The sequence below is a fragment of the Dromaius novaehollandiae genome, chromosome 5 (assembly GCF_036370855.1).
Source record: "Dromaius novaehollandiae isolate bDroNov1 chromosome 5, bDroNov1.hap1, whole genome shotgun sequence".
NCBI classification, from domain to species: domain Eukaryota; kingdom Metazoa; phylum Chordata; class Aves; order Casuariiformes; family Dromaiidae; genus Dromaius; species Dromaius novaehollandiae.
The window spans coordinates 72,373,232-72,439,470 of record NC_088102.1 but is presented as its reverse complement, the minus strand read 5'-3'; the positions used below and the strand labels follow the sequence as shown (position 1 = coordinate 72,439,470).

The 66,239-nt window shown below is 62.3% G+C and overlaps 5 protein-coding genes across 5 annotated transcripts in view; all 5 read right to left on the bottom strand.

Moving 5' to 3' along the window:
• Positions 1–7,018: 7,018 nt before the first annotated feature.
• On the bottom strand, positions 7,019–14,839 carry LOC135328606 (deleted in malignant brain tumors 1 protein-like). Its single transcript, XM_064513487.1, has 11 exons — positions 14,773–14,839; positions 13,902–14,222; positions 13,417–13,731; positions 12,967–13,275; positions 12,412–12,726; positions 11,793–12,110; positions 11,382–11,714; positions 10,788–11,111; positions 9,970–10,065; positions 9,210–9,344; positions 7,019–7,158 (listed from the first exon to the last, which is right to left on the bottom strand). Exons 1-11 carry the CDS (start codon positions 14,837–14,839, stop codon positions 7,019–7,021), a joined length of 2,673 nt encoding a protein of 890 aa, XP_064369557.1.
• A 6,194-nt stretch (positions 14,840–21,033) lies between these two features.
• On the bottom strand, positions 21,034–34,240 carry LOC135328605 (scavenger receptor cysteine-rich type 1 protein M130-like). The gene is made up of 13 exons (XM_064513486.1): positions 34,141–34,240; positions 31,766–32,080; positions 31,049–31,467; positions 25,611–26,670; positions 25,157–25,465; positions 24,008–24,325; positions 23,717–23,929; positions 23,029–23,334; positions 22,534–22,671; positions 22,124–22,219; positions 21,780–21,863; positions 21,347–21,475; positions 21,034–21,158 (listed from the first exon to the last, which is right to left on the bottom strand). The coding sequence occupies exons 1-13, from the start codon at positions 34,238–34,240 to the stop codon at positions 21,034–21,036; spliced, it is 3,612 nt and encodes a 1,203-aa protein (XP_064369556.1).
• Positions 34,241–34,487: 247 nt separating this feature from the next.
• LOC135328604 (deleted in malignant brain tumors 1 protein-like) lies at positions 34,488–40,672 on the bottom strand (the record flags this gene model as incomplete). The annotated part of the gene is made up of 12 exons (XM_064513485.1): positions 34,488–34,595; positions 34,697–34,788; positions 34,970–35,098; positions 35,775–35,870; positions 36,216–36,353; positions 37,294–37,620; positions 37,699–38,016; positions 38,316–38,630; positions 38,848–39,156; positions 39,302–39,616; positions 39,776–40,093; positions 40,645–40,672. Coding segments are annotated over 12 exons (2,493 nt in total), but the record flags the coding sequence as incomplete, so codon positions are not given.
• A 5,473-nt stretch (positions 40,673–46,145) lies between these two features.
• Positions 46,146–54,725, bottom strand: LOC135328603 (antigen WC1.1-like). Its single transcript, XM_064513484.1, has 13 exons — positions 54,659–54,725; positions 53,789–54,109; positions 53,304–53,618; positions 52,861–53,169; positions 52,305–52,619; positions 51,688–52,005; positions 51,277–51,609; positions 50,620–51,006; positions 50,306–50,443; positions 49,828–49,960; positions 47,838–47,968; positions 46,849–46,967; positions 46,146–46,373 (listed from the first exon to the last, which is right to left on the bottom strand). The coding sequence occupies exons 1-13, from the start codon at positions 54,723–54,725 to the stop codon at positions 46,146–46,148; spliced, it is 3,114 nt and encodes a 1,037-aa protein (XP_064369554.1).
• An 8,447-nt stretch (positions 54,726–63,172) lies between these two features.
• LOC135328602 (scavenger receptor cysteine-rich type 1 protein M130-like) overlaps positions 63,173–66,239 on the bottom strand; it is a gene marked incomplete at its 5' end in the record, with an annotated part of 5,975 nt that continues 2,908 nt past the window's right edge. The window contains 8 exons of the mRNA XM_064513483.1: positions 63,173–63,297; positions 63,487–63,615; positions 63,919–64,002; positions 64,265–64,360; positions 64,706–64,843; positions 65,119–65,505; positions 65,779–66,099; positions 66,178–66,239. The exon at positions 66,178–66,239 is cut by the window's right edge and continues 250 nt beyond it. Coding sequence (XP_064369553.1) covers positions 63,173–63,297; positions 63,487–63,615; positions 63,919–64,002; positions 64,265–64,360; positions 64,706–64,843; positions 65,119–65,505; positions 65,779–66,099; positions 66,178–66,239 — 1,342 coding nt within the window. The remainder of the gene's footprint in view (positions 63,298–63,486; positions 63,616–63,918; positions 64,003–64,264; positions 64,361–64,705; positions 64,844–65,118; positions 65,506–65,778; positions 66,100–66,177) is intronic.

Genomic DNA, 66,239 nt, shown 5'->3' with positions numbered 1-66,239 from the left:
TGCAGGTCTCTCGGGCCTCCTCTAAGTTGTGGCAGCAGCACCCACCCAAGGGCAGGGCAGTTCCCAGCACCTCGCTCCACCTCAGAATGCGCCCTCCATCCAACATCCGGGAGCCCTCTGTCAGGGCAGGGACGAGGGTGGCTAGCACCTGCCCACAGTCGCTTCGCAGCTGGTGGGAATCTCTCCCTGCCCAGGCAAGCTCAGCTGCCACGTGGGGACATTTTTTGCAGCTGCAGCACAACAGACAGCTCCAGTGCCCCAGTGTGGGGATTTTCCCACTGTGTACAGACACCAGGGACGAGGTGCAGACCAGCAACTGAGTCAGGGCTCTCACAGAACACATCCTACCTTGGCTGCAAACCTCAGTGCATAGCCACTTGCTTCCCTAGTTGAAAGAGTAGCAGGTCACAGCAACAGAAGCTGTCGGGAAGTGGACTAGTGGCAGGGGCTTGTCAGACCTCAGCATTCCAGTATGGGCTGCGTACAAATGCTGGCAGGCCTTGCAGAGAGACAAGAGTGGCATAGAAAGCTCATGCAGCATATGCACTGACCACATAGACCTTCTGTGTTTAACTGGTGGGACAATCATGGGAGGTATCAAAGCTGTGAGCTGATTATGGAGATGGAAGTGCAGCAGTTGGGAAGCTGGAGAGGGATATTTAGCATTGAGAGATGTGCATTCAGTTTTCTTCCCAGGCCCACTTTGTGCACCTTGTGGGTGATGCCTGCAATCACAGACACAAAGCATGTGCCTTGCTGTCTCGGATGGGGCCAACGCTTGGTGGCAGGCAGGAAGGCAGGCCGTAGCCTCCCTTTGAGGCACCCCCATCCATAATGCCATCGTCCTCCCCCACCGGTATGACAGCAGCAAAATTCCTTTCTTCCTTTGAGTGCAGCCAGCTCCTGCTGTGTTTCTTCCTTTAATCCCGATATGTTCAATCTTTCAATAGTGCAAGAAAAGAAGAACTGCTAAAATGACCCCAGGTATTCACTGCCACCTAAGACTGCAGGGCATGGTCCACCTCGATGGTGACACACTGACCCAGGCCCACAGCATCCGACCTCAGGGAGCCTGCACGGCCACAGCCTTACTGCCATGCCCACTCCCTGCCCATGGCTTTTACTGTCCTGGGGCTGCCGGGGGAAAGGTGACAGAGATCAGAAGGGGCTCAGAGCCACGCAGCTCACTTTGGGATTTGCCACACTGGCCTCAAAGCAGCCCTGGTGCACCCAGGGCAGTGCAGGCGAGAGAGGGACACTGTGGTTGTCCTGTCTGTCTGCTCAGGTGAACTGCATCTGTGGTTCAGTGCTTTCCAGTTCCGAGTCAGGGAATGGGAGCCATGGCTAGCACATGGCAGGAGTCCCACAGGGCCCACCTGAACCACTCTGACCCAAGCCAGGCTCTGTGCCGGCTCTTGTTGGGGCAGGAGGTCACAGGGGCCTTGAGCTCTCGTTTCAGGTTTCTCTTTAGCTTGGGGGCGCACAAGTCTAGAGAGCACAACTCCATACCTGCGTCCCGTAGGACACCGCAGGACCTGCTTGCTGTCTGAGCAAAAGGCATTGGCCATGCAGGGGCCCAGGTGGCTCGTGAGTCCATGTGGGCTGTGCCTGGAAAAACCCACCCAGACTGTGAAGGCCAGGGGAGTGAATGCAAGTGCTGGCTCCAGGCAGAGGTGCTTCTGGTCCAGCCCAGATGGAAGAGTCCAAGTAGGGGCAATGACAGAGCTTGGAAATCAAGTGTGCTGCACTCCCTGCTGTAGTGGGGCTGATTTCTTTCCAGTTGAGGTAGAAAACATAGTCAAACTGTGTATAAAGGACTGCTCCTGCCCACTCCACGGTGATCTTCCTCCTTGTCATTGTCTTTCCCATCTCCATAGCTCCCAGTAGCACAGTGGTGTGTGGTGCTTGTCGAAAGGTCAAGGCCCATTTGGAGTTTAATGTGTTGAGGGATGTGAAAGACAGCAAGCAGGGATTAAGCAGCATGACAGCCTTCTAGGATGGGATGCCTGGCTGGGTAGATGAGGGGAGAGCAGGGCAAGTTGTCTCCCTTGACTTGAGCAAGGCTTTTGACACTGTCTCCCATCACATCCTCACAGGCAAGCTGAGGAAGTGTGGGTTAGAGGAGCAGACAGTGAGGTGGCTTAAAACTGGCTGTCTGGCAGAGCTCAGAGAGTTGTGATGAGCAGCACAAAGTCTCGTTGGAGGCCTGTAGCTAGCAAGCTAGCGGTGTCTGCCAGGGGTCCCTGCTGGGTGCAGTACTGTTCATCTTCTTCCTCAGTGACGTGGACGAAGGGACAGAGTGCACCCACAGCAAGTGTGCTGATGATCAAAAACCAGGAGGAGTGGCTGATAGCCCAGGGGGCTGTGCTGCCCTTCCGAGGGAGCTCGACAGTCTGGGGAGATGGGCAGAGGGGAACCTCATGAAGCTGAATCAAGGGAAGTGCAGAGGCCTGCCCCTGGGGAGGAATACCCACTGCAGCAGTAGAGGGTGGTGGCTGACCTGCTGGAAAGTGGCCGTGCAGAGAAGGACCTGGGAGGCCTGGTGGACAACAAGCTGACCGTGAGCCAGTACCGTGCCCTTGTGGCCAAGAAGGCCAAGGGTATGCTGGGCTGCATTAGGCAGAGTGTTGTCAGCAGGTGGAGGGAGGTGATCCTGTGCCTCTACTGAGCCCTGGGGAGGCCACGTCTGGAGTGCTGTGTGCAGTTCTGGGCTCCTCAAGACAAGAGAGACATGGAGCTCCTGGAGTGAGTGCAGTAAAGGGCTCCTAAGATGCTGAAGGGACAGGAATATGTGTCATAACCTCCCTCCAAGACATCTCCACTTGTCACACTATTGTCCTGCCCTTGTGTTTGGGCTGCAGGCCTGCCTTACAGCAAGGGAAACCTCCAGCGAGGAGAGGAAGCCTATCAGCTGCTCCACCAGTGCTGCATCGGGCCTCACTGCCAATGCTTGGCTCTTTCCGCAGAGCAGCACTTGCTCTGTGGCAGTCTCTGACGTGGGCAGTGTGCACCACCAGCGATGGAGAATGTCATCCTGGTGCAGCGCTGCTCTGGGGCGGGTGCAGGCCACAGCAGCCAGGGTGCCATGTAGGGAGGCATCTCAGCTTAGGACAGTGCGGACAAAACACCCGCAGCAGCAACAGCGATTAACTGGAGCCGTGTGAGGCCGGCAGGAGAGTAACTGGTCCGTGCAACAGAGCTCACGCTGAGCAGAACGTGCTCCGTGTCCACCCCAGCCACCCCCGGGATACGGCAATGTGCCCAAAGGCCTCACCTTGGGGCCGAGGCTGCAAACATTTTTTTATTTTTTTAATAGAAGAGAGAGAAATGCACAGTGGAAGCACAAACTCAGGCAGCGCCTGGAGGGCTGTGCAGGAGGGATGATGGAGGCCCATCTCCATGGTGCCCATAGTCCCTGGCCGGCCCAAGTGGGCGGTTAATGAGACAGGCGATGCCCGCTGTGGCTGGCCTGTGGCTGCGTGGGGGCAGATCCCCATGGCACCACGCGTGTCCTCAGGGACTGCTGCAGTGTGGCCCTGCCATCCTCATAGCAACGTCCCGGGGCCGCTGACACCAACATCGTCGTAGCCCATGTCTTGGGGCGCTGAAGCTGGTGCATCTGTCGCGGCTCCCGGCAGCTCTGGCTGGCTCAGCGAGGGCCGGCTCCCCTCTGCAGACAGCATGGCTGGTACCTCTAGGGGCCGTTTTATCCCCCGTCTGCCAGGTCCAGGCCCGGGGCTCCACTTGTGCCCAGGCACTGCACACTGCCGCGGAAGTGCACAGGGGAGCCACCTCTCCCGGCCAGACAGCACGGTGCTGGGAACAGCAGCGCTGCTGTGTGGGCTGCGGCGCCTCTTACCTCCCAGTGCCGCCGGCTCGGAGACATCTCCGTTGCTCAGTCCTGGAGCAGTGGCCTCTCCTGAGTACACCACGGCCGCAGCATCACCGTACCCGTTTGGGGAGGGTTGTGCCAGAGCAGTGCAGGGGTGTCTGCAACAGACAGGACAGTGAAACCCAGGCTGGGGCAGGCATTGCGTTGTGCCAGCCCCCACTGGCCATGGACCTGGGGCTGCCGATGTTGGGGCCCACTGTGTGGGGCTGCCAGCTCTCGGATGGAGCCAGCAGCCCTGAGGCTAGTCCTCAGCCATGAATGCCAGGCCAGAAAATAACCGAGGGCCACATGGCCATGCTGCCCAGGCACCACGTGAGACCACCAGCTGCATCAGAGGGCTGCACCTCCGGGCACGTGGCAGCATGGCCCTGTGCCCCGGCCATGAGAACAATAGAAAAGAGAGAAATGCACAGTGGAAGGACACACAAAGTCTGGCATGGCCAGAGGGCTGTGTTGGCGGGATGATGGAGGCAGATCTCCACAGTGCCCGTAGGCCCTGGCAGGCCTGAGTGGGTGGTCAATCAGGCAGCCAACGCCCTCCGAGGCTGGGCTGTGGCTGCGTGGGGGCAGAGCCCCATGGCACCACGTGCATCCCCAGGGACTGCTGCAGCGTGGCCCCATCGTGCTCACAGCGATGTCCCGGGGCTGCTGACGCCAACGTCACCGTAGCCCATGTCCCCAGGCGCTGAGGCTAGGGCATTTGTCACAGCTCCCGGCAGCTCCAGGTGGCTCAGCGAGGGTGGGCTCACCACTGGGGTCAGCAAGGCCAGTTTCTGTAGTGGCTGTTTCATCCCCTGGCTGCCAGGACCCGCCTGGGGATCCCCCCCATGCCCACACGCTGCCCACCACTGCGGCACAGCGCGGGGAAGCTGCCTCTCCTGGTGGGATGGCACGGTGCTGGGAACAGCAGCACTGCCACGCAGGCTGTGGTGCCTCTTACCTCCCAGCCCTGCTGCCTCGGAGACACCTTCCTTGCTCGGCCCCTGAGCAGGGGCCACTCCAGGGCGCAGCGTGGCCGCGGCATCATTGTACCCATCTGGGAGGTCGTGCCTGGGCAGGGTTGTCTGCGACAGATGGTCAGTGAAACAAAGGCGGGGGCAGGGGCCGCGTTGTGCCAGCCCCCACTGGCTGTGGAACTGGGGGTGCCAACGTTGGGGCCTGCTGCATGGGGCTGCCAGCTCTCGAATGGAGCCAGTAGCCCCAAGACTTGTCCCCAGCCACAAGTGCCAGGCCAGAAAATAACCGAGGGCCACATGGCCATGCTGCCAAGGCACCATGTGAGGCCCCTGCTGGCACCAGCTGCCTCAGAGGGCTGCAACTCTGGGCACACGGCAGCACGGTCCTGCGCCCCGGCCCCGTACCTGCTGCTGTCCCGGGGCTGGTGGCCTCCACATTGTGGACGGTGCAATATGGCAGCTTCATCACTGAGCCCTCCGACGGGGAGCCTGGAGGATGGGGCGTTAGGGGAGGCTGCCTGGACCCATGGCCTGGCCAGCACCCTGGGCAGGACAGCCTTGCCACACAGCGGTGACTGTGGAGGGCCAGGAGATGCCTCTGCGCTGCAGCTCCCCACGGCCTGCACGTGGCCGGGCTCCCAGCCCAGCTGCTGCAGCGGGTGCGTGGGGGCCTCAGTACAGGGACCTCCCTCCCCACGGAGAGGCACTGGGCTGAGCCGGGCTGGCCAGGGAGGGGCTGTTGGGAGTCATGGCCTGCCAGGCCATTGCAGCCCTCTGCCTCCCGCATCCCTCTGCCTCCCCACACCCCTGGGGGGTGCCACAAGCCAGCCCACAGCCTCCATGCCCCGTCCCTGCCCAGGGCACCCCTGTCCCCACTGCCCGTCTCCCAGTGCCTCCCTCTGCAGCCTTTTCCCCGTGCTCCGTGCTCTTATGAGAGCAGACAACACTGGCATCGGTGCTGAGTGTGTGGCCCTGGCCATGGGGCAGTCTGTGGGTGCAGGCAGACAGGAGAGATTCGTTGCCTGAACACTTGAAGCTCCTGTCCCAGGGTGCATGCACCTGAGACACTGGGCACCTCCTGGTACTCCGGTGTCAGGGTGTAGTCGAGCTCCTCATAGATGGCCTCAGAGATTGCATCCGTGGCTCTGCCAGGGCCTAGAAAGCAAGGGCAGCCGTAACCCCAGGCCGTGGGCACAGAATGTGGGATGGTGGGGGTCACCAGCTGTGCCCGCGATAACCCTGTGGCCCAGCTCCACTGCTCTGCCCCATCCACCGAGTGGCTCTGGCACCCCTGCCTGACCCTCGTGCTGCGCTGGGTCCTGCCCCTGCTCGGCACTGGCCTCCGGGCCTCTACTGCCACACCCACCTCCAGCCTGTGCAGCTGGGCCGCCCCATGGCCAGGCAGTCCCAGGAACCATCAGCAGCCCCCAGCCCTGACTGGCTCTGCCCTGGCGCCTCCTCCTGGTAGCTTCAGCCCCAGAGACCCCCGGCACGACCTACCTCTGTGCCGAGCCATGGCGCGCCTTGCCTGCACGGCGAGGGCCCCCAGGGCCAGGCGGAGTAGGGTCCCCAGGATGATGCAGAGGATGACGGGCACTGCCATGGCCCCAGCACCCGCTGTGGGGCTCCTGTGGGCACCTGCAACGACACCAACACGCGGCAGAGCTGGAGGGAGGCTGAGGACCCTGTCCCATCCTGCATCACTGTGGATGCACGGGGGGTGCAGAGGAGTGGCAGGAGGGACAGGGAGGCCAAGGAGGGCACCCCTGTGCCTGGGGGCCAACCCCTGCATGAGGCCGAGGGGTATCAGTGCCCAGGCAGCTGGGATCTCCTTGCCAGAGCTGCTCCCCCTCCACTGGGCTGCGCTGGCCGGAGCTGGAGGGTCCCGGGGGCCACCGTGCTGCTCTGCGCGGGAAGAGGTACCTATGCCGTCTGTGCCATCTGGGCGGCTGGTTGCCATGGCTGATGTGGGAGTCCCTCTGGTGCCGCCAGGCTCCCCATCACACATGGTGTGAATATCCCCGAGGGAGTCGCAGGGCTGCAGGTGCCAGGGTGCCGAGGGGCAGTGCCAGAGGGAGTCGGTCCCCAGCCCACACTGCACCCAGGCCAGCCATGCGGGGCCCAAGCCCTGTGTGCCTGCGGGGGCAGATGCCAGCCGGCCTGTGGCCCTTCAGCCCCACTGCCGGCACACCACAGCAGCTGTGGCGAGGCTGGTGACGTTGGCGCACACGCTGCCCCACGTCCCGTTGTGGAAGACCTCCAGGCGCTCGGTGCAGCTGCTGCCGCCCGCCAGCTGCAGGACTGTGAGCTCTGCAAGGGGGCAGCATGGTGCAGGTGCACGGCTCAGGCGGGCGTGGGCAGACACCGCCACTGTCCTGGCCACTCCGCCCACCTCCCTGGGGCACTAAGAGAAGCACCCCAAGGAGCGGACACCTCGAGGCAGTGGGGCAAAGGTGCTCTCCCCCCCCCCCCCCGCCCAGGACTGCTCAGGGTGTGGGGAGATGATCAGGGTGGTTAGCCCCACAGTATGGGGGAGCTGCCTCTCCTGATGGGAAGGCACGGTGCTGGGAACAGCAGCACTGCCACGCAGGCTGTGGTGCCTCTTACCTCCCAGCCCTGCTGCCTCGGAGACCTTCCTTGCTCGGCCCCTGACCGGGGGCCGCTCCGGGGTGCAGCGTGGCCACGGCATCATTGTACCCATCTAGGATGTAGTCCCTGGGCAGGGCAGGAGTGTCTGTCCATGCAGTAGAGGGTGGTGGCTGACCTGCTGGAAAGCAGCCGTGCAGAGAAGGACCTGGGAGGCCTGGTGGACAGCAAGCTGACTGTGAGCCAGCACTGTGCCCTTGTGGCCAAGAAGGCCAAGGGTATGCTGGGCTGCATTAGGCAGAGTGTTGTCAGCAGGTGGAGGGAGGTGATCCTGTGCCTCTGCTGAGCCCTGGGGAGGCCACGTCTGGAGTGCTATGTGCAGTTCTGGGCTCCTCAAGATGAGAGAGACATGGAGCTCCTGGAGCGAGTGCAGCAAAGGGCTCCAAAGATGCTGAAGGGACGAGAGCATGTGTCATGCGAGGAAAGGCTGAGAGAGCTGGGCCTGTTCATGGTGGAGAAGAGAAGCCTGAGTGGGGGGATTTTTATTGATTAGTATAACTATGTGAAGGGAGTGTGTGAAGAGGATGGGGCCAGACTCTTTTCACTGGTGCCCAGTGATGCCCCCAATCAAGGAGACAAAGCATCTGCCCTGCTCTCCCAGATGGGGGCTTTGCTTGTTGGCAGGCAGGAAGGCAGACCATAGCCTCCCTCCAAGACATCTCCACTTGTCACACTGTTGTCCTGCCCTTGTGTTTGGGCTGCAGGCCTGCCTTACAGCAAGGGAAACCTCCAGTGAGGAGAGGAAGCCTGCCAGCTGCTCCACCACTGCTGCATCGGGCGGCGCTGCCCATGCTTGGCTCTTTCCACAGAGCAGCACTCGCTCTATGGCAGTCCCTGACATGGGCAGTGTGCACCACCAGCAGTGGTGAATGTCAAGCTGGTGCCGCGCTGCTCTGGGGCAGGTGTGGGTCACAGTAGCTGGGGCCCTGTGCAGGGCAACATCCCCGTGTAGGATAGCGTGGGCAAAAGACCCACAGCAGCAACAGTGATTAACTGGAGCCGTGCAAGGCCGGCAGGAGAGTTCCTGTCTCTGTGCAACAGGGCTCACGCTGAGCAGGACATGCTCCGTTTCTGCCCCAGCCACCCCTGGTGATACGGCAATGTGCCCAAAGCCTTCACCTTGGGGCCAAGGCTCCAAATATTCTTTTATTTGTATTTTTATTTAATAGAAAAGAGAGAAATGCACAGTGGAAGCACAGACAAACTCAGGCAGCGCCTGGAGGGCTGCGTGGGAGGGATGATGGAGGCATATCTCCATGGTGCCCATAGTCTCTGGCCGGCCCAAGTGGGCAGTTAATGAGACAGACGATGCCTGCCGTGGCTGACCTGTGGCTGCGTGGGGGCAGAGCTCCATGGCACCACGCGTGTCCTCAGGGACTGCTGCAGTGTGGCCCTGCCGTCCTCACAGCAATGTCCCGGGGCCGCTGGCACCAACATCGTCATAGCCCGCATCCCGGGGTGCTGAGGCTGGTGCATCTGTCGCAGCTCCCGGCAGATCCAAGTGGCTCAGCGAGGATGGACTCCGCACTGGGGACAGCATGGCTGGTGCCTCTAGGGGCCGTTTCATCCCCCGGCTGCCAGGCCAGGGCCAGGGCTCCCCCTGTGCCCAGGCACTGCCCACCACCGTGGTAGAGCACGGGGGAGCCACCTCTCCCAGCGGGATGGCACAGCGCTGGGAAGGGCAGTGCTGCTGTGTGGGCTGCGGCACCTCTTACCTCCCAGTGCTGCCACCTCTGAGACATCTCCATCGCTTTCGCTCGGCCCCGGAGCAGCGACCTCTCCCAGGTGCAGTACGGCCGTGGCATCGTCGTACCCGTCCAAGGGGTCGTGTCTGGGCAGTGCAGGGGTGTCTGCGACAGACAGGGCAGTGAAATGAAGTTCCAGGGCAGGGGTCGTGTAGTGCCAGCCCCCACTGGCCACGGAGCTGCGGGTACCGACATGGGGGCCAGCTGCATTGGGATGCCAGCTCTCGGATGGAGTCAGCAGCCAGGAGGTGCGGCCCCAGCTTTGAGTGCCGGCCCAGAAAATAACTGAGCGCCACGTGGCCATGCTGCCCAGGCACGATGTGAGTCCCCTGCTGGCACCGGCTGCGGCGCGAGGGCTGCGGCTCTGCACCCCAGCCCTGTACTTGCTGCTGTCGTGGGGCTGCTGGCCTCCACACTGTCACTGGTGTAATACGAGAGCTTTGTCACTGAGCCATCTGAAGGCGAGCCTGCGCGATGGGGCATTAGGGGAGGCTTCCCAGCCTCAAAGGCTGGCCAGCACCCTGGGCAGGACAGCCTCGCCACACAGCGGGGACTGTGAGGGGTCAGGATACAGCCCTGCTCTGCAGCTTCCCATGGTCAGCACGTGGCCGGGCTCTCAGCCCGGCTGCTGCAGCAATGGGTGCGTGGGGGTCTCAGTGCAGAGACCTCCCTCCCCAGGAAGAGGCACCGGGCTGGGCTGGCCTGAGCACGGGAGTCAGGGTGCATGCACCTGAGCCACTGGGCACCTCCTGGTACTCCGGCATCAGAGTGTAGTCGAGCTCCTCATAGACAGCCTCAGAGATTGCGTCCATGGCTCTGCCAGGGCCTGGAAAGCAAGGGCAGCCATAACCCCAGGCTGTGGGAGCAGCACATGGGATGGTGGGGGTCACCAGCTGTGACCTTGATAACCCTGTGGCACAGCCCCACTGCTCTGCCCCATCCTCCGAGCAGCTCTGGTGCCCCTGCCTGGCCTCTGTGCTGCGCCGGGTCCTGCCTTCGCTCAGCACTGGCCTCCTGGCTTCCACTGCCACGCCTGCCCCCAGCCTGTGCAGCCAGGCTGCCCCATGGCCAGGCAGTCCCCAGGGCCATCAGCAGCCCCCAGCCCTGACTGGCTCTGCCCTGACGCCTCGTCCTAGTAGCTTCAGCCCCAGAGACCACCGGCACAACCCACCTCTGTGCTGAGCCATGGCACGCCATGCCTGCACAGCGAGGGTCCCCAGGGCCAGGCAGAGCAGGGTGCCCAGGACGATGCAGAGCATGGTGGGCACTGGCATGGATCCAGCCCCTGCTGCGTGGGTCCTGTGAGCACCTGCGACGACACCGACACGAGCTGCACGGCTGGAGGGAGTCTGGCCATATCCCATGCTGCATCACTGTGGACGCACAGCGGGATGCAGGGGAGTGGCTGGTGGGACAGAGAGGCTGCACCACCCCGAGCTGGAGGATCCCTGGGGCCACCGCGCTGCCCTGTGCAGGCAGAGCTACCTGTGCAGGCTGTGCCATCTGGACAGCTGGTTGCTGTGGCTGATGTGGGAGTTGCTCTGGTACCTCCAGGCTCCCTGTCGCACAAGATGTGGGTGTCCCCAGGGGAGTCACAGGGCTGCAGCTGCCAGGGTGCCGAGGGGCAGTGCCAGAGGGAGTCGGCCCCCAGCTCGCACTGCACCCAGGCCAGCCACGCGGGGCCTGAGCCCTGTGTGGTTGTGGGTGTAGGTGACAGCCGGCCCCCAGCCCCACAGCCCAGCTGCTGGCACACCACAGCGGCTGTGGCAGGGCTGGTGCCGTTGGCGCACACACTGCCCCACGTCCCATTGTAGAAGACCTCCAGGCGCCCGGTGCAGCTGCTGCCGCCTGCCAGCCGCAGGGCTGTGAGCTCTGCAAGGGGGCAGCATGGGGGCGTAGGCACAGCTCAGGCGGGGCTGGGCAACACCCCTGCTGTCCCGGCCACTCCGCCCACCTCCCCGGGTCACCATGAGAAGCATTCTAAGGAGTGGACACGGCAGGGCAGTGGGGCGAAGGTGCCGTCTCACTCCCCGGACTGCCCAGGGTGTGGGGAGGTGGGCAGGGAGGCCGGTCGGGAGGGCTGATGCCACAACCGGTCCCACAGCCCCGCTGGCCCTGGCCCTGGTGGAGCGCGGTGCTGACCTGAGCAGATGGCTGCCGCACCAGCACCCTTCTTACAGCCACGCTGCCCCGGGGCCAGGGCTGGGGCTGGTGCCGGGGCTGGGCATTCCCAGAGTGTCGCCTCGGCCCTGGAGCAGGCGCCAGCACCCAGCCACACTGGCCCCGAGCCCCGGCCGTAGCGGGCCGAGCCGGGCACTGCCAGGACCTCGCCGCAGCCCAACTGGTGGCAGACGACAGCGGCGTCCCACAGGTCCCAGGTGTCCTCGCAGACGCGGCTCCAGGTCCCCTGCACGTAGACCTCCACTCTCCCAGCACAGCGCCCAGGGCCACTCACCAGCCGGACGCGCTGGCTCCCTGCAGCCAGAGACAGCCTGGGATGGGGCAGCTGCTCGGGCCCCCACAGTGCCCCGGGGCCCTTCCCGGCACACTCACCCGAGCACACAACTGCCGCTTCCTCGGCATGGTCCGGCGGCACGGCGCTGGGCAGCGTGGAGTTGCACTGGGCCAGGCGAGCCTCCGTGCCCACACACCGGAGCCCGCTCAGCCCCAGGGGGCTCGAGCCTGGCCCCAGCACTGGGGCAGCATAGGCCTTCTGCACCGTGCCGCACCGGAGCTGCCGGCACACCACGCTGGCACTGCTGGCATCCCACTGCTGTGCCAGGACTCGGCCCCAGGCCCCACCCAGGGCCACCTCCAGGCGCCCGTCACAGCGGCTCTCCCCATCCACTAGCCGCAGGGGTTCCGTGCCACCTGTCCCCGCACAGAGGGCAGATGTCCTGAGGCTCTTTGGGGACCGTGGGGTGCCAAGGAGTCCCACAGGATGCTGGGGGACAGCATGGCCCCACTGCCCTCCTCCTGCCCATGTGCCTGCTGCCCTATGCCTGGGCTCAGCCCTCCTCCTGCCCTGACATGGCGCTGCTTCCCCACATGGGCCCTGTGCCCCACAGCTCCTGGTGGCAGTAGGGGGAGTGGGGTACCCTTCCTTTTTGGGGTGCTGGGTCCCCTCCCCCCAGGAAGCCCTTGTGGCTGGCACCACCTGCCCCACACGCACCTGAGCAATTGACTGCGGCAGCGTGGTCCGGCGAGCAGGCGGGGGTCCCCAGCACCGTGGCAGGGCACTCTCCCAGGTGGGACTCAGTCCCGCTGCAGTGAAAAGTGTCCTGCCACAGCGGGCTGCTCCCTGTCCCAAAATACCCTCCACGGGGCACAGAGGCAGCAAAGCCGCAGCCGAGGTTGTGGCAGAGCACCTGGGCGTCGGGCATGTCCCAGCCGGCGTCGCAGAGGGAGCCCCAGGTGCCGCGTGCCTCCAGCTCCACCCGCCCTGTGCACTCTGTGCTGCCGTTCACCAGCCTGAAGCCCGTGTAGGCTGGGAGGGAGAAAAGACGCTGGAGATGAAGGCCTCATGTCCCGTGCTCTGCAATGGTGGGGGCATGCAGGCATGGCAGCCCTCTGCCTCCCACACCCCGCTGCCTTCCCGCACCCCTGGGGGCTGCCACAAGCCAGCCCGCAGCCTCCCTGCCCCGTCCCTGCCCTGGGCACTCCTGTCCCTGCTGCCCGTCTCCCCTGCCTCCCGCTGCAGCTTCTACCTCGAGCCCTGCTCTCTTACGGGAGCAGATGATGGCAGCGTCACTGGTGTGGGTGCAGCCCTGGCCATGGGGCAGCCTGCGGGCGCAGGCAGACAGGAGGGATTCGTTGCCTGCACACTCAAAGCCCCCGTCCCAGATGGGCCCAGCTCCTGCCCCAAAGCGTGCCGCCCCAGTGATGGCCAGAGCTGCTCCGCAACCCAGCTCCTTGCAGATGACGTGGGCGGTGTTGAGGTCCACGTGGGCCTTGCAGAGGGTGGCCCAGCCTCGGCCCTGCCTGACCTCCACACGGCCCGAGCAGGCGCTGTCCCCGCCGACCAGCCGCACAAACCCTGCCGGAGGAGAGAGTCTGGGGTCTCTTGGGGGTCTGTGGAACACGCTGGGGGCTTGCAGGTGGGTTGCCCCCATAATCCTGGTGCTGGCATAGCGGGGCCTGAGTGCGAGGCAGCCTGGAGGGACCCCATGGCTCTTACCTTGGCAGACCACACCAACATCCCAGTCATGGCGGCCAGGGTATGGCCCCCATCCCGGGACAGTGCATTCCCAGAGTGCAGACTCATCCCCGCGACAGTCCACAAGAGCCAGTTGAATAGGTCCAGACGCTCTCCCAAAGTGGGTCGAGTCATGGGCGTTTTTGGCTGAGCCACAGCCCAGCTGCTGACACACCACCTCGGCATCCTCCATGTCCCATACGTCATCTGCCACCGTTCCCCACTGGCCCCGCAGCTTCACCTCCACTCTGCCTGCACAGGGACCACCTCCATTCACCAGCCTGAGCTCCACAGCATCTGTATTAGAGGTGCCCTCAGGGCATGAGGGTGCTGCACTCCAGCTCTACTCTTGTACCCCATCTGTGCCTGGGCAGGCCCCAGTGGGGAGGCCCTGGGCATAGCCATGCCATCTCCCAACTGCACGCAGCCAAGGGTCTGCTCCCCGGCAGAGTATCCTGATCCCTCACCTGAGCACGTCACCCCAACATCTGTGTCATGGCCACAGTAGTGCTGGCCCCAGCCGTAGTGGGGACAGTGGTGGAGTGCTGTCTCAGTGCCACGACATAGAAAAGGTTGCAGCCAAATCCGGCCAGCACCTGCCCCGAACGGCATGTATGGGGAAGTCCTTGCCACGGTGCCACATCCCAGCTGCCTGCAGACCACGGAGGCCCCACGGACATCCCAGAGGAAGTCATAGCTGCACACGGTGCCCCACTGGCCCTCGTGCTTCACCTCCACCCGGCCGGCGCAGCGGCTGCCTCCGTTAACCAGTCGCAGCTCCCCGGTGCCTGTGGGTGCCCATGTGGGACCATAAAGGAGGACATGGAGTCCCAGCATGGTGTCAGTGTTGTCTGGTGTAGCATGCCCTGCCAGGCTGGCCAGGGAGCTCTGTCCCACAGCTGTTCCCTGCCCTGATGGCCTCCACTCCCCACTGCGGGCCTGGCTTTTGGACCCTGGCATATGGCTGTGTGGGTGGAAAAGCCTTGGGTGCACTGCAGGACACCAGGTGTGAAGAAAGGTAGGGCCATATCCAGCCCCTGAATGTCCAGCACCCGATGCAAGGTGAACACAGCAGAGGACATGTCCTGCCACATGTGCTCAGTGTTCGGCCCCACTGCAAAAACCCTGTCCCCAGCACAGTGCAGGCACCGTGGGCCCCTGGGGGCTGCCCAGGTGGTGTGCCTCCACTGGTGCCTCTGAGAAGCCCACCCAGAAGGTCACGCACAGACCCATGGTGGCCACCCCAGCCCCACGGTGGCCTCCCCAACCCCAGGGCTGCCTCCCACCCTCGGCATGAGGGCAGGCAGCTCCAGCCCCGGGGAGCCCGCAGGCACTCACCCCTGCAGAGCTGCACGCACAGCAGCAGTCCCAGTGCACTGGCAAGGAGCTGGCTGATGGTGGCCATCCCAAACACCTCCTGTCCAATGCTGCAGTCCCCAGCTCCTGCTTGCCTCCCAGGCCACCAGAGGCCCCCGCTGTGGGGAGGGCAATATATAGGCAGAAGCGCAGGCCTTGCTGCCAGGGGAGCCAATCAACGGCTTTAGGCACCTTTTGAGATGTTATCAGGAGGGTTATCTCCCATCTGACGGAGCCCCAGCCTCCAATAACCTTCTCCATCCCCGTGCATGCCCATATATGTTTCTCGGCTCCACTTCTGCCATCACGCGCACCCCACCAGTGGGTGGGTGCCTGCCTGGCTGTCCCCGTGGGGAGCCTGATGATGATCTGAGCAGGACTCCCCACCTGGGTGCTGCAGCGGGTGCAGGGTGTGCGGACCCTCCCTATGCCTGATCCCGCATGGGTCTGGGTGTGTCACACTGTGCCAGGGAGTGTGGCAAGAGCCCTTCCTTGACAGGGACTGTCCTGTGCAGGGGGCAGCATCTGCTGCAGCCTCCTTGCTGCTGTGGGGCCGACCTCTGGCACCAGGTCCCTCCGCACTGCAGCCCTCCACATGGGCCAGGCACTGGGGCTGGCTCTGGGCTAGAAAGCTCCAGCGTGGCACCAAGTCAAGCCCAGCCCCAGGCTCCATGGCACATTGGCAGGAGGGCCTGGGCTCCTCACAGCAGCCTGTGGGTGGATGGAGGTGCTGCCCAGTTGCCTGCAGGCCTGTGCCCCTCAGCCCCACAGTCCCCATGGCAGCCACGCTTGCCCCATGCAGTGCCGAGGCAGGAAGGAGTTGGTTCCCCCACTGCACACCAGCCCCCAAGGGGAAGCAGCTGCAGCAGCCCGAGTGCTGCTCTGTGTCAGAGCACAGGCATCTGCTGGGCCTGCTGAACAGCCAGCATCTCACCACCTGCTTCTGTTTCTGCTCAGCCAGCTGCATTTCAGAGTACGATAACGCTAGGCTTCTGTGTATCAGTATCTCTTTGCAGTGCCAGTGCCACAGAGACCTGGAGCAAATCCAGAGCAACTGAGAGGCTCTTGGACAAATCTGAGGGATATGGGAGACCGGTGTTGGTTCCCTTGAGCCTGCTGGTCATTTGGGACATTTTGGGTAGGAGTGGGGACATCCCCCAGGTGAATATCGCTCTGCATGGGTGTTGTCACTGGTAGGGCTTTGCCTCCCCAGCATCTGCCTAAGTGCAGCACAGCCAGCAGGGAATGAAGGAGAGCCTCCGCCGAGCACAAGAGTGGTCTGTCGTGAGGCTCAGGAGATGAGCTGATGTCTCAGGAGGATGGCCTGGATAAGCTGGCCCGAACTCCAGTGAAAAAGGGCACATAGAGGAGGACGAAGGGAGGAGGAGCTTTGCCAACAAGGTCTCCCAGGCTGCTGTGCTTAGGGAAAGTGCTCAGGCAGGAGAGGAGGGTCCAGCAGTGCATTAGAATCATAACTGCCTGCAGGAACTGTCTTGTCATGTGCGCTTTGTATTTTTGTTTGTAATCTAAACGAAGAGGAAGCACAGTCAGCTTGAAAGGGAGCTCGATTTCTTAGGAGCTCCTCATCAGTAGGGCTACTCTAACAGCACACCAATGCTGTGTGACACCTGTTTGACACCATGGTTAAGGAGAAGTGCGAAAGGTTGAGGAAGGGCTGGTGTGGAGCCAGCCTCAGGAAATGTGGGAGGAATGGAGGGATGTTGTCCAAGCAGGCAAGGATGGGGCTCGGAATGTCAAGGCCCATTTGGCTCCTACGATGCTTAAGAGATGGGAGCATCTGTCACACGCGGAAAGGCTGAGAGAACTGGGCCTGTTCATGGTGGAGAAGGGAAGCCTGTGGGGGAATCTTTTTCAGTGGGCATAAATATCTGAAGGGAGGGTGTCAAGAGCTTTTCAGTGGTGCCTAGCAATAGGACGAGAGGCAACGGGCACAACCTGAAACCCAGGAAGTTCCGTCTGCCCAGAGGGAAAAACTTTCCTGTGAGTGTGACAGAGCCCGGGAACAGGTTTCCTGGGGAGATTGTGGGGTCTCCATCCTAGGAGACATTGCAGAGGCATCTGGATAGGGTCCTGGGCGATGGGCTTTAGATGACCCTCGTGGGCAGGGGCATTGACCACAATGATCTCCAGAGGTCCCTTCCAACCTCTGCTGTTGCGTGCTTCTGTGCTTCCTTGAACACAAGGCGGAGCGCAGGGCAGCTTCAGTCGTGCCATGCTGTCAGCCCTGTGCAGATGCACTTCATCCTCAGTCCAAGGCAAAAGGATCTGGAAAGCTCTGGCCACTTCAAGGCCTTCCTGACACAAAGAGCTTCTTTACCCTGTGCGGCATTGGCCTGAGGTTGCACTGCCACTTCCGAGCTGCCAGGCCCTGCTCCCTGCTAGTGCAGGTGCTGGTGCAGAACTGGGAGGGCAGAGGGAGACAGTGCCTGGGATGGTTCAGTCCAGCCTGCACCTGCATTCCCCCCCTGTATGGCCTGTTTCTCCCCACCGACTGCAGTGGGAACATGGGAGGATGCCACTTCCAGTCTGTGCCCTTTTTAGGTCCAGTGAATCAGGCACGGCCCCAGCCCTGCCCCCTTGTTTCCCTCCCACACAACGCCTGGAAGGGTGGCTGCTTCAGCATCTGCAGTAGGTAGCTAGGTGGACTGGGGGGGTCAAGGGGACCTGTGCTCGTGGCTGGCTGTACCAGCAAAGCAGTTCAGCCCAGCAATGCCTTGCAGGTCTCTCGGGCCTCCTCTAAGTTGTGGCAGCAGCCCTCACCCAAGGGCAGGGCAGTTCCCAGCACCTCGCTCCGCCTCGGAATGCACCCTCCATCCGACATCCGGGAGCCCTCTGCCAGGGCAGGAATGAAGGTGGCCAGCACCTGCTCACAGTCACTTCACAGCTGGTGGGAATCCTTCCCTGCCCAGACAGCCCCGCTGCCACGTGGGGACATTTTTCCCAGCTGCAGCACAACAGGCATCTAGTGTGCCTGAGCGTGGAGATTCAAAGCACCCCCATCCATAACGACACCGTCCTCCCCCACCGGTATGACAGCAGCAAAATTCCCTTCTTCCCTCGAGTGCAGCCAACTGCTGCTGCGTTTCTTCCTTTAATCCCAATGTGTTCAATCTTTCAATCAAGCTGGAAAAGGAGAGGAACTGCTAAAATGACCCTAGGTATTCACTGCCACCTGAGACCACACGGCATGGTCCACCTCGATGGCAACACACTGTCCCGGCCCCACAGCATCTGACCTCAGGGGGCCTGCACGGCCACAGCCTTGCTGCCATGCCCACTCCCTGCCCATGGCTTTCACTGCCCTGGTGCTTCTGGGGAAAAGAGGCAGAAGGTATCCAAAGCCTCACAGCTCACGGGGTTTGCCACACTGGCCTCCAAGCAGCCATGGTGCACCCAGGGCAGTGCAGGTGACAGGGGGAGACTTTGGTTGTCCTGTCTCAGTGTCTGCTCAGGTGAACCACATCTGTGGTTCAGTGCTTTCCAGCTCTGAATCAGGGAACGGGAGCCAGGGTTAAGCACATGGGAGGAGTCCCACAGGGCCCACACAAACCACTCTGACCCAAGCCAGGCTCTGTGCCAGCTCTTGTTTGGGCAGAAGGTCACAGGGGCCTTGAGCTCTCGTTTCAGGTTTCTCTTTACCTCAGGGGTGCACAAGTCCAGAGAGTGCAACTCCGTACTTGCATCCCACTAGGACACCGCAGGGCCTGCTTGCTGTCTGAGCAAGAGGCATTGGCCATGCAGGGCCCAGGTGGCTCGTGCGTCCATGTGGACTGTGCCTGTCAAAAAATACCACCCAGACCGTGAAGGCCAGGGAAGCAAGTGCAAGTGCTGGCTCCATGCAGAGGCACTCCTGGTCCAGCCCAGATGGAAGAGTCCAAGTAGGGGCAATGACAGAGCTTGGAAATCAAGTGTGCTGCACTCCCTGCTGTAGTGGGGCTGATTTCTTTCCAGCTGAGGTAGAAAACATAGTCAAACTGTGTATAAAGGACTGCTCCTGCCCACTCCACGGTGATCTTCCTCCTTGTCATTGTCTTTCCCATCTCCATAGCTCCCAGCAGCACAGTGGTGTGTGGCGCTTGTCCTTCTTCATGAGGTTGAAACAGCCGTGCCATAGTAACAGCAGCGTTGGCTTGCTTGTTGCCTGTGGCTGCATGTGTGTGGCTTACACTTGTGGTTTCCTGAACTACTCTTAGAGTACTACAATGCCAGGGGACATCTGTTTGACACCATGCTTAAGGAGAACTGCCAAAAGCTGAGGCAGGGCTTGTGTGGAGCCAGCCTCAGGAAACATGGGAGGAATAGAGGGATGTTGTCCGAGTAGGAAGGATGTGGCTCAAAAGGTCCAGGCCGAGACCCCGGCCCCTTTGGAGTTTAATGTGTTGAGGGATGTGAAGCAAGCAGGGCTTCTTTAAATCCATCAATAACCAAAGGAGGAGAAGGGAAGTTGTGGGCTCACTGCTGACCGGGGAAAGGGCCCTGGTGACAAAGCATGTTGGAAAGGCAGAGATCCTAAATGCTGCTTTGCTGCAGTCTTTCCTGCAAAGACGGGCCCTCCGCATATCCCAGGCCCTGGAGAGCAGGGAGAAAGCCTCAAGAGAGGCTGACTTTTCCAGATCCAGAGTAGCAAGTGTGGATTCCCAAAGGGGGAAATCATGCTTAACCAACGTGAGAGCCTTCTAGGATGGGACGCCTGGCTGGGTAGATGAGGGGAGAGCAGGGCAAGTTGTCTCCCTTGACTTGAGCAAGGCTTTGGACACTGTCTCCCATCACATCCTCACAGGCAAGCTGAGGAAGTGTGGGTTAGATGGGCAGACAGTGAGGTGGCTTGAAAACTGGCTGTCTGGCAGAGCTCAGAGGGTTGTGATGAGCAGCACAAAGTCTCGTTGGAGGCCTGTAGCTAGCGGTGTCTGCCAGGGGTCGCTGCTGGGTCCAGTATTGTTCATCTTCTTCCTCAGTGACGTGGATGAGGGGACAGAGTGCACCCACAGCAAGTGTGCTGATGATCGAAAACCAGGAGGAGTGGCTGATAGCCCAGAGTGCTGTGCTGCCCTTCCGAGGGAGCTCGACAGTCTGGGGAGATGGGCAGAGGGGAACCTCATGAAGTTGAATCAAGGGAAGTGCAGAGGCCTGCCCCTGGGGAGGAATACCCGCTGCAGCAGTAGAGGGTGGTGGCTGACCTGCTGGAAAGCAGCCGTGCAGAGAAGGACCTGGGAGGCCTGGTGGAGAACAAGCTGACCGTGAGCCAGCACCGTGCCCTTGTGGCCAAGAAGGCCAAGGGTATGCTGGGCTGCATTAGGCAGAGTGTTGTCAGCAGGTGGAGGGAGGTGATCCTTTGCCTCTACTGAGCCCTGGGGAGGCGTCGTCTGGAGTGCTGTGTGTGGTTCTGGACTCCCCAAGACGAGAGAGACATGGAGCTCCTGGAGTGAGTGCAGCAAAGGGCTCCTAAGATGCTGAAGGGACAGGAATATGTGTCATAACCTCCCTCCAAGACATCTCCACTTGTCACACTATTGTCCTGCCCTTGTGTTTGGGCTGCAGGCCTGCCTTACAGCAAGGGAAACCTCCAGCGAGGAGAGGAACCCTATCAGCTGCTCCACCAGTGCTGCATTGGGCAGCACTGCCAATGCTTGGCTCTTTCCGCAGAGCAGCGCTTGCTCCCTGGCAGTCTCTGACGTGGGCAGTGTGCACCACCAGCAATGGCAAATGTCAACCTGGTGCAGAGCTGCTCTGGGGCGGGTGAGGGCCACAGCAGCCAGGGTGCCATGTAGGGAGGCATCTCGGCTTAGGACAGTGCGGGCGGAAGCCCCCTAGCAGCAACAGCGATTAACTGGAGCCATGTGAGGCCGGCAGGAGAGTTACTGGCTCCATGCAACAGAGCTCACTCTGAGCAGGACATGCTCCTTGTCCACCCCAGCCACCCCCGGGATACAGCAATGTGCCCAAAGGCCTCACCTTGGGGCCGAGGCTGCAAACATTTTTTTATTTTTTTAATAGAAGAGAGAGAAATGCACAGTGGAAGCACAAATTCAGGCAGCGCCTGGAGGGCTGCGCAGGTGGGATGTTGGAGACACATCTCCATGGTGCCCATAGTCCCTGGCCGGCCCAAGTGGGCCGTTAGTGAGACAGACGATGCCTGCTGTGGTTGGCCTGTGGCTCATGGGGGCAGAGCCCCATGGCACCGTGTGTGTCCTCAGGGACTGCCACAGCGCGGCCCCGCCATGCTTACAGTGATGTCCTGGGGCCACTGACACCAACATCGTCGTAGCCCATGTCTCGGGGCGCTGAAGCTGGTGCATCTGTCGTGGCTCCTGGCAGCTCCAGGTGGCTCAGCGAGGGCCGGCTCCCCGCTGCGGACAGCATGGCCGGTGCCTCTAGGGGGCATTTCATCCCCCGGCTGCCAGGTCCAGGCCAGTGGTCCCCGCCATGCCCAGGCACCACCCACCGCCGCAATAGAGCACGGGGAGCCACCTCTCCCGGCGGGATGGCACAGCGCTGGGAATGGCAGTGCTGCTCTATGGGCTGTGGTGCCTCTTACCTTCCAGCACCGTGACCTCGGAGACATCTCCGTCACTCAACCCTGGAGAAGCGGCCTCTCCCGGGTGCAGCACGGCCGCGGCATCGTCATACCCATCCGGGGGGCCATGCCTGGGCAGGGCAGGGGTGTCTGCGACAGACGGGACAGTGAAATGAAGGCCAGGGCAGGGGTTGCGTTCTGCCAGCCCCCACTGGCCATGGAGCTGCGGGTGCCGACATGGGGGCTGGGCCTGCTGCATGGGGCTGCCAGCTCTCGAATGGAGCCAGCAGCCCAGAGGCTCGTTCCTAGCCATGAGTGTCGGCCCAGAAAATAACCAAGGGCCACGTGGCCATGCTGCACAGGCACCATGTGAGGCCCCTGCTGGCACTGGCTGCGGCATGACGGCTGCACCTCTCGGCACGCTGCAGCACGGCCCTGCACTCCAGCCCCGTACCTGCTGCTGTCGCGGGGCTGCTGACCTCCACGCTGTCACTGGTGTAATACGGCAGCTTTGCTGCTGAGCCTTCTGATGGAGAGCCTGGAGGATGGGGCGTTAGGAGAGGCTGCCCAGTCCCACGGCCTGGCCAGCACCCTGGGCAGGACAGCCTCACCACACAGCGGGGACTGTGAGGGGCCAGGATACAGACCTGCACTCCAGCTCCCCGTGGCCAGCACATGGCTGGGCTCCCAGCACAGCTGCTGCAGTGGGTGCGTGGGGGCCTCAGCGCAGAGACCTCCTTCCCCGGGAAGAGGCGCCGGCCTGGGCTGGCCCAAGCACGGGAGTCAGGGTGTACGCACCTGAGCCACTGGGCACCTCCTGGTAATCCGGCGTCAGAGTATAGTCGAGCTCCTCATAGACAGCTTCAGAGATTGTGTCCCCAGTTCTGCCAGGGCCTGGAAAGCAAGGGCAGCCATAACCCCAGGCCATGGGCACAGCACATGGGATGGTGGGGGTCACCAGCTGTGCCCCCGACAACCCTGTGGCCCAGCTCCACTGCTGTGCCCCATCCGCTGAGTGGCTCTGGTGCACCTGCCTGGCCCCCATGCTGCGCCGCGTCCTGCCCCTGCTCGGCACTGGCCTCCTGGCCTCCAACACTGCACCTGCCCCCAGGCTGTGCAGCCGGGCCGCCCCATGGCCGGGCAGACTGGCTCTGCCCTGGCGCCTCATCCTGGTAGATTCAGCCCCGGAGAACCCCAGTGCGACCCACCTCTGTGCCGAGCCATGGCGCGCCATGCCTGCACAGCGAGGGCCCCCAGGGCCAGGCAGAGCAGAGTGCCCAGGACAATGCAGAGGATGGTGGGCACTGCCATGGCCCCAGCACCTGCTGTGGGGCTCCTGTGAGCACCTGTGAGGACACCAAAACACGGCAGAGCTGGAGGGAGGCTGGGGACCCTGTCCCATCCTGCGTCACTGTGGATGCATAGGGGGATGCAGGGGAGTGGCTGGCGGGACAGCGAGGCCAAGGAGGGCACCCCTGGGCCAAAGGGCCAACCCCTGCATGAAGCCGAGGGGTGGCAGTGCCCGGGCAGCTGGGGTCTCCTTGCCAGAGCTGCTCCCCCTCCACTGGGCTGCGCCAGCCCGAGCTGGAGGGTCCCTGGGGCCACTGCGCTGGCAAAGCTGCCTGTGCAAGCTGTGCCGTCTGGGCATCCAGTTGCCCTGGCTGGCGTGGGAGTCACTCTGGTGCCACCAGGGTCCCCGTCACATGTGATGTGGGTGTCCCCAGGGGAGTCGCAGGGCTGCAGCTGCCAGGGTGCCGAGGGGCAGTGCCAGAGGGAGTCGGTCCCCAGCTCGCACTGCACCCAGGCCAGCCACGCAGGGCCTGAGCCCTGTGTGGTTGCTGGGGCAGATGCCAGTCGGCCCGTGGCCCCGCAGCCCAGCTGCTGGCACACCACGGCGGCTGTGGCGGGGCTGGTGCCATTGGCGCACACGCTGCCCCACGTCCCATTGTAGAAGACCTCCAGGCGCCCAGTGCAGCCACTGCTACCCGCCAGCCGCAGGACTGTGAGCTCTGCAAGGGGATAGCATGAGTGGGGCGGGGCACAGCTGAGCCAGGGCTGGGCAGACACCCCCACTCTTATGACCACGCCGCCCACCTCCCCGAGGCACTAAGAGAAGCACCCCAAGCAGCGGACACGCTGGGGCAGTGGGGCAAAGGCACCATCTCGCTCCCCGGGAGTGCCCAGGGTGTGGGGAGCTGGTCAGGGAGGCCGGTGGGGAGGGCTGGCACCACGGCCAGTCCCATAGCCCTGCTACGTCTGGCCCCAGTGGAGGATGCCACTGACCTGAGCAAACGGCTGCTGCGCCAGCACCCTGCTTGCAACCACGCTGCCCTGGGGCTGGGGCCAGGGCCGGGCAGTCCCAGAGTGTCGCCTCGGTCCCGGAGCACCCACCGGCGCCCAGCCACACTGGCCCCGAGCCCCGGCCGTAGCGGGCTGAGCCGGGCACTGCCAGGGCCTTGCCGCAGCCCAGCTGGCGGCAGACGACGGCGGCGTCCCAGAGGTCCCAGGCGTCCTCACAGACATGGATCCAGGCCCCCTGCACGTAGACCTCCACTCTCCCAGCACAGCGCCCAGGGCCGCTCGCCAGCCGCACCCGCCGGCTCCCTGCAGCCAGAGACAGCCCGGGATGGGGCAGCCACTCAGGCCCCTGTGACACCCCGGGGCCCTTCCCAGCACACTCACCTGAGCACACAACCACCGCCTCCTCGGTGTGGCCCGATGGCACGGCGCTGGGCAGCGTGGCATTGCACTGGGCCAGGTGGGTCTCCGTGCCTGCACACTGGAGCCCGCTCAGCCCCAGGGGACTCGAGCCTGGCTGCAGCACTGGGGCGGTGTAGGCCTTCTGCACCGTGCCGCACCGGAGCTGCCGGCACACCACGCTGGCACCGCTGTCATCCCACTGCTGTGGCAGGACTCGGCCCCAGGCCCCACCCAGGGCCACCTCCAGGTGCCCGTCACAGCGGCTCTCCCCATCCACCAGCCGCAGGGGTTCAGTGCCACCTGTCCCCACACAGAGGGGAGATGTCCTGAGGCACTGTGGGGACCGTGGGGTGCCAAGGAGCCCCACAGCTTGCCGGGGGACAGCACGGCCCCACTGCCCTCCTCCTGCCCATGTGCCTGCTGCCCTGTGTGTGGGCTCAGCCCTCCTCCTGCCCTGACATGGCCCTGCTTCCCCACATGGGCCCTGTGCCCCACAGCTCCTGCTGGCAGTGAGAAGGAGGGGCACCCCTCCATTTGGGGTGCTGGGTCCCCTCCCCACAGCAGGCCCTCCTGTCTGACGCCACCTGCCCCACACGCACCTGAGCAATTGACTGCGGCAGCGTGGCCCAGTGAGCAGGCGGGGGTCCCCAGCGCCATGGCAGGGCACTCTCCCAGGTGGGACTCGGTCCCGCTGCAGTGAAATGTGTCCTGCCACAGCGGGCCGCTCCCTGTCCCAAAATACCCTCTGCGAGGCACGGAGGCAGCAAAGCCGCAGCCGAGGTGGTGGCAGAGCACCTGGGCATCGGGCATGTCCCAGCCGGCATCGCAGAGGGAGCCCCAGGTGCCGCGTGCCTCCAGCTCCACCCGCCCTGCGCACACCGTGCTGCCGTTCACCAGCCTGAAGCCTGTGTAGGCTGGGAGGGAGAAAGGGTGCTGCAGACGATGGCCCTGTGCAGCTACAATGGTGGGGGCACACAGGCATGGCAGCCCTCTGCCTCTCCATGCCCTGGGGGCTGCCACAAGCCAGCCCACAGCCTCCCTGCCCCGTCCCTGCCCTGGGCACCCCTGTCCCCGCTGCCCGTCTCCCCATGCCCCCCGCTGCAGCCTCTGCCCCGTGCCCTGCTCTCTTACGGGAGCAGATGATGCCGGCGTCACTGGTGTGCGTGCAGCCCTGGCCGTGGGGCAGCCTGCGGGTGCAGGCAGACAGGAGGGATTCGTTGCCTGCACACTCAAATCCCCCGTCCCAGATGGGCCCAGCTCCTGCCCCAAAGTGTGCTGCCCCAGTGATGGCCAGAGCGGCTCCACAGCCCAGCTCCTTGCAGATGACATGGGCAGCGTTGAGGTCCACGTGGGCCTTGCAGAGGGTTGCCCAGCCTCGGCCCTGCCTGACCTCCACACGACCCGAGCAGGCGCTGTCCCCACCGACCAGCTGCACAAACCCTGCCGGGGAAGAGAGTGTGGGGTCGCCTGGAGGTCCCTGGGACATGTTGGGGGGTTGTGGAGGGGCTGCCACCAGAGCTTTGGTGCTGGCACAGGTGGCCCCCGGGGGCGAGACAGCCTGGGCTGTGACCACCACAGCTCTTACCTTGGCAGACCACGCCAACATCCCAGCTATGGCTTCCATTGTACAGCTCCCATCCCTTGATAGTACATTCCCAGAGGGCGGACTCATCCCCGCGACAGTCAACGACAGCCAGATGAATTGGTCCAGACCCTTTCCCAAAGCGGCTCCAGGCATGGGCGCTTTTGGCTGAGCCACAGCCCAGCTGCTGACACACCACCTCGGCATCTTCCATGTCCCATTCATTATCTGCCACCGTCCCCCACTGGCCCCGCAGCTTCACCTCCACTCTGCCGGCACAGGGACCACCTCCATTCACCAGCCTCAGCTCCACAGCATCTGCATTAGAGGTGCCCTCAGGGCATGAGAGTGCTGCCCTCCAGCGCCACTCCCACACCCGGGGAGTCCCTGGTGGGGAGGCCCTGGGCATGGCCATAATGGCTCCCAACCGCGCGCAGCCAAAGGGCTGCCCCCCAGCACAGTCACCTAATCCCTCACCTGAGCATGTCACCCCCACGTCCCAGTCATGTCCGCAGTAGTGCTGGCCCCAGCCATAGTGGGAGCAGTGGTGGAGCGCTGTCTCGGTGCCACGGCAGAAGAAGGGTTGCAGCCAAATCCGGCCAGCCCCTGCCCCAAATGGGGTGTATGGGGAAGTCCTGGCCACGGTGCCACATCCCAGCTGCCTGCAGACCACGGAGGCCCCGCGGACATCCCAGATGAAGTCATAGCTGCACACGGTGCCCCACTGGCCCTCGTGCTTCACCTCCACCCGGCCAGCGCAGCGGCTGCCTCCATCAACCAGTCTCAGCTCCCCGGTGCCTGTGGGTGCCCATGTGGGACCACAAAGGAGGATGTGGAGCCCCCGCATGATGCCACGGGTGCCTGGTGCAGCCTGCCCTGCCAGGTTGGCCCAGGGGGCTATGTCCCACAGCTGTTCCCTGCCCTGATGGCCTCCACTCCCCACTGTGGGGCTGGCTCTTGGGCCCTGGCATATGGCCGTGTATGTGGAAAAGCCCTGGGGGCACTGCAGGATGCGAGCTGTGAAGAAAGGCAGGGCCATATCCAGCCCCTGAATGTCCAGCACCTGACGCAAGGGGAAAACTGTGGGGCATGCATACTGCCACATGTGCTCAGTGTTTGGCCCCACTGCAAAAACCCTGTCCCCAGCACACCCCAGGCACCGCGAGTGCCCGAGAGCTGTCCAGGTGGGATGTCTCCACTGGTGTCCTTGGGAAGCCTGCCCAGCAGGTCACACACAGGCCCATGGGGGCCACCCCAGCCCCATCGTGTCTTCCCCATCCCCAGGGCTGCCTCCCACTCTCGACATGAAGGCAGGCAGCTCCAGTCCCGGGGAGCCCGCAGGCACTCACCCCTGCAGAGCTGCACGCACAGCAGCAGTCCCAGTGCGCTGGCAAGGAGCTGGCTGATGGTGGCCATCCCAAACACCTCCTGCCCCATGGTGCAGCCTCCAGCTCCTGCTTGCCTCCTGGGCCACCAGAGGCCCCCGCTATGGGGAGGGCAATATATAGGCAGAAGCGCAGGCCCCGCTGCCAGGGCAGCCAATCAACAGCGTTAGGCACCTTTTGAGACGTTATCAGGAGGGTTATCTCCCATCTGACAGAGCCCCAGCCTCCAATAACCTTCTCCATCCCTGTGCATGCCCATATATGCGTCTCGGCTCCACTTCTGCCATCACACGCACCCCACCAGTGGGTGGGTGCCTGCCTGGCTGTCCCCGTGGGGAGCCTGATGATGATCTGAGCAGGACTCCCCACCTGGGTGCTGCAGTGGGTGCAGGGTGTGTGGGCCCTTCCTATGCCTGATCCCACATGGGTCTGGGTGTGTCACACTGTGCCAGGGAGCGTTGCAAGAGCCCTGCCCCAACAAGGACTGTCCTGTGCTGCGGGCAGCATCTGCTGCAGGCTCCTTGCTCACTGGTCCCTCCTCACTGCAGCCCTCCACATGGGGCAGGCACTGGGGCTGGCTCTGGGCTAGATAGCTCCAGGGCGGCACCAAGTCAAGCCCAGCCCCAGGCTCCATGGCACATTGGCAGGGGGGCCTGGACCCCTCACAGCAGCTTGCAGGCGGATGGAGGTGCTGCCCAGCTGCCTGCAGGCCTGTGCCCCTCAGCCCCACAGTCCCCATGGCAGCCACGCTTGCCCCATGCAGTGACGGGGAAGGAAGGAGTTGGTTCCCCCACTGCACACCAGCTCCCAAGGGGAAGCAGCTGTGGCAGCCCGAGTGCTGCTCTGTGTCAGAGCACATGCATCTGCTGGGCCTGCTGAACAGCCAGCATCTCAGCACCTGCTTCTGTTTCTGCTCAGCCAGCTGCATTTCAGAGTATGATAACGCTAGGCTTCTGTGTATCAGTATCTGTTTGCAGTGCCACTGCCACAGAGACCTGGAGCAAATCCAGAGTGACTGAGGGCCTCTTCAGACAAATCTGAGGGATATGGGAGACTGGTGTTGGTTCCCTTGAGCCTGCTAGTCAAGGGGACATTTTGGGTAGGAGTGGAGACCTCCCCCAGCTTAATATCGCTCTGTGTGGGTGGCATCACTGGCAGGGCTTTGCCTTTGTGATCATCACATTTAACCTCCCCAGCACCTACCTGAGTGTAGGGCAGCCAGCAGGGAATGAAGGAGAGCCTCCAGCAAGCACAAGCCTCTGTTGCGAGGCTCAGGAGATGAGCTGATTCCTCAGGAGGGTGGCCCGGCTAAGCTGGCCTGAGCTCCAGTGAAAAAGGGCACATAGAGGAGGAGGAAGGGAGGAGGAGCTTTGCCAACAAGGTCTCCCTGGTTGCTGTGCTTAGGGAAAGGGCTCAGGCAGGAGAGGAGGGTCCAGTAGTGCATGAGAATCAAGCTTGCCTGCAAGAACTCTCTTATCATGTGTGCTCTGTATTTCTGTTTGTACTCTGAAGCAAGAGGAAGCACAGTCAGCTTGAAATGGAGCTCGATTTCTTAGGAGCTCCTCATCAATAGGACTACTCTAACAGCACTCCAATGCTGTGTGACACCTGTTTGACACCATGGTTAAGGAGAACTGCCAAAAGCTGAGGAAGGGCTGGTGTGGAGCCAGCCTCAGGAAATGTGGGAGGAATGGAGGGATGTTGTCCAAGCAGGCAAGGATGGGGCTCGGAATGTCAAGGCCCATTTGGCTCCTACGATGCTTAAGGGATGGAAGCACGTCACACGCGGAAAGGCTGGGAGAACTGGGCCTGTTCATGGTGGAGAAGGGAAGCCTGTGGGGGAATCTTTATCAGTGGGCATAAATATCTGCAGGGAGGGTGTCAAGAGCTTTTCAGTGGTGCCCAGCGATAGGATGAGAGGCAACGGGCACAACCTGAAACCCAGGAAGTTCCGTCTGCCCAGCAGGAAAAGCTTCTTTCCTGTGAGTGTGACAGAGCCCGGGAACAGGTTTCCTGGGGAGGCTGTGGAGTCTCCATCTTTGGAGGCATTGCAGAGGCGTCTGGATAGGGTCCTGGGCGATGGGCTTTAGATGACCCTCATGGGCAGGGGCATTGGCCTCGATGATCTCCAGAGGTCCCTTCCAACCTCTGCCGTTGTGTGCTTCTGTGCTTCCGTGAACACAAGGCAGAGCGCAGGGCAGCTTCAGTCGTGCCACGCTGTCGGCCTTGTGCCGATGCGCTTAATTGTCACCCCAAGGCAAAAGGATCTGGAAAGCTCTGGCCACTTCAAGGCCTTCCTGACACAAAGGGTTTCTTTACCCTGTGTGGTATTGGCCTGAGGTTGTAATGCCACTGCTGAGCTATCAGGCCCTGCTCCCTGCTAGTGCAGGTGCTGCTACAGAGCTGGGAGGGCAGAGGGAGACAGTGCCTGGGATGGTTCAGTCCAGCCTGCACCTGTGTTCCCCCCTCTCCCCGTACGGCCTGTTTCTCCCCACTGACTGCAGTGGGAACATGAGATGATGCCACTTCTGGTCTGTGCCCTTTTCAGGTCCGGTGAATCAGGCACAGCCCCAGCCCTGCCCCCTTGTTTCCCTCCCGCACAATGTCTGGAAGGGTGGCTGCTTCAGCATCTGCAGTAGGTAGCTAGGTGGACTGGGGAGTCAAGGGGACCTGTGCTCGTGGCTGGCTGTACCAGCAAAGCAGTTCAGCCCAGAAATGCCTTGCAGGTCTCTCAGGCCTCCTCTAAGCTGTGGCAGCAGCACCCACCCAAGGGCAGGGGAATTCCCAGCACCTTGCTCCACCTCAGAATGGACCCTCCATCCAACATCCTGGAGTCTTCTGCCAGGGCAGGGATGAGGGTGGCCAGCACCTGTCCACAGTTGCATCACAGCTGGTGGGAATCCCTCTCTGCCCAGGCAAGCTCAGCTGCCACGTGGGGACATTTTTCCCAGCTGCAGCACAACAGACAGCTCCAGTGCCCCAGTGTGGGGATTTTCCCACTGTGTACAGACACCAGGGACGAGGTGCAGACCAGCAACTGAGTCAGGGCTCTCGCAGGACACATCCTACCTTGGCTGCAAACCTCAGTGCATAGCCACTTGCTTCCCTAGTTGAAAGAGTAGCAGGTCACAGCAACAGAAGCTGTCGGGAAGTGGACTAGTGGCAGGGGCTTGTCAGACCTCAGCATTCCGGTATGGGCTGCATACAAATGCCAGCAGGCCTTGCAGAGAGACAAGAGTGGCATAGAAAGCTCATGCAGCATATGCACTGACCACATAGACCTTCTGTGTTTAACTGGTGGGACAATCACGGGAGGTATCAAAGCTGTGAGCTGATTATAGAGATGGAAGTGCAGCAGTTGGGAAGCCAGAGAGGGATATTTAGTATTGAGAGACGTGCATTCAGCTTTCTTCCCAGGCCCGCTTTGTACCCCTTGTGGGTGATGCCTCCAATCACGGACACAAACCGCGTGCCTTGCTGTCTTGGATGGGGCCAACGCTTGGTGGCAGGCAGGAAGGCAGGCCATAGCCTTCCTCTGAGACATCTCCATCTTGTGTTTTGGCTGCAGGCCTCCCTTACAGCAAGGGAAACCTCCAGCCCATGGCTGCAAGTCTCTGACTTACACTTGTGGTTTCCTGAACTACGCTTAGAGCACTCCAATGCCAGGGGACATCTGTTTGACACCATGCTTAAGGAGAACTGCCAAAAACCGAGACAGGGCTTGTGTGGAGCCAGCCTCAGGAAACGTGGGAGGAATAGAGGGATGTTGTCCAAGCAGGCAAGGATGAGGCTTGGAATGTCCAGGCCGAGGTCCCTTTGGAGTTTAATATGTTGAAGGATGTGAAGGACAGCAAGCAGGGCTTCCTTAAATCCACTGGTAATTGAGGAGGAGAATGGAAATTGTGGGCCCGCTGCCGACTGGGGCAGGGGCCCTGGTGACAAAGCATGTAGAAAAGGCAGAGATCCTGAATGCTGCTTTGCTGCAGTCTTTCCTGTGAAGACTGGCCCTCCCCACATCCCAGGCCCTGTAGAGCAGCTGCCGGTGCCCAGCCACACTGGTCCAGAGCCCTGGCCATAGTGGGCCAAGCCGGGCACTGCCAAGGCCTCACCGCAGCCCAGCTGGTGGCAGACGACGGCGGCGTCCCAGATGCAGCTCCAGGCCCCCTGGACATAGACCTCCACTCTGCTGGGGCAGAACCTGGGGCCGCTCACCAGCCGCACCTGTCGTCTCCCTGCAGCCAGAGACAGCCCAGGCTGGGGCAGCTGCTCGGGCCCCTGTGGTGCCCTGGGGCCCTTCCCGGCACACGCGCCTGAGCACACAACCGCCGTCTCCTGGGTGCGGCCTGGTGGCACAGAGCTGTGCAGTGTGGCATTGCACTGGGCCAGGCCTTGGTCCCAGGCCCCACCCAGGGCCACCTCCAGGCGCCCGTCACAGCGGCTCTCCCCATCCACCAGCCTCAGGGGTTCAGCACCACCTGGCCCCACACAGAGGGGAGATGTCCTGAGGCACTGTGGGGACCGTGGGGTGCCAAGGAGCCCCACAGCTTGCCGGGGGACAGCACGGCCCCACTGCCCTCCTCCTGCCCATGTGCCTGCTGCCCTGTGTGTGGGCTCAGCCCTCCTCCTGCCCTGACATGGTCCTGCTTCCCCAGACGGGCTCTGTGCCCCACAGCTCCTGCTGGCAGTGGGAGGGAGGGGCACTCCTCCTTTTTGGGGTGCTGGGCCCCCTCCCCAGGAGGCCCTCCTGTCTGACGCCACCTGCCCCACACGCACCTGAGCAATTGACTGCGGCAACATGGCCGAGCGAGCAGGCAGGGGTCCCCAGCGCCATGGCAGGGCACTCTCCCAGGTGGGACTCGGTCCCACAGCAGTGAAAAGTGTCCCGCCACAGCGGGCCGCTCCTTGTCCCGAAACACCCTCCGTGGGACACGGAGGTGGCAAAGCCACAGCCGAGGTGGTGGCAGAGCACCTGCGTGTCAGGCATGTCCCAGCCGGCATCGCAGAGGGAGCCCCAGGTGCCGTGCGCCTCCAGCTCCACCTGCCCTGTGCACTCTGTGCTGCCGTTCACCAGTCTGAAGCCCGTGTAGGCTGGGAGGGAGAAAGGGTGCTGGAGACGAAGTCCTCATGTCCCCTGCTCTGCAATGATGGGGGCATGCAGGCATGGCAGCCCTCTGCCTCCCCACGCCCTGGGTGCTGCCGCAAGCCAGCCCACAGCAAACCTGGTGGAATAGAGGGATGTTGTCTGAGTAGGCAGCGGTGGGTCTTGGAAGTTAATGGCCCCTTTGGAGTTTAATGTGTTGAGGGATGTGAAGGACAGCAAGCTGGGCTTCTTTAAATCCATCGATAACCAAAGGAGGAGAAGGGAAGTTGTGGGCCCACTGCTGACCAGGGCAGTGGCCCTGGTGACAAAGCATACGGAAAAGGCAGAGATCCTGAATGCTGCTTTGCTGCAGTCTTTCCTGCAAAGACCGGCCCTCCGCACATCCCAGGCCCTGGAGAGCAGGGAGAGAGCCTGGAGAAAGGACGACTTTTCCTTGGTGGAGGAGGATGGACTTAGGGATCACTGAAGCAAACTGGACATCCACAAGTCCATGAGCCCTCATGGCATGCCCCCAGGGGTGCTGACGAGCTGGCCAAGGTCCTTGCTAGGCCCCTCTCAGTCCTCTTTGGAAGGTGCTGGAGATCAGGAGAGGTGCCTGAGGCCTGGAAGAGAGCCAATGCCACTCCAGTCTTCAAAAAGGGCAAGAAGGAGGGTGCAGGGAAGTACACGCTGGGCAGCCTCACCTTGATCCCTGCCAAGGTGATGGAGCAGCTCATCCTGGACACCACTGGCAAGCATGGGGAGGCTAAGAAAGTGATCCAGAGTAGCAAGCGTGGATTCCCAAAGGGGGAAGTCATGCTTAACCAGTGTGAGAGCCTTCTAGGATGGGACACCTGGCTGGGTAGATGAGGGGAGAGCAGGGCAAGTTGTCTCCCTTGACTTGAGCAAGGCTTTGGACACTGTCTCCCATCACATCCTCACAGGCAAGCTGAGGAAGTGTGGGTTAGATGGGCAGACAGTGAGGTGGCTTAAAACTGGCTGTCTGGCAGAGCTCAGAGGGTTGTGATGAGCAGCACAAAGTCTCGTTGGAGGCCTGTAGCTAGCGATGTCTGCCAGGGGTCCCTGCTGGGTGCAGTATTGTTCATCTTCTTCCTCAGTGATGTGGATGAAGGGACAGAGTGCACCCACAGCAAGTGTGCTGATGATCCAAGGATGATCCTGAGAGGAGTGGCTGATACCCCAGAGTGCTGTGCTGCCCTTCCGAGGGAGCTCAACAGTCTGGAGAGATGGGCAGAGGGGAACCTCATGAAGCTGAATCAAGGGAAGTGCAGAGGCCTGCCCCTGCAGCAGTAGAGGGTGGTGGCTGACCTGCTGGAAAGCAGCCGTGCAGAGAAGGACCTGGGAGGCCTGGTGGACAACAAGCTGACCGCGAGCCAGCACTGTGCCCTTGTGGCCAAGAAGGCCAAGGGTATGCTGGGCTGCATTAGGCAGAGTGTTGTCAGCAGGTGGAGGGAGGTGATCCTTTGCCTCTACTGAGCCCTGGGGAGGCCACGTCTGGAGTGCTGTGTGCAGTTCTGGGCTCCCCGAGACAATAGAGACATGGAGCTCCTGGAGCGAGTGCAGCAAAGGGCTCCTAAGATGCTGAAGGGACGGGAGCATGTGTCATGCGAGGAAAGGCTGAGAGAGCTGGGCCTGTTCATGGTGGAGGAGAGAAGCCTGAGTGGGGGGATTTTTATTGATTAGTATAACTATGTGAAGGGAGTGTGTGAAGAGGATGGGGCCAGACTCTTTTCAGTGGTACCCAATGATGCCCGCAATGAAGGAGACAAAGTGTGTGCCTTCCTCTCCTATATGGGGCATGTGCTTGTTGGCAGGCAGGAGGGCAGACTGTAGCCTCCCTCTCGGACGTCTGCCCCTGTAACACTACTGTCCTGCCTTTGTGTTTGGGCTGCAGGCCTGCCTTACAGCAAGGGAAACCTCCAGTGAGGAGAGGAAGCCTGCCAGCTGCTCCACCATGGCCGCATCGGGCAGCGCTGTTGATGGTCGGCTCTTTCCACAATGCCGTGCTCACTCCATGGCAGCCCCTGCCATGGACAGTGTGCCCCACCTGCGATGGCAAATGTCAGCCTGGTACAGCACTGCCCTACGGCAGGTGTGGGCCACAGCAGCTGGGGCACCATGCGGGGAGGCATCCCGGTGTAGGGCATCGTGGACGAAACACCGGCAGCAGCGACTGTGATTAACCAGAGCTGGGTGAGGGCAGCTGGAGAGTTACTGGCTCTGCGCGAGAAGGCTCATGCTGAGCAGGACGTGCTTCGTGTCTGCCCCAGCCACCCCTGGGAGATGGCAACGTGCCCAAAGCACCGACCCTGGGGCCAAGGCTCAAAAATTCTTGGTTTTTTTAATAGAAAATGCACAGTGGAAGCACACACATGGAAGGCTGCATGGAGGGCTTCATGGAAGGGATGATGGAGGCAGTTCTCCACAGTGCCCGTAGTCCCCAGCAGGCCCAAGCAGGCGGTCAATCAGGCAGACGATTTCCTCTGTGGCCAGGCTGTGGCTCTGTGGGGGCAGAGTCACACGGCACCACGCATGTCCTCAGGGACTGCTGCAGCGTGACCCCACCATGCTCACAGTGACGTCCTGGGGCCGCTGACACCAACATCATCGTAGCCCACGTCCTTGGGCACTGAGGCTGGGGCGTCTGTTGTGGCTCCCGGCGGCTCCGGGTGGTTCAGTGAGGGCCGGCTCCCCACTGGGGACAGGAAGGCCGGTGCCTGTAGGGGCTGTTTCATGCCCTGGCTGCCAGGCCTGGGCTGGGGCTCCCCACCGTGGGGCCCACCACTGCGGCAGAGTGCAGGGGAGCAGCCTCACCCGGTGGGACAGCACGACGCTGGGTATGGTAGGGCTGCTGCGCGGGCTGCAGTGCCTCTTACCTGCCAGCGCCGCTGCCTCAGAGAAATCTCCGTCACTCAGCCCCAGAGCAGCGGCCTCTCTCGGGTGCTGCATGGCCACGGCATCATCGTACCCATCCGGGGGGTCATGCTTGGACAGGGCAGGGGTGTCTGTGACAGACGGGGCAGTGAAACGAAGGCTGGGGCAGGGGTTGCATTGTGCCAGCTGCCACCAGCCACGGAGCTGGGGGTGCTGACATGGGGGCCCGCTGCGTGGGGCTGCCAACTCTGGGATGGAGGCTGCAGCCTGGAGGCTCGACCCTGGCCATGAGTGCTGGCCCAGAAAATAACCAAGGGCCACACGGCCATGCTGCTCCAGGTACTGCGTGTGGCCCCTGCTGGCACCAGCTGTGGTGCAAGGGCTGCATCTCTGGGCACATGGTAGCATGACCCTGCACCCCGGCCCTGTACCTGCTGCTGTCACAGGGCTGCTGGCCTCCACACTGTTGTCGGTGTAATACGGCAGCTTCGTTGCTGAGCCCTCTGACGGTGAGTCTGGAGGATGTGGTGTTAGTGGAGGCTGCCCAGCCCCATGGCCTGGCCAGCACCCTGGGCAGGACAGCCTCGCCATACAGTGGGGACTGTGGAGGGCAAGGAGATACCCCCCTGCTGCAGCTCCCCGTGGTCAGCAGGTGGCCAGGCTTCAAGCCCAGCTGCTGCAGCAATGGGTGCGTGGGGGCCTCAGTGCAGAGACCTCCCTCTCCAGAAAGAGGTGCCAGGCCGGGCCAGGCTGGGCCAGCAAGGGGCCGTTGGGAGTCACAGCCTGCCAGGCCCAGGGTGCACACACCTGAGCCACTGTGCACCTCCTGGTAATCCGGCGTCAGAGTATAGTCGAGCTCCTCATAGACGGCCTCAGAGATTGTGTCTCCAGCTCTGCCAGGGCCTGGAAAGCAAGGGCAGCCATAACCCCAGGCCATGGGCACAGCACGTGGGATGGTGGGGGTCACCAGCTGTGCCCCCGATATCCCTGTGGCCCAGCTCCACTGCTGTGCCCCATCCGCTGAGTGGCTCTGGTGCCCCTGCCTGGCCCCCATGCTGCGCCGGGTCCTGCCCCTGCTCGGCACTGGCCTCCTGGCCTCCGCTGCTGCGCCTGCCCCCAGGCTGTGCAGCCGGGCCGCCCCATGGCCGGGCAGTCCCGGGAGCCATCAGTGGCCCCCAGCCCTGACTGGCTCTGCCCTGGCGCCTCGTCCTGGTAGATTCAGCCCCAGAGACCCCCGGCACGACCCACCTCTGTGCTGAGCCATGGTGCGCCATGCCTGCATGGCGAGAGCCCCCAGGGCCAGGCAGAGCAGGGTCCCCAGGATGATGCAGAGGATGGTGGGCACTGCCATGGCCCCAGCACCCGCTGTGGGGCTCCTGTGGGCACCTGTGAGGACACCAACATGCGGCGGAGCTGGAGGGAGGCTGGGGACCCTGTCCCGTCCTGCATCACTGTGGATGCATGGGGGGGTGCAGGGGAGCGGCTGGCGGGACAGGGAGGCCAAGGAGGGCACCCCTGTGCCCGGGAGCCAACCCCTGCATGAGGCCGAGGGGTGGCAGTGCTCAGCAGCTGGGGTCTCCTTGCCAGAGCTGCTCCCCCTCCACTGGGCTGTGCTGGTCGGAGCTGGAGGATCCCTGGGGCCACCGTGCTGCTCTGCGCAGGCAGAGCTACCTGTGCAGGCTGCGCCGTCTGGGCATCCAGTTGCCATGGCTGGCGTGGGAGTCACTCTGGTGCTGCCAGGGTCCCCGTCACATGTGATGTGGGTGTCTCCAGGGAAGTCACAGGGCTGCAGGTGCCAGGGTGCTGAGGGGCAGTGCCAGAGGGAGTCGGCCCCCAGCTCACACTGCACCCAGGCCAGCCACGCGGGGCCTGAGCCCTGTGTGGTTGCCGGTGCAGATGCCAGCCGTCCCGTGGCTCCGCAGCCCAGCTGCCGGCACACCACGGCGGCTGTGGCGGGGCTGGTGCCATTGGCGCACACGCTGCCCCACGTCCCATTGTAGAAGACCTCCAGGCGCCCGGTGCAGCTGCTGCCGCCCGCCAGCCGCAGGGCTGTGAGCTCTGCAAGGGGGCAGAATGGGGGGCCACAGCTCAGGCGGGCGTGGGCAGACACCCCTGCTGTCCCGGTCACCCCGCCCACCTCCCTAGGGCTCCAAGAGAAGCATGCCAAGAAACGGACACGCTGGGGCAGTGGGGTGAAGGCGGCATCTTGCTCCCTGGGACTGCCCAGGGTGTGGGGAGGTGGTCAGGGAGTCTGGTGGGGAGGGCTGGCGCTACTGCCGGTCCCACAGCCACGCTGCACTCGTCCCTGGTGGAGCACAGCACTGACCTGAGCAGATGGCTGCCACACTGGCGCCCTGCTTGCAACCACGCTGCCCCAGGGCTGGGGCCGGGGCTGGGGCTGGGCAGTCCCAGAGCATTGCCTCAGCTCCGGAGCAGCCGCCGGCACCCAGCCACACTGGCCCCAAGCCCCGGCCGTAGTGGGCCGAGCCGGGCGCTGCCAGGGCCTCTCCGCAGCCCAGCTGGCGGCAGACGACGGCGGCATCCCGGAGGTCCCAGGCATCCTCGCAGACGTGACTCCAGGTCCCCTGGACGTAGATCTCCACTCTCCCAGCACAGCGCCCAGGGCCGCTCGCCAGCCGCACCTGCTGGCTCCCTGCAGCCAGAGACCACTGGGGTCGGGGCAGCTGCTTGGGCCCCCGCGGCGCCCCGGGGCCCTTCCCGGCACACTCACCCGAGCACACAACCGCTGCCCCCTTGACGTGGCCCGGTGGCACGGTGCTGTGCAGCATGGCGTTGCACTGGGCCAGGTGAGCCTCCGTGCCCGCACACCGGAGCCCGCCCAGCACCAGGGGGCTTGAGCCTGGCCCCAGCACTGGGGTGGTGTAGGCCTTCTGCACTGTGCCGCACCGGAGCTGCCGGCACACCACACTGGCACTGCTGGCATCCCACTGCTGAGCCAGGACTCGGCCCCAGGCCCCACCCAGGGCCACCTCCAGGCGGCCATCGCAGCGGCTCTCCCCGTCCACCAGCCGCAGGGGTTCAGCACCACCTGTCCCCGCAGAGAGGGAAGATGTCCTGAGGTGCTGCGGGGACCGCAGGGTGCCAAGGAGCACCATGGGATCCCGGGTGACAGCATGGCCCCACTGCCCTCCTCCTGCCCATGTGCCTGCTGCCCTATGCCTGGGCTCAGCCCTCCTCCTGCCCTGACATGGCGCTGCTTCCCCAGACGGGCCCTGTGCCCCACAGCTCCTGCTGGCAGTGAGAAGGAGGGGCACCCCTCCATTTGGGGTGCTGGGTCCCCTCCCCACAGCAGGCCCTCCTGTCTGACGCCACCTGCCCCACACGCACCTGAGCAATTGACTGCGGCAGCGTGGCGTGGTGAGCAGGCGGGGGTCCCCAGCGCCATGGCAGGGCACTCTCCCAGGTGGGACTCGGTCCCGCTGCAGTGAAAAGTGTCCTGCCACAGCGGGCCGCTCCCTGTCCCAAAATACCCTCCACGGGGCACAGAGGCGGCAAAGCCGCAGCCGAGGTGGTGGCAGAGCACCTGGGCGTCGGGCACGTCCCAGCCAGCGTCGCAGAGGGAGCCCCAGGTGCCGCGTGCCTCCAGCTCCACCCGCCCTGTGCACTCTGTGCTGCCGTTCACCAGCCTGAAGCCTGTGTAGGCTGGGAGAGAGAAAGGGTGCTGGAGAGAAAGGCCCTGTGCAGCTACAATGGCGGGGGCACACAGGCATGGCAGCCCTCTGCCTCCCCATGCCCTGGGGGCTGCCACAAGCCAGCCCGCAGCCTCCCTGCCCCGTCCCTGCCCAGGGCACCCCTGTCCCTGCTGCCCGTCTCCCCATGCCCCCCGCTGCAGCCTCTGCCCCACACCCCACGCTCTTACGGGAGCAGATGATGGCAGCGTCACTGGTGTGCGTGCAGCCCTGGCCATGGGGCAGCCTGCGGGTGCAGGCAGACAGGAGGGATTCGTTGCCTGCACACTCAAAGCCCCCGTCCCAGATGGGCCCAGCTCCTGCCCCAAAGTGTGCTGCCCCGGTGACGGCCAGAGCGGCTCCACAGCCCAGCTCCTTGCAGATGACATGGGCAGCGTTGAGGTCCACGTGGGCCTTGCAGAGGGTTGCCCAGCCTCGGCCCTGCCTGACCTCCACACGACCCGAGCAGGCACTGTCCCCACCGACCAGCTGCACAAACCCTGCCGGGGAAGAGAGTGTGGGGTCGCCTGGAGGTCCCTGGGACATGTTGGGGGGTTGTGGAGGGGCTGCCACCAGAGCTTTGGTGCTGGCACAGGTGGCCCCTGGGGGCGAGACAGCCTGGGCCGTGCCTGCCACAGCTCTTACCTTGGCAGACCACGCCAACATCCCAGCCATGGCTTCCATTGTACAGCTCCCATCCCTTGATAGTACATTCCCAGAGGGCGGACTCATCCCCGCGACAGTCAACGACAGCCAGATGAATTGGTCCAGACCCTTTCCCAAAGCGGGTCCAGGCATGGGCGCTTTTGGCTGAGCCACAGCCCAGCTGCTGACACACCACCTCGGCATCTTCCATGTCCCATTCGTTATCTGCCACCGTCCCCCACTGGCCCCGCAGCTTCACCTCCACTCTGCCGGCACAGGGACCACCTCCATTCACCAGCCTCAGCTCCACAGCATCTGCATTAGAGGTGCCCTCAGGGCATGAGAGTGCTGCCCTCCAGCGCCACTCCCACACCCGGGGAGTCCCTGGTGGGGAGGCACTGGGCATGGCCATAATGGCTCCCAACCGCGCGCAGCCAAAGGGCTGCCCCCCAGCACAGTCACCTAATCCCTTGCCTGAGCATGTCACCCCCACGTCCCAGTCATGTCCGCAGTAGTGCTGGCCCCAGCCATAGTGGGGGCAGTAGTGGAGCGCTGTCTCGGTGCCACGGCAGAAGGGTTGCAGCCAAATCCGGCCAGCCCCTGCCCCAAATGGGGTGTATGGGGAAGTCCTGGCCACGGTGCCACATCCCAGCTGCCTGCAGACCACGGAGGCCCCACGGACATCCCAGTCGAAGTCATAGCTGCACACGGTGCCCCACTGGCCCTCGTGCTTCACCTCCACCCGGCCGGCGCAGCAGCTGCCTCCGTCAACCAGTCGCAGCTCCCCGGTGCCTGTGGGTGCCCATGTGGGACCACAAAGGAGGATGTGGAGCCCCCGCATGATGCCACGGGTGCCTGGTGCAGCCTGCCCTGCCAGGTTGGCCCAGGGGGCTATGTCCCACAGCTGTTCCCTGCCCTGATGGCCTCCACTCCCCACTGTGGGGCTGGCTCTTGGGCCCTGGCATATGGCCGTGTATGTGGAAAAGCCCTGGGGGCACTGCAGGATGCAAGCTGTGAAGAAAGGCAGGGCCATATCCAGCCCCTGAATGTCCAGCACCTGACGCAAGGAGAAAACTGTGGGGCATGCATACTGCCACATGTGCTCAGTGTTTGGCCCCACTGCAAAAACCCTGTCCCCAGCACACCCCAGGCACCGCGAGTGTCCGAGAGCTGCCCAGGTGGGGTGTCTCCACTGGTGTCCTTGGGAAGCCTGCCCAGCAGGTCACACACAGGCCCATGGGGGCCACCCCAGCCCCATCGTGTCTTCCCCATCCCCAGGGCTGCCTCCCACTCTCGGCATGAAGGCAGGCAGCTCCAGCCCCGGGGAGCCCGCAGGCACTCACCCCTGCAGAGCTGCACGCACAGCAGCAGCCCCAGTGTGCTGGCAAGGAGCTGGCTGGTGGTGGCCATCTCAAACACCTCCTGCCCCATGGTGCAGCCCCCAGCTCCTGCTTGCCTCCTGGACCACCAGAGGCTGCTGTGGTGGGGAGGGCAATATATAGGCAGAGGTGCAGGCCTCACTGCCAGGGCAGCCAATCAACAGCATCAGGCACCTTTTGAGACGTTATCAGGAGGGTTATCTCCCATCTGACGGAGCCCCAGCCTCCAATAACCTTCTCCATCCCCGTGCATGCCCATATATGCGTCTCGGCTCCACTTCTGGCATCACACGCACCCCACCAGTGGGTGGGTGCCTGCCTGGCTGTCCCCGTGGGGAGCCTGATGATGATCTGAGCAGGACTCCGCACCTGGGTGCTGCAGTGGGTGCAGGGTGTGTGGGCCCTTCCTATGCCTGATCCCGCATGGGTCTGGGTGTGTCACACTGTGCCAGGGAGCGTGGCAAGAGCCCTTCCTTGACAGGGACTGTCCTGTGCTGCGGGCAGCATCTGCTGCAGGCTCCTTGCTGCTGTGGGGCTGACCTCTGGCACCAGGTCCCTCCGCACTGCAGCCCTCCACATGGGGCAGGCACTGGGGCTGGCTCTGGGCTAGAAAGCTCCAGCGTGGCACCAAGTCAAGCCCAGCCCCAGGCTCCATGGCACATTGGCAGGAGGGCCTGGGCCCCTCACAGCAGCTTGCAGGCGGATGGAGGTGCTGCCCAGCTGCCTGCAGGCCTGTGCCCCTCAGCCCCACAGTCCCCATGGCAGCCACGCTTGCCGCATGCAGTGCCGAGGCATGAAGGAGTTGGTTCCCCCACTGCACACCAGCCCCCAAGGGGAAGCAGCAGCAGCAGCCTGAGTGCTGCTGTGTGTCAGAGCACAGGCATCTGCTGGGCCTGCTGAACAGCCAGCATCTCACCACCTGCTTCTGTTTCTGCTCAGCCAGCTGCATTTCAGAGTACGATAACGCTAGGCTTCTGTGTATCAGTATCTCTTTGCAGTGCCAGTGCCACAGAGACCTGGAGCAAATCCAGAGTGATTGAGGGCCTCTTCAGACAAATCTGAGGGATATGGGAGACCGGTGTTGGTTCCCTTGAGCCTGCTGGTCAAGGGGACGGTCTGGCCAGGAGTGGAGACCTCCCCCAGCTTAATATCGCTCTGTGTGGGTGGCATCACTGTCAGGGCTTTGCCTTTGTGATCATCACATTTAACCTCCCCAGCACCTACCTGAGTGTAGGACAGCCAGCAGGGAATGAAGGAGAGCCTCCAGCAAGCACAAGCCTCTGTTGCGAGGCTCAGGAGATGAGCTGATTCCTCAGGAGGGTGGCCTGGATAAACTGGCCTGAGCTCTAGTGAAAAAGGGCACATAGAGGAGGAGGAAGGGAGGAGGAGCTTTGCCAACAAGGTCTCCCAGGTTGCTGTGCTTAGGGAAAGGGCTCAGGCAGGAGAGGAGGGTCCAGTAGTGCAAGAGGATCAGGATTTTATCCGAGTAGGCAGGGATGGGGCTTGGAAGGTCAAGGCCCATTTGGCTCCTAAGGTGCTTAAGGGATGAGAACATCAGTCACATGAGGAAAGGTTGGGAGAGCTTGGCCTGTTCATGGTGGAGAAGAAAAGCCTGGGGGGGTGGATCTTTATCAGTGGGTATAAATATTTGAAGGGAGGGTATCAAGAGCCAGGAAGTTCTGTCTGCCCAGAAGGAAAAATTTCTTTCCTGTGAGGAAGCCCTGGAACAGGTTGCCCGGGGAGGTTGTGGAATCTCTGTTCTTGGAGAAATTGCAGAAGCGTCTGGATAGGGCATTCCCATGCAGGGAATGAAGGACAGCCTCCAGCAAGCACAAGCCTCTGTCGCGAGGCTCAGGAGATGAGCTAATGCCTCAGGAGGGTGGCCTGGATAAGCTGACCCGAACTCCAGTGAAAAAGGGCACATACAAGAGGAGGAAGGGAGGAGGAGCTTTGCCCGTGAGGTCTCCCAGGCCACTGTGCTTAGGGAAAGGGCTCAGGCAGGAGAGGAGGGTCCAGCAGTGCATTAGAATCAAGCTTGCCTGCAAGAACTCTCTTATCGTGTGTGCTCTGCATTTCTGTTTGTACTCTAAAGCAAGAGGAAGCACAGTCAGCTTGAAATGGAGCCTTATTTCTTAGGATCTCCTCATCAGTAGGGCCACTCCAACAGCACACCAATCCTATGCGACACTTGTTTGACACCACGGTTAAGGAGAACTGTGAAAAGCTGAGGAAGGGCCGGTTTGGAGCCAGCCTCAGGAAATGTGGGAGGAATGGAGGGATGTTGTCCAATCAGGCAAGGATGGGGCTCGGAATGTCAAGGCCCATTTGGCTCGTATGATGCTTCAGGGATGGGAGCATCTGTCACACGCGGAAAGGCTGAGAGAACTGGGCCTGTTCATGGTGGAGAAGGGAAGCCTGTGGGGAGATCTTTATCAGTGGGCATAAATATCTGAAGGGAGGGTGTCAAGAGCTTTTCAGTGGTGCCCAGCGATAGGACGAGAGGCAACGGGCACAACCTGAAACCCAGGAAGTTCCGTCTGCCCAGAAGGAAAAGCTTCTTTCCTGTGAGGGTGACGGAGCCCGGGAACAGGTTGCCCGGGGAGGCTGTGGAGTCTCCGTCTTTGGAGGCATTGCAGAGGCATCTGGATAGGGTCCTGGGCGATGGGCTTTAGATGACCCTCATGGACAGGGGCATTGGCCTCGATGATCTCCAGAAGTCCCTTCCAATCTCTGCCGTTGTGTGCGTCTGTGCTTCTGTGAACACAAGGCAGAGCGCAGGGCAGCTTCAGTCGTGCCACGCTGTCGGCCCTGTGCAGATGCACTGAAACGTCACCCCAAGGCAAAAGGATCTGGAAAGCTCTGGCCACTTCAAGGCCTTCCTGACACAAAGGGCTTCTTTACCCTGTGCGGCATTGGCCTCAGGTTGTAATGTCACTGCCAAGCTGCCAGGCCCTACTCCCTGCTAGTGCAGGTGCTGGTGCAGAACTGGGAGGGCAGAGGGAGACAGCGCCCGGGATGGTTCAGCCCAGCCTGCACCTGCATTCTCCCTTTTACGGCCTGTTTCTCCCCACCGACTGCAGTGGGAACATGGGACGATGCCACTTCCGGTCTGTGCCCTTTTCAGGTCCAGTGAATCAGGCACAGCCCCAGCCCTGCCCCCTTGTTTCCCTCCCACACAATGCCTGGAAGGGTGGCTGCTTCAGCATCTGCAGTAGGTAGCTAGGTGGACTGGGGGGTCAAGGGGACCTGTGCTCGTGGCTGGCTGTACCAGCAAAGCAGTTCAGCCCAGCAGTGCCTTGCAGGTCTCTCGGGCCTCCTCTAAGTTGTGGCAGCAGCACCCACCCAAGGGCAGGGCAGTTCCCAGCACCTCGCTCCACCTCGGAATGCGCCCTCCATCCAACATCCGGGAGCCCTCTGTCAGGGCAGGGACGAGGGTGGCTAGCACCTGCCCACAGTTGCGTCACAGCTGGTGGGAATCCCTCCCTGCCCAGGCAAGCTCAGCTGCCACGTGGGGACATATTTTGCAGCTGCAGCACAACAGACAGCTCCAGTGCCCCAGTGTGGGGATTTTCCCACTGTGTACAGACAGCAGGGACGAGGTGCAGACCAGCAACTGAGTCAGGGCTCTCACAGAACACATCCTACCTTGGCTGCAAACCTCAGTGCATAGCCACTTGCTTCCCTAGTTGAAAGAGTAGCAGGTCACAGCAACAGAAGCTGTCGGGAAGTGGACTAGTGGCAGGGGCTTGTCAGACCTCAGCATTCCAGTATGGGCTGCGTACAAATGCTGGCAGGCCTTGCAGAGAGACAAGAGTGGCATAGAAAGCTCATGCAGCATATGCACTGACCACATAGACCTTCTGTGTTTAACTGGTGGGACAATCATGGGAGGTATCAAAGCTGTGAGCTGATTATGGAGATGGAAGTGCAGCAGTTGGGAAGCTGGAGAGGGATATTTAGCATTGAGAGATGTGCATTCAGTTTTCTTCCCAGGCCCACTTTGTGCACCTTGTGGGTGATGCCTGCAATCACAGACACAAAGCATGTGCCTTGCTGTCTCGGATGGGGCCAACGCTTGGTGGCAGGCAGGAAGGCAGGCCGTAGCCTCCCTTTGAGGCACCCCCATCCATAATGCCATCGTCCTCCCCCACCGGTATGACAGCAGCAAAATTCCTTTCTTCCTTTGAGTGCAGCCAGCTCCTGCTGTGTTTCTTCCTTTAATCCCGATATGTTCAATCTTTCAATAGTGCAAGAAAAGAAGAACTGCTAAAATGACCCCAGGTATTCACTGCCACCTAAGACTGCAGGGCATGGTCCACCTCGATGGTGACACACTGACCCAGGCCCACAGCATCCGACCTCAGGGAGCCTGCACGGCCACAGCCTTACTGCCATGCCCACTCCCTGCCCATGGCTTTTACTGTCCTGGGGCTGCCGGGGGAAAGGTGACAGAGATCAGAAGGGGCTCAGAGCCACGCAGCTCACTTTGGGATTTGCCACACTGGCCTCAAAGCAGCCCTGGTGCACCCAGGGCAGTGCAGGCGAGAGAGGGACACTGTGGTTGTCCTGTCTGTCTGCTCAGGTGAACCGCATCTGTGGTTCAGTGCTTTCCAGTTCCGAGTCAGGGAACGGGAGCCATGGCTAGCACATGGCAGGAGTCCCACAGGGCCCACCTGAACCACTCTGACCCAAGCCAGGCTCTGTGCCGGCTCTTGTTGGGGCAGGAGGTCACAGGGGCCTTTAGCTATTGTTTCAGGTTTCTCTTTAGCTTGGGGGCGCACAAGTCTAGAGAGCACAACTCCATACCTGCGTCCCGTAGGACACCGCAGGACCTGCTTGCTGTCTGAGCAAGAGGCATTGGCCATGCAGGGGCCCAGGTGGCTCGTGAGTCCATGTGGGCTGTGCCTGGAAAAACCCACCCAGACCGTGAAGGCCAGGGGAGCGAGTGCAAGTGCTGGCTCCAGGCAGAGGTGCTTCTGGTCCAGCCCAGATGGAAGAGTCCAAGTAGGGGCAATGACAGAGCTTGGAAATCAAGTGTGCTGCACTCCCTGCTGTAGTGGGGCTGATTTCTTTCCAGTTGAGGTAGAAAACATAGTCAAACTGTGTATAAAGGACTGCTCCTGCCCACTCCACGGTGATCTTCCTCCTTGTCATTGTCTTTCCCATCTCCATAGCTCCCAGTAGCACAGTGGTGTGTGGTGCTTGTCGAAAGGTCAAGGCCCATTTGGAGTTTAATGTGTTGAGGGATGTGAAAGACAGCAAGCAGGGATTAAGCAGCATGACAGCCTTCTAGGATGGGATGCCTGGCTGGATAGATGAGGGGAGAGCAGGGCAAGTTGTCTCCCTTGACTTGAGTAAGGCTTTTGACACAGTCTCCCATCACATCCTCACAGGCAAGCTGAGGAAATGTGTGGGTTAGATGGGCAGACAGTGAGGTGGCTTGAAAACTAGCTGTCTGGCAGAGCTCAGAGAGTTGTGATGAGCAGCACAAAGTCTCGTTGGAGGCCTGTAGCTAGCAAGCTAGCGGTGTCTGCCAGGGGTCCCTGCTGGGTGCAGTATTGTTCATCTTCTTCCTCAGTGACGTGGATGAAGGGACAGAGTGCACCCACAGCAAGTGTGCTGATGATCAAAAACCAGGAGGAGTGGCTGATAGCCCAGAGTGCTGTGCTGCCCTTCCGAGGGAGCTCGACAGTCTGGGGAGATGGGCAGAGGGGAACCTCATGAAGCTGAATCAAGTGCAGAGTGCCTGCCCCTGGGGAGGAATACCCGCTGCAGCAGTAGAGGGTGGTGGCTGACCTGCTGGAAAGCGGCCGTGCAGAGAAGGACCTGGGAGGCCTGGTGGACAACAAGCTGACCGTGAGCCAGTACTGTGCCCTTGTGGCCAAGAAGGCCAAGGGTATGCTGGGCTGCATTAGGCAGAGCGTTGTCAGCAGGTGGAGGGAGGTGATCCTGTGCCTCTGCTGAGCCCTGGGGAGGCCACGTCTGGAGTGCTGTGTGCAGTTCTGGACTCCCCAAGACGAGAGAGACATGGAGCTCCTGGAGCGAGTGCAGCAAAGGGCTCCTAAGATGCTGAAGGGACAGGAATACGTGTCATAACCTCCCTCCAAGACATCTCCACTTGTCACACTATTGTCCTGCCCTTGTGTTTGGGCTGCAGGCCTGCCTTACAGCAAGGGAAACCTCCAGCGAGGAGAGGAAGCCTGCCAGGTGCTCCACCAGTGCTGCATTGGGCAGCACTGCCCATTCTTGGCCCTTTCTATAGAGCAGCGTTCGCTCCACTGCAGTCCCTGCCATGGGCAGTGTGCACCACCAGCGATGGCAAATGTCGACCTGGTGCAGCGCTGCTCTGGGGCGGGTGAGGGCAACAGTGGTCAGAGCGCCGTGCGTGGTGACATCCCAGTGTAGGACAGTGCGGGCGAAAGACCTGCAGCAGCAACAGCGATTAACTGGAGCCGTGCGAGGCTGGCAGGAGAGTTACTGGCTATGTGCAACAGAGCTCACTCTGAGCAGGACATGCTCCTTGTCCACCCCAGCCACCCCTGGGGATACAGCAGTGTGCCCAAAGGCCTCACCTTGGGGCCGAGGCTCCAAACATTTTTTTATTTTTTTAATAGACGAGAGAGAAATGCACAGTGGAAGCACAAACTCAGGCAGCACCTGGAGGGCTGTGCAGGAGGGATGATGGAGGCACATCTCCATGGTGCCCATAGTCCCTGGCCGGCCCAAGTGGGCGGTTAATGAGACAGGCGATGCCCGCTGTGGCTGGCCTGTGGCTGCGTGGGGGCAGATCCCCATGGCACCACGCGTGTCCTCAGGGACTGCTCCAGTGTGGCCCTGCCATCCTCACAGCAATGTCCCGGGGCCACTGACACCAACATCGTCGTAGCCCATGTCTTGGGGCGCTGAAGCTGGTGCATCTGTCGCGGCTCCCGGCAGCTCCGGGTGGCTCAGCGAGGGCCGGCTCCCCTCTGCAGACAGCATGGCCGGTGCCTCTAGGGGCCGTTTCATCCCCCGTCTGCCAGGTCCAGGCCCGGGGCTCCACTTGTGCCCAGGCACTGCACACTGCCACAGAAGTGCATGGGGGAGCCGCCTCTCCCGGCCAGACAGCACGGTGCTGGGAACAGCAGCGCTGCTGTGTGGGCTGCGGCGCCTCTTACCTCCCAGTGCCGCTGGCTCGGCGACATCTCCATTGCTCAGTCCCGGAGCAGTGGCCTCTCCTGAGTACACCATGGCTGCAGCATCACTGTACCCGTTTGGGGAGGGTTGTGCCAGAGCAGTGCAGGGGTGTCTGCAACAGACAGGACAGGCGTTGCGTTGTGCCAGCCCCCACTGGCCATGGACCTGGGGCTGCCGATGTTGGGGCCCTCTGTGTGGGGCTGCCAGCTCTCGGATGGAGCCAGCAGCCCTGAGGCTAGTCCTCAGCCATGAATGCCAGGCCAGAAAATAACCGAGGGCCACACAGCCGTGCTGCCCAGGCACCACGTGAGACCACCAGCTGCATCAGAGGGCTGCACCTCCGGGCACGTGGCAGCATGGCCCTGTGCCCCGGCCATGAGAACAATAGAAAAGAGAGAAATGCACAGTGGAAGGACACACAAAGTCTGGCATGGCCAGAGGGCTGTGTTGGCGGGATGATGGAGGCAGATCTCCACAGTGCCCGTAGGCCCTGGCAGGCCTGAGTGGGTGGTCAATCAGGCAGCCAACGCCCTCCGAGGCTGGGCCGTGGCTGCGTGGGGGCAGAGCCCCATGGCACCACGTGCATCCCCAGGGACTGCTGCAGCGTGGCCCCATCGTGCTCACAGCGATGTCCCGGGGCTGCTGACGCCAACGTCGCCGTAGCCCATGTCCCCAGGCGCTGAGGCTAGGGTGTTTGTCACAGCTCCCGGCAGCTCCAGGTGGCTCAGCGAGTGTGGGCTCCCCACTGGGGTCAGCAAGGCCAGTTTCTGTAGTGGCTGTTTCATCCCCTGGCTGCCAGGACCCACCTGGGGATCCCCCCCATGCCCACGCACTGCCCACCACTGCAGCACAGCGCGGGGAAGCTGCCTCTCCTGGTGGGATGGCACGGTGCTGGGAACAGCAGCACTGCCACGCAGGCTGTGGTGCCTCTTACCTCCCAGCCCCGCTGCCTCAGAGACACCTTCCTTGCTCGGCCCCTGAGCAGGGGCCACTCCAGGGTGCAGTGTGGCCGCGGCATCATTGTACCCATCTGGGAGGTCGTGCCTGGGCAGGGTTGTCTGCGACAGATGGTCAGTGAAACAAAGGCGGGGGCAGGGGCCGCGTTGTGCCAGCCCCCACTGGCTGTGGAACTGGGGGTGCCAATGTTAGGGCCTGCTGCATGGGGCTGCCAGCTCTCGAATGGAGCCAGTAGCCCCAAGACTTGTCCCCAGCCACAAGTGCCAGGCCAGAAAATAACCGAGGGCCACATGGCCATGCTGCCAAGGCACCATGTGAGGCCCCTGCTGGCACCAGCTGCCTCAGAGGGCTGCAGCTCTGGGCACACGGCAGCACGGTCCTGCGCCCCGGCCCCGTACCTGCTGCTGTCCCGGGGCTGGTGGCCTCCACATTGTGGAAGGTGCAATATGGCAGCTTCATCACTGAGCCCTCCGACGGGGAGCCTGGAGGATGGGGCGTTAGGGGAGGCTGCCTGGACCCATGGCCTGGCCAGCACCCTGGGCAGGACAGCCTTGCCACACAGCGGTGACTGTGGAGGGCCAGGAGATGCCTCTGCGCTGCAGCTCCCCATGGCCTGCACGTGGCCGGGCTCCCAGCCCAGCTGCTGCAGCGGGTGCGTGGGGGCCTCAGTACAGGGACCTCCCTCCCCACGGAGAGGCACTGGGCTGAGCCGGGCTGGCCAGGGAGGGGCTGTTGGGAGTCATGGCCTGCCAGGCCATTGCAGCCCTCTGCCTCCCGCATCCCTCTGCCTCCCCACACCCCTGGGGGGTGCCACAAGCCAGCCCACAGCCTCCATGCCCCGTCCCTGCCCAGGGCACCCCTGTCCCCACTGCCCGTCTCCCAGTGCCTCCCTCTGCAGCCTTTTCCCCGTGCTCCGTGCTCTTATGAGAGCAGACAACACTGGCATCGGTGCGAGTGTGTGGCCCTGGCCATGGGGCAGTCTGTGGGTGCAGGCAGACAGGAGAGATTCGTTGCCTGAACACTTGAAGCTCCTGTCCCAGGGTGCATGCACCTGAGACACTGGGCACCTCCTGGTACTCCGGTGTCAGGGTGTAGTCGAGCTCCTCATAGATGGCCTCAGAGATTGCATCCGTGGCTCTGCCAGGGCCTAGAAAGCAAGGGCAGCCGTAACCCCAGGCCGTGGGCACAGAATGTGGGATGGTGGGGGTCACCAGCTGTGCCCGCGATAACCCTGTGGCCCAGCTCCACTGCTCTGCCCCATCCTCTGAGTGGCTCTGGCACCCCTGCCTGGCCTCTGTCCTGCGCCGGGTCCTGCCTTCGCTCAGCGCTGGCCTCCGGGCCTCTACTGCCACACCCAACTCCAGCCTGTGCAGCTGGGCCGCCCCATGGCCAGGCAGTCCCCGGAGCCATCAGCAGCCCCCAGCCCTGACTGGCTCTGCCCTGACGCCTCGTCCTAGTAGCTTCAGCCCCAGAGACCACCGGCACAACCCACCTCTGTGCTGAGCCATGGCGCGCCATGCCTGCACAGTGAGGGTCCCCAGGGCCAGGCAGAGCAGGGTGCCCAGGACGATGCAGAGCATGGTGGGCACTGGCATGGATCCAGCCCCTGCCGTGTGGGTCCTGTGAGCACCTGCGACGACACCGACACGAGCTGCACGGCTGGAGGGAGTCTGGCCATGTCCCATGCTGCATCACTGTGGACGCACAGCGGGATGCAGGGGAGTGGCTGGTGGGACAGAGAGGCTGCACCACCCCGAGCTGGAGGATCCCTGGGGCCACCGCGCTGCCCTGTGCAGGCAGAGCTACCTGTGCAGGCTGTGCCATCTGGACAGCTGGTTGCCGTGGCTGGCGTGGGAGTCACTCTGGTGCCGCCAGGGTCCCCGTCACATGTGATGTGGGTGTCTCCAGGGAAGTCACAGGGCTGCAGCTGCCAGGGTGCCGAGGGGCAGTGCCAGAGGGAGACGGCCCCCAGCTCACACTGCACCCAGGCCAGCCACGCGGGGCCTGAGCCCTGTGTGGTTGTGGGTGTAGGTGACAGCCGGCCCCCAGCCCCACAGCCCAGCTGCTGGCACACCACAGCGGCTGTGGCAGGGCTGGTGCCGTTGGCGCACACACTGCCCCACGTCCCGTTGTAGAAGACCTCCAGGCACCCGGTGCAGCTGCTGCCGCCTGCCAGCCGCAGGGCTGTGAGCTCTGCAAGGGGGTAGCATGGGGGCGTAGGCACAGCTCAGGCGGGGCTGGGCAACACCCCTGCTGTCCCGGCCACTCCGCCCACCTCCCCGGGTCACCATGAGAAGCATCCTAAGGAGTGGACACGGCAGGGCAGTGGGGCGAAGGTGCCGTCTCACTCCCCGGACTGCCCAGGGTGTGGGGAGGTGGGCAGGGAGGCCGGTCGGGAGGGCTGATGCCACAACCGGTCCCACAGCCCCTCTGGCCCTGGCCCTGGTGGAGCGCGGTGCTGACCTGAGCAGATGGCTGCCGCACCAGCACCCTCCTTACAGCCACGCTGCCCCGGGGCCAGGGCTGGGGCTGGTGCCGGGGCTGGGCAGTCCCAGAGTGTCGCCTCGGCCCCGGAGCAGGCGCCAGCACCCAGCCACACCGGCCCCGAGCCCCGGCCGTAGCGGGCCGAGCCGGGCACTGCCAGGACCTCGCCGCAGCCCAACTGGTGGCAGACGACAGCGGCATCCCACAGGTCCCAGGTGTCCTCGCAGACGCGGCTCCAGGTCCCCTGCACGTAGACCTCCACTCTCCCAGCACAGCGCCCAGGGCCACTCACCAGCCGCACGCGCTGGCTCCCTGCAGCCAGAGACAGCTTGGGTTGGGGCAGCCGCTCGGGCCCCCACAGTGTTCCGGGGCCCTTCCCGGCACACTCACCCGAGCACACAACTGCCGCTTCCTCGGCGTGGTCCGGCGGCACGGCGCTGGGCAGCGTGGAGTTGCACTGGGCCAGGCAAGCCTCCGTGCCCACACACCGGAGCCCGCTCAGCCCCAGGGGGCTCGAGCCTGGCCCCAGCACTGGGGCAGCATAGGCCTTCTGCACCGTGCCGCACTGGAGCTGCCGGCACACCACGCTGGCACTGCTGGCATCCCACTGCTGTGGCAGGACTCGGCCCCAGGCCCCACCCAGGGCCACCTCCAGGTGTCCGTCGCAGCGGCTCTCCCCATCCACCAGCCGCAGGGGTTCAGTGCCACCTGTCCCCGCACAGAGGGCAGATGTCCTGAGGCACTGTGGGGACCGTGGGGTGCCAAGGAGTCCCACAGGATGCTGGGGGACAGCACGGCCCCACTGCCCTCCTCCTGCCCATGTGCCTGCTGCCGTGTCTGGGCTCAGCCCTCCTCCTGCCCTGACATGGCCCTGCCTCCCCAGATGGGCCGTGTGCCCCACAGCTCCTGGTGGCAGTAGGGGGAGTGGGGTACCCTTCCTTTTTGGGGTGCTGGGTCCCCTCCCCACAGCAGGCCCTCCTGTCTGACGCCACCTGCCCCACACGCACCTGAGCAATTGACTGCGGCAGCGTGGTCTGGTGAGCAGGCAGGGATCCCCAGCACCGTGGCAGGGCACTCTCCCAGGTGGGACTTGGTCCCACTGCAGTGAAATGTGTCCTGCCACAGCGGGCCGCTCCCTGTCCCAAAACACCCTCCACGGGGCACGGAGGTGGCAAAGCCGCAGCCGAGGTGGTGGCAGAGCACCTGGGCATCGGGCATGTCCCAGCCGGCATCGCAGAGGGAGCCCCAGGTGCCGCGTGCCTCCAGCTCCACCCGCCCTGTGCACTCTGTGCTGCCGTTCACCAGCCTGAAGCCCGTGTAGGCTGGGAGGGAGAAAGGGCGCTGGAGATGAAGGCCTCATGTCCCCTGCTCTGCAATGGTGGGGGCATGCAGGCATGGCAGCCCTCTGCCTCCCACACCCCGCTGCCTTCCCACACCCCTGGGGGCTGCCACAAGCCAGCCCGCAGCCTCCCTACCCTGTCCCTGCCCAGGGCACCCCTGTCCCTGCTGCCCGTCTCCCCGCACCTCCCACTGCAGCTCCTGCCCCATACCCTGCTCTCTTACAGGAGCAGATGACGGCAGCGTCGCTGGCGTGGGTGCAGCCCTGGCCATGGGGCAGCCTTCGGGTGCAGGCAGACAGGAGGGATTCGTTGCCTGCACACTCAAAGCCCCCGTCCCAGATGGGCCCAGCTCCTGCCCCAAAGCGTGCTGCCCCAGTGATGGCCAGAGCTGCTCCGCAACCCAGCTCCTTGCAGATGACATGGGCGGTGTTGAGGTCCACGTGGGCCTTGCAGAGGGTGGCCCAGCCTCGGCCCTGCCTGACCTCCACACGACCCGAGCAGGCACTGTCCCCACCGACCAGCTGCACAAACCCTGCCGGGGAAGAGAGTCCGGGGTCGCCTGGAGGTCCCTGGGACATGTGGAGGGGCTGCCACCAGAGCTTTGGTGCTGGCACAGGTGGCCCCCGGGGGCGAGACAGCCTGGGCTGTGACCACCACAGCTCTTACCTTGGCAGACCACGCCAACATCCCAGTCATGGGGGCCAGTGTATGGCCCCCACCCCTGGACAGTGCATTCCCAGAGTGCAGACTCATCCCCGCGACAGTCCACAAGAGCCAGTTGAGTAGGTCCAGACCCTCTCCCAAAGTGGGTCGAGTCATGGGCGCTTTTGGCCGAGCCACAGCCCAGCTGCTGACACACCACCTCGGCATCTTCCATGTCCCATACGTCATCTGCCACCGTTCCCCACTGGCCCCGCAGCTTCACCTCCACTCTGCCTGCACAGGGACCACCTCCATTCACCAGCCTGAGCTCCACAGCATCTGTATTAGAGGTGCCCTCAGGGCGTGAGTGTGGTGCACTGCAGCCCCACTCCTGCACCCCATCTGTGCCCAGGCAGTCCCCATTGGGAAGTCCCTGGGCATAGCCATGTCATCTCCAAACTGCGCACAGCCAAGGGTCTGCTCCCTGGCAGAGTATCCTGATCCCTCACCTGAGCACGTCACCCCAACATCTGTGTCATGGCCACAGTAGTGCTGGCCCCAGCCGTAGTGGGGACAGTGGTGGAGTGCTGTCTCACTGCCACGACATAGGAAAGGTTGCAGCCAAATCTGGCCAGCCCCTGCCCCGAACGGCATGTATGGGGAAGTCCTTGCCACGGTGCCACATCCCAGCTGCCTGCAGACCACGGAGGCCCCGCGGACATCCCAGATGAAGTCATAGCTGCACACGGTGCCCCACTGGCCCTCGTGCTTCACCTCCACCCGGCCGGCGCAGCGGCTGCCTCCGTCAACCAGTCGCAGCTCCCCGGTGCCTGTGGGTGCCCATGTGGGACCACAAAGGAGGACATGGAGTCCCAGCATGGTGTCAGTGTTGTCTGGTGTAGCATGCCCTGCCAGGCTGGCCAGGGAGCTCTGTCCCACAGCTGTTCCCTGCCCTGATGGCCTCCACTCCCCACTGCGGGCCTGGCTTTTGGACCCTGGCATATGGCTGTGTGGGTGGAAAAGCCTTGGGTGCACTGCAGGACACCAGGTGTGAAGAAAGGTAGGGCCATATCCAGACCCTGAATGTCCAGCACCCAATGCAAGGTGAACACAGCAGAGGACATGTCCTGCCACATGTGCTCAGTGTTCGGCCCCACTGCAAAAACCCTGTCCCCAGCACAGTGCAGGCACCGTGGGCCCCGAGGGCTGCCCAGGTGGTGTGCCTCCACTGGTGCCTCTGAGAAGCCCACCCAGAAGGTCACGCACAGACCCATGGTGGCCACCCCAGCCCCACGGTGGCCTCCCCAACCCCAGGGCTGCCTCCCACTCTCGGCATGAGGGCAGGCAGCTCCAGCCCCGGGGAGCCCGCAGGCACTCACCCCTGCAGAGCTGCACGCACAGCAGCAGCCCCAGTGCGCTGGCAAGGAGCTGGCTGATGGTGGCCATCCCAAACACCTCCTGCCCAATGCTGCAGTCCCCAGCTCCTGCTTGCCTCCCAGGCCACCAGAGGCCCTCGCTATGGGGAGGGCAATATATAGGCAGAAGCGCAGGCCCCGCTGCCAGGGCAGCCAATCAATGGCATTAGGCACCTTTTGAGATGTTATCAGGAGGGTTATCTCCCATCTGACAGAGCCCCAGCCTCCAACAACCTTCTCCATCCCCGTGCATGCCCATATATGCGTCTCGGCTCCACTTCTGGCATCATGCGCTCCCCACCAGTGGGTGGGTGCCTGCCTGGCTGTCCCCGTGGGGAGCCTGATGATGATCTGAGTAGGGCTCCCTGCCTGGGTGCTGCAGTGGGTGCAGGGTGTGCGTGCCCTCCTTATGCCTGAGCCCGCATGGGTCTGGGTGTGTCACACTGTGCCAGGGAGCGTGGCAAGAGCCCTTCCTTGACAGGGACTGTCCTGTGCTGCGGGCAGCATCTGCTGCAGGCTCCTTGCTGCTGTGGGGCTGACCTCTGGCACCAGGTCCCTCCGCACTGCAGCCCTCCACATGGGGCAGGCACTGGGGCTGGCTCTGGGCTAGAAAGCTCCAGGGCGGCACCAAGTCAAGCCCAGCCCCAGGCTCCATGGCACATTGGCAGGAGGGCCTGGGCCCCTCACAGCAGCTTGCGGGCAGATGGAGGTGCTATCCAGTTGCCTGCAGGCCTGTGCCCTTCAGCCCCACAGTTCCCACACTGCCACACTCACCCCACACAGTTCTGAGGCAGGAAGGAGGTGGTTCCCCCACTGCACACCAGCCCCCAAGGGGAAGCAGCAGCGGCAGCCTGAGTGCTGCTGTGTGTCAGAGCACACGCACCTGCTGGGCCTGCTGAACAGCCAGCATCTCACCACCTGCTTCTGTTTCTGCTCAGCCAGCTGCATTTCAGAGTACGATAACGCTAGGCTTCTGTGTATCAGTATCTCTTTGCAGTGCCAGTGCCACAGAGACCTGGAGCAAATCCAGAGCAACTGAGAGGCTCTTGGACAAATCTGAGGGATATAGGAGACCGGTGTTGGTTCCCTTGAGCCTGCTGGTCATTTGGGACATTTTGGGTAGGAGTGGGGACATCCCCCAGGTGAATATCGCTCTGCATGGGTGTTGTCACTGGTAGGGCTTTGCCTCCCCAGCATCTGCCTAAGTGCAGCACAGCCAGCAGGGAATGAAGGAGAGCCTCCGCCGAGCACAAGAGTGGTCTGTCGTGAGGCTCAGGAGATGAGCTGATGTCTCAGGAGGATGGCCTGGATAAGCTGACCCGAACTCCAGTGAAAAAGGGCACATAGAGGAGGACGAAGGGAGGAGGAGCTTTGCCAACAAGGTCTCCCAGGCTGCTGTGCTTAGGGAAAGGGCTCAGGCAGGAGAGGAGGGTCCAGCAGTGCATTAGAATCATAACTGCCTGCAGGAACTGTCTTGTCATGTGCGCTTTGTATTTTTGTTTGTAATCTAAACGAAGAGGAAGCACAGTCAGCTTGAAATGGAGCTCGATTTCTTAGGAGCTCCTTGTCAGTAGGGCTACTCTAACAGCACACCAATGCTGTGTGACAGCTGTTTGACACCATGGTTAAGGAGAAGTGCGAAAGGTTGAGGAAGGGCTGGTGTGGAGCCAGCCTCAGGAAATGTGGGAGGAATGGAGGGATGTTGTCCAAGCAGGCAAGGATGGGGCTCGGAATGTCAAGGCCCATTTGGCTCCTACGATGCTTAAGAGATGGGAGCATCTGTCACACGCGGAAAGGCTGAGAGAACTGGGCCTGTTCATGGTGGAGAAGGGAAGGCTGTGGGGGAATCTTTATCAGTGGGCATAAATATCTGAAGGGAGGGTGTCAAGAGCTTTTCAGTGGTGCCCAGCGATAGGACAAGAGGCAACGGGCACAACCTGAAACCCAGGAAGTTCCGTCTGCCCAGAGGGAAAAACTTTCCTGTGAGTGTGACAGAGCCCGGGAACAGGCTTCCTGGGGAGATTGTGGGGTCTCCGTCCTAGGAGACATTGCAGAGGCATCTGGATAGGGTTCTGGGCGATGGGCTTTAGATGACCCTCATGGGCAGGGGCATTGACCACAATGATCTCCAGAGGTCCCTTCCAACCTCTGCCGTTGTGTGCGTCTGTGCTTCCGTGAACACAAGGCAGAGTGGAGGGCAGCTTCAGTCGTGCCATGCTGTCAGCCCTGTGCAGATGCACTTCATCCTCAGTCCAAGGCAAAAGGATCTGGAAAGCTCTGGCCACTTCAAGGCCTTCCTGACACAAAGAGCTTCCTTACCCTGTGCGGCATTGGCCTGAGGTTGCACTGCCACTGCCGAGCTGCCAGGCCCTGCTCCCTGCTAGTGCAGGTGCTGGTGCAGAGCTGGGAGGGCAGAGGGAGACAGTGCCTGGGATGGTTCAGTCCAGCCTGCACCTGCATTCCCCCCCTGTATGGCCTGTTTCTCCCCACCGACTGCAGTGGGAACATGGGACGATGCCACTTCCAGTCTGTGCCCTTTTCAGGTCCAGTGAATCAGGCACGGCCCCAGCCCTGCCCCCTTGTTTCCCTCCCACACAATGCCTGGAAGGGTGGCTGCTTCAGCATCTGCAGTAGGTAGCTAGGTGGATTTGGTTGTCAAGGGGACCTATGCTCGTGGCTGGCTGTACCAGCAAAGCAGTTCAGCCCAGCAATGCCTTGCAGGTCTCTCGGGCCTCCTCTAAGTTGTGGCAGCAGCACCCACCCAAGGGCAGGGGAGTTCCCAGCACCTCGCTCCACCTTGGAATGCACCCTCCATCCAACATCCCGGAACCCCCTTCCAAGGCAGGGACGAGGGTGGCCAGCACCTGCCCACAGTTGCGTCACAGCTGGTGGGAATCCTCCTCTGCCCAGGCAAGCTCAGCTGCCACGTGGGGACATTTTTTGCAGCTGCAGCGCAACAGACAGCTCCAGTGCCCCAGTGTGGGGATTTTCCCACTGTGTACAGACACCAGGGATGAGGTGCAGATCAGCAGCTGAGTCAGGGCTCTCGCAGGACACATCCTACCTTGGCTGCAAAGCTCAGTGCATAGCTACTTGCTTCCCTAGTTGAAAGAGTAGCAGGTCACAGCAACAGAAGCTGTCGGGAAGTGGACTAGTGGCAGGGGCTTGTCAGACCTCAGCATTCCAGTATGGGCTGCGTACAAATGCCGGCAGGCCTTGCAGAGAGACAAGAGTGGCATAGAAAGCTCATGCAGCATATGCACTGACCACATAGAGAGGAAAGAGCAGCATAGAAAACTAATGCAGCGTAACCATTGAGCATGTAGACCTTCTGTGTTTAACTGGCGGAACATTCAAGGGAGGTACCAAAACTGTGAGCTGATTATAGAGATGAAAGTGCAGCAGTTGGGAAGCCAGAGAGGGATATTTAGCATTGAGAGACATGCCTTCAGCTTTCTTCCCAACCCTCCTTTGTACCCCTTGTGGGTGATGCCTCCAATCACGGACATAAAGTGTGTGCCTTGCTGTCTCGGATGGGGCCAACGCTTGGTGGCAGGCAGGAAGACAGGCCGTGGCCTCCCTTTGAGGCACGCCTACCCATAATGCCACCGTCCTCCCCCACCGGTATGACAGCAGCAAAATTCCCTTCTTCCCTTGAGCGCAGCCAACTCCTGCTACGTTTCTTCCTTTACTCCCAATGTGTTCAGTCTTTCAATCGAACAAGAAAAAGAGAAGAACTGCCGCCTGAGACCACACGGCATGGTCCACCTCGATGGCGATACACTGTCCCGGCCCCACAGCATCCGACCTCAGGGGGCCTGCACGGCCACAGCCCTGCTGCCATGCCCACTCCCTGCCCATGGCTTTCACTGCCCTGGTGCTTCTGGGGAAAAGAGGCAGAAGGTATCCAAAGTCTCACAGCTCATGGGGTTTGCCACACTGGCCTCCAAGCAGCCATGGTGCACCCAGGGCTGTGCAGGCGAGAGAGGGACACTGTGGTTGTCCTGTCTCAGTGTCTGCTCAGGTGAACCATATCTGTGTTTCAGTGCTTTCCAGCTCTGAATCAGGGAACGGGAGCCAGGGTTAAGCACGTGGCAGGAGTCCCACAGGGCCAGCCCAAACCATTCTGACCCAAGCCAGGCTCTGTGCCGGCTCTTGTTGGGCAGAAGGTCACAGGGGCCTTGAGCTCTCGTTTCAGGTTTCTCTTTAGCTCGGGGGTGCACAAGTCCAGAGAGTTCAACTCCGTACTTGCATCCCCTAGGACGCTGCAGGGCCTGCTTGCTGTCTGAGCAAAAGGCATTGGCCATGCAGGGTCCAGGTGGCTCGTGAGTCCATGTGGGCTGTGCCTGGAAAAAACCACCCAGACTGTGAAGGCCAGGGGAGCGAGTGCAAGTGCTGGCTCCAGGCACTTCTGGTCCAGCCCAGATGGAAGAGTCCAAGTAGGGGCAATGACAGAGCTTGGAAATCAAGTGTGCTGCACTCCCTGCTGTAGTGGGGCTGATTTCTTTCCAGTTGAGGTAGAAAACATAGTCAAACTGTGTATAAAGGACTGCTCCTGCCCACTCCACGGTGATCTTCCTCCTTGTCATTGTCTTTCCCATCCCTGCAGCTCCCAGCAGCACAGTGGTGTGTGGCGCTTGTCCTTCTTCATGAGGTTGAAACAGCCGTGCCATAGTAACAGCAGCGTTGGCTTGCTTGTTGCCTGTGGCTGCATGTGTGTGGCTTACACTTGTGGTTTCCTGAACTACTCTTAGAGCACTCCAATGCCAGGGGACATCTGTTTGACACCATGCTTAAGGAGAACTGCCGAAAGCTGAGGCAGGGCTTGTGTGGAGCCAGCCTCAGGAAACATGAAGGAATAGAGGGATGTTGTCCGAGTAGGAAGGATGGGGCTCAAAAGGTCCAGGCCGAGACCCCGGCCCCTTTGGAGTTTAATGTGTTGAGGGATGTGAAGCAAGCAGGGCTTCTTTAAATCCATCAATAACCAAAGGAGGAGAAGGGAAGTTGTGGGCTCACTGCTGACCGGGGAAAGGGCCCTGGTGACAAAGCATGTTGGAAAGGCAGAGATCCTGAATGCTGCTTTGCTGCAGTCTTTCCCATGAAGACTGGCCCTCCCCACATCCCAGGCCCTGGAGAGCAGGGAGAAAGCCTCAAGAGAGGACGACTTTTCCTCGGTGGAGGAGGATGGACTTAGGGATCACTGAAGCAAACTGGACATCCACAAGTCCATGAGCCCTCATGGCATGCCCCCAGGGGTGCTGACGAGCTGGCCAAGGTCCTTGCTAGGCCCCTCTCAGTCCTCTTTGGAAGGTGCTGGAGATCAGGAGAGGTGCCTGAGGCCTGGAAGAGAGCCAATGCCACTCCAGTCTTGCAAGAGGGCAAGAAGCAGGGTGCAGGGAAATACACGCTGGGCAGCCTCACCTCGATCCCTGCCAAGGTGATGGAGCAGCTCATCCTGGACACCACTGGCAAGCATGTGGAGGCTAAGAAAGTGATCCAGAGTAGCGAGCATGGATTCCCAAAGGGGGAAATCGTGCTTAACCAATGTGAGAGCCTTCTAGGATGGGACGCCTGGCTGGGTAGATGAGGGGAGAGCAGGGCAAGTTGTCTCCCTTGACTTGAGCAAGGCTTTGGACACTGTCTCCCATCACATCCTCACAGGCAAGCTGAGGAAGTGTGGGTTAGATGGGCAGACAGTGAGGTGGCTTGAAAACTGGCTGTCTGGCAGAGCTCAGAGGATTGTGATGAGCAGCACAAAGTCTCGTTGGAGGCCTGTAGCTGGCGGTGTCTGCCAGGCGTCCATGCTGGGTGCAGTATTGTTCATCTTCTTCCTCAGTGACGTGAATGAAGGGACAGAGTGCACCCACAGCAAGTGTGCTGATTGAAAACCAGGAGGAGTGGCTGATAGCCCAGAGGGATGCGCTGCCCTTCCGAGGGAGCTCAACAGTCTGGGGAGATGGGCAGAGGGGAACCTCATGAAGCTGAATCAAGGGAAGTGCAGAGGCCTGCCCCTGGGGAGGAATACCCGCTGCAGCAGTAGAGGGTGGTGGCTGTGTCCCGATCCAATATCGGGGGGGGTTCGTTATGATCCCAAAGACGAGATTAAGACGCTAAAACCGGTCAAATAGCGTACAACCTTTTAACTTTATTTTCCACGGAGTGGGGAGAAAAGGTGGGAGGAGAAGGCGAAGGGGAGGAGAAAGAGAAAGAGAGAGAGAGAAAAGGGGGAGAGAGAAAGAGATATCACCACCCGTGGATCCAGCGGCGTCCCGTTGGTCCTCTTCACCCTGGGTGTAAATTTTAGCGATGCGCGTGCAGTAATTACAACTCAAGCAGGGTCCGACCCTAGGTTCCCGCTGAAAAGTTTGGAATGACACGCGTGCAGTAGTTACAGCCCGAGTTGGGTGCCTCCAAAGAGGGACCCTGAACATAGAAATCCCTGGGCAATTATAGCTTTTTCAAATTAAGTTTCCCACCCCTCACGCGGTAGTTCAGACCAATAGCAATTTTTGGGTCTGGGGTCTCCTGCTCCCTATTGGGTCTCATCGTTGTTCCCAGGCAGGCTGCTTTTCTCCCTTATCTTTACTGTTGCGGTTTCTGCTGACAAATGTGTTGATTCCTCGGGTTCTGCCCTTCTTTCTCAGGGCCCTGACAAACAGGTGTTGTTCCAGCAATTAGCACTGCCCCAGCAGTGACAGTAGGTGTTATCTTCCAAGGTCCTGACAAGGAGGATATAATCCAGACCCCCCCTAATTAACACTGTTTCAGCAGTGAGGGGAGGCTTTGTTTCCCAGGGTCCTGGCGCCCAAGCAGGCCTTATTTCAAAGCCTTGACATCCTCCCTCCCGGAGTGTGAAGCATAGGAATGCAAACTGCTTGTAACTCCCTTATCTTTCCAGTCTGCACCAGCTCTGGGGCCCTTTCTCACTGAACTAGGGAGTGCGGCTAAGCAAGTTTTATAAAAGTTGTGTTAAGCAGCAGTAATTTGCAGTCCAGGTCCCAAAGTCTCTGCCCGATCGTGCCCTGGTTCAGCGCAGGCTTGGTGTGTCCTGGGTGGTCGCAGGGAGACCATTTCGGGGGTCGCAGCAGCTCAGTCCTGTTTCCGCTGGGAACAGGTGGCTTGTTTGAGGTTATGGTTTGCTTGCACCTTATGTACCAAGAAATGTTTAAGGCAAAAGTTCACTCATCTGTTCGCCACAGGCTGACCTGCTGGAAAGCAGCCACGCAGAGAAGGACCTGGGAGGCCTGGTGGACAACAAGCTGACCGTGAGCCAGCAATGTGCCCTTGTGGCCAAGAAGGCCAAGGGTATGCTGGGCTGCATTAGGCAGAGTGTTGTCAGCAGGTGGAGGGAGGTGATCCTGTGCCTCTACTGAGCCCTGGGGAGGCCACGTCTGGAGTGCTATGTGCAGTTCTGGGCTCCCCGAGACAAGAGAGACATGGAGCTCCTGGAGCAAGTGCAGTAAAGGGCTCCTAAGATGCTGAAGGAATGGGAATATGTATCATACAAGGAAAAGCTGAGAGAGCTAGGCCTGTTCATGGTGGAGGAGAGAAGCCTGAGGGCGGGGGGTCTGTACTGATGGGTATAAATATGTGAAGGGAGTGTGTGAAGAGGATGGGGCCAGACTGCTTTCAGTGGTCCCCAATGATGCCCCCAATCAAGGAGACAAAGCATCTGCCCTGCTCTCCCAGATGGGGGCTTTTACTAGGTGGCAGGCAGGAAGGCAGACCATAGCCTCCCTCCAAGACATCTCCACTTGTCACACTATTGTCCTGCCCTTGTGTTTGGGCTGCAGGCCTGCCTTACAGCAAGGGAAACCTCCAGCGAGGAGAGGAAGCCTGCCAGCTGCTCCACCACTGCTGCATCGGGCAGCGCTGCCCATGCTTGGCTCTTTCTATAGAGCAGCGCTCGCTCCACTGCAGTCCCTGCCATGGGCAGTGTGCACCACCAGCAATGGCAAATGTCGACCTGGTGCAGAGCTGCTCTGGGGCGGGTGAGGGCCACAGTAGTCAGGGTGCCGTGCATGGTAACATCCCAGTGTAGGACAGTGCGGGCGAAAGACCTGCAGCAGCAACAGCGATTAACTGGAGTTGTGCCAGGCCAGCAGGAGAGTTACTGGCTATGTGCAACAGAGCTCACTCTGAGCAGGACATGCTCCTTGTCCACCCCAGCCACCCCTGGGGATATGGCAATGTGCCCGAAACCCTCACCTTGGGGCCGAGGCTCCAGACATTTTTTTATTTTTTTAATAGAAGAGAGAGAAATGCACAGTGGAAGCACAAACTCGTGCAGCGCCTGGAGGGCTGCGCGGGAGGGATGATGGAGGCACATCTCCATGGTGCCCATAGTCCCTGGCCGGCCCAAGTGGGCGGTTAATGAGACAGACGATGCCTGCTGTGGTTGGCCTGTGACTCGTGGGGGCAGATCCCCATGGCACCGTGTGTGTCCTCAGGGACTGCCGCAGTGCGGCTCTGCCGTGCTCACAGCGAGGTCCCGGGGCCGCTGACACCAACGTCGTCGTAGCCCATGTCTTGGGGCGCTGAAGCTGGTGCATCTGTCGTGGCTCCCGGCAGCTCCGGGTGGCTCAGCGAGGGCCGGCTCCCCTCTGCGGACAGCATGGCCGGTGCCTCTAGGGGGCATTTCATCCCCCGGCTGCCAGGTCCAGGCCAGTGGTCCCCGCCATGCCCAGGCACCACCCACCGCCGCAGTAGAGCACGGGGGAGCCACCTCTCCCGGCGGGATGGCACAGTGCTGGGAATGCCAGTGCTGCTGTGCAGGCTGCGGCACCTCTTACCTTCCAGCACTGCAACCTCAGAAACATCTCCGTTGCTTGACCCTGGAGAAGCGGCCTCTCCCGGGTGCAGGACAGCCGCAGCATCATCATACCCGTCCGGGGGGCCATGCCTGGGCAGGGCAGGGGTGTCTGCAACAGACAGGGCAGTGAAACGAAGGCCAGGGCAGGGACGTGTTGTGCCAGCCCCCACTGGCCAAGGAGCTGCGGGTGCCGACATGGGGGCCAGGCCTGCTGCATGGGGCTGCCAGCTCTCGGATGGAGCCAGCAGCCCAGAGGCTCATCCCCAGCCACGAGTGTTGGCCCAGAAAATAACCGAGGGCCACGTGGCCATGCTGCACAGGCACCATGTGAGGCCCCTGCTGGCACTGGCTGCGGCACGAGGGCTGCACCTCTGGGCGCGTTGCAGCACGGCCCTGCACTCCGGCCCCGTACCTGCTGCTGTCGCGGGGCTGCTGACCTCCACGCTGTCACTGGTGTAATACGGCAGCTTTGTAGCTGAGCCCTCCGATGGAGAGCCTGGAGGATGGGGCGTTAGGAGAGGCTGCCCAGTCCCACGGCCTAGCCAGCACCCTGGGCAGGACAGCCTCACCGCACAGCGGGGACTGTGAGGGGCCAGGATACGGCCCTGCACTCCAGCTCCCCGTGGTCAGCACATGGCTGGGCTCCCAGCACAGCTGCTGCAGCGGGTGCGTGGGGGCCTCAGCGCAGAGACCTCCTTCCCCAGGGAGAGGTGCCGGGCTGGGCTGGCCTCTTCCCACGGGAGTCAGGGTGTACGCACCTGAGCCACTGGGCACCTCCTGGTACTCCGGCGTCAGGGTGTAGTCGAGCTCCTCATAGACGGCCTCAGAGATTGTGTCCCCAGCTCTGCCAGGGCCTGGAAAGCAAGGGCAGCCATAACCCCAGGCCATGGGCACAGCACGTGGGATGGTGGGGGTCACCAGCTGTGCCCCCAATATCCCTGTGGCCCAGCTCCACTGCTGTGCCCCATCTGCTGAGTGGCTCTGGTGCCCCTGCCTGGCCCTCGTGCTGTGCCGCGTCCTGCCCTCTTTCAGCACTGGCCTCCTGGCCTCCACCGCCACGCCTGTCCCCAGCCTGTGCAGCCGGGCCGCCCCATGGCCAGGCAGTCCCGGGAGCCATCAGTGGCCCCCAGCCCTGACTGGCTCTGCCCTGGCGCCTCGTCCTGGTAGATTCAGCCCCGGAGAACCCCGGTGCGACCCACCTCTGTGCCGAGCCATGGCACACCATGCCTGCATGGCGAGAGCCCCCAGGGCCAGGCAGAGCAGGGTCCCCAGGATGATGCAGAGGATGGTGGGCACTGCCATGGCCCCAGCACCCCCCGCAGGGCTCCTGTGGGCACCTGTGAGGACACCAAAACACGGCAGAGCTGGAGGGAGGCTGGGGACCCTGTCCCATCCTGCATCACTGTGGATGCATGGGAGGATGCAGGGGAGCAGCTTGAGGGACAGGGAGGCCAAGGAGGGCACCCCTGGGCCGAAGGGCCAACCCCTGCATGAAGCCGAGGGGTGACAGTGCTCGGCAGCTGGGGTCTCCTTGCCAGAGCTGCTCCCCCTCCACTGGGCTGCGCCAGCCCGAGCTGGAGGGTCCCTGGGGCCACTACGGTGGCAAAGCTACCTGTGCAAGCTGTGCCGTCTGGGCATCCAGTTGCCCTGGCTGGCGTGGGAGTCACTCTGGTGCCGCCAGGGTCCCCGTCACATGTGATGTGGGTGTCCCCAGGGGAGTCGCAGGGCTGCAGCTGCCAGGGTGCCGAGGGGCAGTGCCAGAGGGAGTCGGTCCCCAGCTCGCACTGCACCCAGGCCAGCCACGCAGGGCCTGAGCCCTGTGTGGTTGCTGGGGCAGATGCCAGTCGGCCCGTGGCCCCGCAGCCCAGCTGCTGGCACACCACGGCGGCTGTGGCGGGGCTGGTGCCATTGGCGCACACGCTGCCCCACGTCCCATTGTAGAAGACCTCCAGGCGCCCAGTGCAGCCACTGCTACCCGCCAGCCGCAGGACTGTGAGCTCTGCAAGGGGATAGCATGAGCGGGGCGGGGCACAGCTGAGCCAGGGCTGGGCAACACCCCCACTCTTACGACCACGCCACCCACCTCCCCGAGGCACCAAGAGAAGCACCCCAAGCAGCGGACACGCTGGGGCAGTGGGGCAAAGGCACCATCTCGCTCCCCGGGAGTGCCCAGGGTGTGGGGAGCTGGTCAGGGAGGCCGGTGGGGAGGGCTGGCACCACGGCCAGTCCCACAGCCCTGCTACCTCTGGCCCCGGTGGAGGATGCCACTGACCTGAGCAAACGGCTGCTGCGCCAGCACCCTGCTTGCAACCACGCTGCCCTGGGGCTGGGGCCGGGGCCGGGCAGTCCCAGAGTGTCGCCTCGGCCCCAGAGCACCCGCCAGCGCCCAGCCACACTGGCCCCGAGCCCCGGCCGTAGCGGGCTGAGCCGGGCACTGCCAGGGCCTTGCCGCAGCCCAGCTGGCGGCAGACGACGGTGGCATCCCAGAGGTCCCAGGCATCCTCACAGACATGGATCCAGGCCCCCTGCACGTAGACCTCCACTCTCCCAGCACAGCGCCCAGGGCCGCTTGCCAGCCGCACCCGCCGGCTCCCTGCAGCCAGAGACAGCCCGGGATGGGGCAGCCACTCAGGCCCCTGCGGCACCCCGGGGCCCTTCCTGGCACACTCACCTGAGCACACAACCACCGCCTCCTCAGTGTGGCCCGATGGCACGGCGCTGGGCAGCGTGGCA

What these genes read in the sequence shown, in the direction of transcription:
- LOC135328605 (XM_064513486.1), bottom strand. Translation starts at nt 34,240, where the DNA reads ATGCCCTACACCGGGATGCCTCCCCGCATGGTGCCCCAGCTGCTGTGG. An exon ending in TGCCGCAGTCAATTGCTCAG is followed by an intron (nt 31,468 to 31,765) that starts GTGCGTGTGGGG and finishes GTGTGGGGCCAG; the next exon opens with GTGGTGCTGAACCCCTGAGG. An exon ending in ATGGCCAGGGCTCTGGACCA is followed by an intron (nt 26,671 to 31,048) that starts GTGTGGCTGGGC and finishes CCCTTGCGTCAG; the next exon opens with GTGCTGGACATTCAGGGGCT.
- LOC135328606 (XM_064513487.1), bottom strand. Translation starts at nt 14,839, where the DNA reads ATGGCCACCATCAGCCAGCTCCTTGCCAGTGCACTGGGACTGCTGCTG. An exon ending in GTGCGTGCAGCTCTGCAGGG is followed by an intron (nt 14,223 to 14,772) that starts GTGAGTGCCTGC and finishes GGGCACCCACAG; the next exon opens with GCACCGGGGAGCTGCGACTG. An exon ending in TGCCGCAGTCAATTGCTCAG is followed by an intron (nt 12,111 to 12,411) that starts GTGCGTGTGGGG and finishes GTGCGGGGACAG; the next exon opens with GTGGCACGGAACCCCTGCGG.
- LOC135328603 (XM_064513484.1), bottom strand. Translation starts at nt 54,725, where the DNA reads ATGGCCACCATCAGCCAGCTCCTTGCCAGCGCACTGGGGCTGCTGCTG. An exon ending in GTGCGTGCAGCTCTGCAGGG is followed by an intron (nt 54,110 to 54,658) that starts GTGAGTGCCTGC and finishes GGGCACCCACAG; the next exon opens with GCACCGGGGAGCTGCGACTG. An exon ending in CAGGAGCTTCAAGTGTTCAG is followed by an intron (nt 47,969 to 49,827) that starts GCAACGAATCTC and finishes TGTCTGTTGCAG; the next exon opens with ACACCCCTGCACTGCTCTGG.